The 72,089-nt window shown below is 41.2% G+C and overlaps 2 long non-coding RNA genes across 2 annotated transcripts; one reads left to right on the top strand and one right to left on the bottom strand.

The window, feature by feature from the left end:
- Positions 1-32,012: 32,012 nt before the first annotated feature.
- On the bottom strand, positions 32,013-47,083 carry LOC137864415 (uncharacterized). The gene is made up of 2 exons (XR_011101495.1): positions 46,837-47,083; positions 32,013-36,218 (listed from the first exon to the last, which is right to left on the bottom strand). It is a non-coding gene; the product is annotated as an uncharacterized lncRNA (long non-coding RNA).
- A 9,294-nt stretch (positions 47,084-56,377) lies between these two features.
- On the top strand, positions 56,378-57,145 carry LOC137864126 (uncharacterized). The gene is made up of 2 exons (XR_011101329.1): positions 56,378-56,476; positions 56,911-57,145. It is a non-coding gene; the product is annotated as an uncharacterized lncRNA (long non-coding RNA).
- Positions 57,146-72,089: the final 14,944 nt, after the last annotated feature.

Genomic DNA, 72,089 nt, shown 5'->3' with positions numbered 1-72,089 from the left:
TTTTCTGGTATCCAAATTCCCTTCCCCTCTGTCAGGGATGCAATTTAAATTAATTCCTCCAACCAAGACCTCAAAGCAAGTACATCATTGCTAGAAGCTGGCTGTTCAGAAAAAAGTTAATGGGCCAAATTCATCTCCAGGTATAATACCTGAGTTCTGCAGAGTTGCATGATGATGAATACAGTCCAGATTTGGGAGATGCATGGTTCTTCATTTTCTGTGCTCCATATTTCATTAATGTTCATTGATATCACACATATTCTGAAACATCACAAGTAGACTGAAAAGAGGCAGGAGCCAGCCCACTGAGGTGAAGAAAATCCCCACTGACAGATTTACTTCAGCTGGCTTCTTTATGACCTCTGTGAGGGGACTCAGTGGTGGAAAAGTCAAGAATACAGGAGTGGTGCAATGCCAGGACAAGCAAAGAGCTTAAGTGATGCACAATTCATTGCCTTGGCGTTCAGAAGACACCTCTTGACCCTACAGATCTGATTCCTCTGCTTCAGGGATTTTATCAAAAATTAGGTTAATTCCAGATTTGCATGTACAATACACTGAACAGGTGGACACCCTCCAGTAACAAGGTGCAACAGTAGGATCTTAAAAACACACACAGAGATGGGTCTCACAGCAATTCCACCTCTTCATGTTATTAAAAGGAAAAAAACCTGCCTGAGCAGCCCAACACTCCAAAACCCTTAAATGAAGGGAAAGGAGCAACATGAAGGAGGGAGAGCTTAAAGGAAATAAAGAGGCTCTGCATGAAATTAGTATGAAACTATCCATACCATGCTGAGCATGTAATAGAAATTAATTTTCCTCCTGAAAAAGCCCCTGTAATTAGACCTTTATGTCACCTTGTTCTGTTTGCCATATAATCATGCTTGAAGTTGCTGCTCTGGAAGTGAACTCTTACCAAGGCCTCTTTTTTCTCAAATGAAAAGAGAAACATCTATAAATTATCATCAGAAAGAAGATAATGGATGCTGACTGCTCCCTAAAAGCCATTTTTTGAGTTTTCCTTTCCAAGCAGAAGCTAAACAGTGTCTACTGATATTCATTAAGCAGTCAGCATCCTCCTCTGAAGAGCTGACGTCAGTCTGCAGCCTAGGACCTGCAATTATCATCCCTTACCATTGAAGTGGATGGCTGCTTAGTTACAGCACGATGTGAAGTCTGAAAGGAGCTGGCTGACACCAGCTGCCCTCCCTCAAAGAGTTTCAAGTGGGAGGTAAAGAATGAGAACTAGTCAAATTTAATAATTTTTGACCTTAGGAAAACTTTTACCAGGCCACATGATTTTCCCACCCTTTCCCCCCCCTCACCGTTTGTATCTCTTCATTGCTTGCAGGAAGGAAAGTGAATAATAGCCAATTTAAAGTCAGTTCAGATAAACAACCGAAGTTCTGTATCTGTATCTAAACTGTAACCCTTAGGAGCATCTCAAAGTTGTGCTCATCAGTACACAAAGAAAAAGCAAAGATTTTCCTCTAGCTTTGTAAGCCACCAGGAAAATGCCCAACAAAGCTTCTTCATGTCCACGGGCAGCATCAGGTTTAAAATAGAGTTCCCAGGACTGGTCTGGCGTTGAAAAGGCAAACAGGACAAGCTGTGTTGGTAGGAAAGCTAAGGCACCTTGTTCTGGGAAAGGGAAAACACCCTTCAAAAACGTCATGGAGAGCAGCAGCCATTCTCTGCTGTTAGCTCTGCTGCATCCCAGCTGGACCTGTAAACCTGGCTAGACCCACATATTTTCCAGATATCTGAGCTACTGTTCAGCAGAAAGCAACTGCAGGCGACTGTTAACACCCTAAAGCCTCCACTCCATTGAGTACTGATGGTTTTTAGTTTTCTCCCCTAGTCCTCTAAGGATCTCTACAGGTCCCTAAAATAGGAACTGCCAAGATACTCACCCCTACAGAGGGGTGGGTGTGTGAGCCCAAGTCATTTAGCGGGACAAGAAATCACAAAAGCTCCTCACTGCAAATAAAAAGCAGGTGGGTGAGCATGGCAGCATGAAGAGAGGGACAGTCAATTCTGGAGAACGGACACAGCAAGGACTATGAAGGGGACTCCCTAAATACCATTTTCCTGAGGTTTCTGCCATTCTGGCACAGGATAAAAACATCACCTTATATTTGTATGGGGATGGTATTCAGCCTGGCCTGTTAAACGTGCAAGTTGCACCCAAAACAGGCTGTAGGATGTAGCTAGCTTTGAAAGATGACAAAATATATTGTTTTACAACTGCCAGGGGAGGGGGGCGTGCTTTGCATGTGTACTAAATCAGAGGCTGATGATGACTTCTACCTTACACCTTGCATTATACCACCCATTCTTCTTCTATGACACTTTCCCCTAACGACTCACATTTGTTTGATGAATATCTAAACTTTATCAGACATTCCTACTCTTGTTCCTTTTGAGCCTTCTTACTAACATTTGGTTGCTATTAACTTCAATACATAATAGCCTGGTATTTGCATTCATTGCACTGAGCCATCCATCATGCGTGCTTATTTTTTTTGCTTTGTTTTTGAGATGAGTACAATTATCCAACTGCTGCAAGCACTTCATTACCTACCTTTCCTACATTTTTCACTACTAGGTGAGCATGTATTTAAACCTCAGTATTGCTTAGTGCATAGGGCTGGGCTCTCTTTTCTCAGGATGCTCCTTCAGCAAACCCCACAACAACAATAAGTATCAGAAAATGCTAGAAACGAACAAAACTAGTGATTTGTATCCTCAGAAAAACAGACATCCAATTTCTAAGTTGTTTATGTGCTTAATGCTGCAAGACTGCTTGCTAGGATGATCAGAGATACCTGAGGAATAGAAGTGCCAAAGGATGTCTAATGTTTAAGAAATCCCTCTGGACATCTTACTGATGGTCCACAGTTTGATTATATTGTGTCAGACAGATCCCCAGTGTTTTATACTCAGTAGAGATGACATGAATCACTTCATTCTCCATTGAAATTCAGTATCTGCTGGATGGAAGGCAGGATATAGATTTTCTTTCAGGGCATTTTGTGAATAGAAATAAAGACGAATTCCATAAACCATTGAAATTATAGGTAGAATGTAACAATGTGGAATGCAGGCTGACTGGCATGTCTTCATCACTGTGAGCCATGCAATGGGAGATTTAATGACCCTGCTATGACAGGACCTTAGCTTCATGAGCAAACCCAGGGAGAAAGGTGAAAGGATGTGAGGTGACACTGATTTTCCAGTGCTGTGGGAACTGGGGCAGTTATTATCTGGATCAGGCTGAACTGAAATTAGTGAGACTAGAGATGAGTCATCCTTTCACATCCTGTGGAGCTTCAGAAGGTCATTTAATTAACAACACAGTGACAGAAAGGTCCTGCAGATGGGATTACTGCACAGTAAGCAGTGGTTGCTCCAAGTGCAGTCATGCAGGAGGCTCAATTTGGGAACAAGCAGGCCTCAGAGCTTCTCTCCTGCATGCCTGACCCCATCAAGAAGTTGCTTCTTAGGGGACCACATTGCTGAAAATCATCCAAGGAAGTGCAATTTCTTCTTTTTCTTGGCAGGTTGTTTTTCCTAGATCAGTTCAGTGACCCACCTCACAGCTTAGCCCAACATAGGGCTGTGCTGCCAAAAGCAAGGTGGTGGTGAGCTGCAGCACAGAAGGGGGAACAGGCAAGCTTTTTGCTGAACATCATCCTCCTTTTCTGCTCAGAGGTACATACCCTTCTCTTAGATACGGGTCACCTCCAATTCTGCTTAGAGACACCTGGCACAGTGAAAAAGCAGTTGGAAGATGACAATGAGGTTGTGTTCATTTAGGTGTTCAGGCTGCTCTCCTGAATCAGAGATGGGCACATGACTAAGCTTCCTGGGATGATTTATGCTGTCTCAAAGGGTATTCTGTGGAGACATGATGTATAATAGACTAGGAGGAGGTTGAGTTCAATGTTTTGCAAAGAGATCTCCTGTGTCACAATTTGTATTGTGCTTAAACACTGCTAAGGCATCTGAAAATAATTCAGGGAGCTGGGGAACTGCTGTGCCTGTCAGTTCCTGAAGAGTTGAGTCATGTACCAGATCCGATCTCTAACTCATATCAACAGCCTAAACAGACGAATTAAGCCAAGCTGATACCGAGCAGTTCCTGACGGGTCATCCAACCTGAAGATAACGTGCTCACAAAAGCAGAGACATCCATGCAGTTGCTTACTCTGTATATCTTGCACAGATCCCAGTGCGGCACAGCCTCTTTTCAGGCTGCATTACACACAACTAGTCTACAGGGGGACCAGAGAGGCTGAACATCTCACAGTGATGTGCGGTGCCATCTGACCACAGAGGCAGCAGTCAGGCAGAAGACTATCCCTGAAGGACCGGGCTGTCTTCCTCAATTTACCCCAACCACTCACTGGGCCATGGGTGTATATGATCTTTATGGCTTGCTATAGCCTAGCAAGCGAGCTGAGGGAACCTGATCTGTTTGGCAAGCAAGAGTCAGCTCCTTAGTCATTGTTCCAGTAGCTTAGCAGGCCAGTGGCTAAGCTTAACAGGTAACAAGGGGAAGAAAGGACAAACAGGACACTCCAGAGCTTCTTGGAAGAGCCCTGTGAGACTTACCCCACAGGGATCACATAGGTGCTGTTAAATGAGGAGAAACAAAGGTCTTACAGCCCATCTGTGCCTCCTCAAGACAAAACATCTCCCAGGTATTGCCCCATTCCTCCAGGTTTTCAGATTTTAGAACTTCCTGTTGGTCATTGTTCATAAGTGATAAAATTGCTTTAATCTTTCATTTGCTATTCCCCCCTCAGTTATCCTTTAATTTAGTTTTCTCCACTTACATTCTTATTCCAATCACTTTTTTATCCTTCCAGCTTCAGAATGTTTTGCAGATTTTAAATGTTTCCTTTTTATTTGATCAACATCTTCCTGTTCTATATTTGTACTTGCAAACAGATACCTGCATATACACCCACATTCTGACTCAATCTTTGTTTTGTTTTCAAGGTTCATTTCCCACTTTCATTTGTCACTCACCCTTCTTCAATCCAACTTTATTTATCCTCTTTATTGCTGGAGCATTAATTTTGTTGCTCATTTAGTATCTGACTCCAACCTATCTGGACTCACCTATCTCTCAGGCTCATCTCTACACATTTCTTTATTCTTTCTCCCTCTGATGCAAGCACAGCATCTACTCCAATTCATTTTCTCCCTCTTTGTGTACTGTTTCATGTTCCTGAGGCCATACCACGTTGATGTCCCTTCTTGCTAGAATAAGCACAGAACATCCTGTCCTAACAGCACATTAGAAATTTCAATCATTTTGTTGGTATTTACACTGATTTATCTGTGCATTTATATGATGCTCAGCACTAGGATGTAGAAAGATGGGACACCAAGCTGTGATACTTACACTAATATTGCATTCATTTTCAGTAGTTCTTGCAGGACATAAGAGCAGCTGATATTAAAGTGTCCCATTCACTTATACTTGCCATTCAGCTGCATAGCAACTGCAGACTACCTTTTGCAGACTTATTGAACTATTTTTAGTTCAATTACTTGTTCCCCTGACTCAGACTGCAGGGAAAGTCTGAGCTCCCTTTTATTCAGTATGCGCAAATGAACCTCATTGCTTGCACTCATTCTGACCTAAACAGCATGCAGCTTTTAGCAGGAAATTTTAGTTACTGAGATATAAACTTATATGTTTGTGCCTTGTGCCTGACAGATTTTCAGGCTAATTTAGTTCCCATCTTGTTTTCATAGCCTGAAGTTTTATCGTGTGCATATCTTTCTCACCTACCTTTGGTGACAGAAGCTACCTGCAGGTTGATTTACTGGCTTGAAGAATGGCTTGTTGCCGGGGAAGCACAGGCCTCTAATGATGATTGCCCAATATTCTATCAAAGTAAATCTCTAAAAAGGAAGCGGGAGGGACAGCAGGAGCCTTGTTTATCATCTTTAGAAGCTGAAGTGAGCAAACTTTTTGCCTTTTTTCAAACCCTGCAGGAGTGAATCCAAGTGAGGCTAAGGGAAGGTTTGAGAGCAAATCTGTGATAGCTCCTGACCACCACCAGGAACAGGATCTGCTCCTTGTTGCTGGATGGCCATACTGAAGGGACAAGATGCACCTGTGCATGTGTCATTTAAGTTGAAATTGTTCACTGTGTTATCATTTCATAATAAAGGCAGTTAAGCTGAGAACTCAGAATACTTAGTATCCAAACTTAACATCAAAGTAGCCTTCTCTGCAGATTTTTGGAATAAGTATTGCTCTCTAACCTCAAAAATTGCCCTCCTAGTTTATTTCAAGCTTCAACAAGTCTAGAGTACATTATTCATAAAAGTTAATGTAACATTAATTCTTAGCCCCCACAAACAGCTTCCATGAAAGACTATTTCCCATACTCAGCTACTACTAGAAAAAACCTTATATGCTCTGCTTTTCCTGAGATCCCCAGTATCTGGCCCAAGCAATAACTGTTTTGTTCCTGATTGGCGTCTAGAAACCTGAAGCATCCCTCCCCATGAATGCTAACAGAAAAGTGAACATCTCACCTGTGCAGGCAAATCATTAAAGTTACGCACAGTGGATTTAAGTGACGCTGAGAATGTCGTCCCCTACTTCTGTTTTGCACTGCCACTTTGAAGGCAGCATAATTAGAGTATATGTAAAGCAGTAAGTAACCACTTTATTGGAAAGTGTTGAGGATAAACAGGGACTTTACCTCACTGTAATCCACCAGGAGGTATCACAGGCTGGTGAAACACTATCTGTGCAGCATGATGTACTGTGGAACTACATTTCTTACTTCAGATCCCACTGAGGTGTTGTAAGGAGCACATGTTATGCACACTGCCTTTACTTGGCATTTCTACCTTTGTACCAAACACCGAAACACATTATTTACCAGTTAGATTTTTAGTGACAGTTTGGTAGTATCTATCAACTTTTTTCCTGTTATCTGTTAAGTTCCTTATCTCAAGATTCCTTTTTTTTTTTTTTTCCTCTGGTTAGATGCTCTTTTCCTGTTATCATCTTACTGCTAATCTGCTAATACCCTTGTGTTCTCTGCCCTTGCTTAATGAATTGAATGGTGGCCTTGCCACTTCAGTGCTGTCCTTTCCTATTTTTACTTTTATATTTAGCCCTTCATCCAATTTCTCATTTCTTTCCCAACTTTGTCAATGGCAAACTAAGATCCAGTTAATGTAGGTCACATTCTATCCTCCTCCTTTGAGGGGACATCAGACTACAGAATTTCTTTGAACCAGGCTATGCTCCACAGCTGCCATTACCAGCTGCTGGTTTAAGCCACTGAGCTGTAATAATCTCACTGATGCTAGAACTTCACATCTCCTTGTGTTTCTCTTAAGGAGCTCACTGAACCACAAAGATATTTACCTCCACAGAGATAAAATCATTTTTTATTTTTTTTTTCAGAGTGGAAACAGAGGTTATCTGATGGGAGATAAAAGCCTTGCTAGAAGTGAGGGAGAGGTGGAAAGAAGGGAAGAGAAACAGGGTTGCATCAGGTATGTATGGAAGGAGCAGGACCTGTGAGGCAGAGGCTGTCCTGCCACTGACCTGCTGGAAGCAGATTCTTGGTTCCCCCCTTTTATACTTTGAAGGAGGAGCCACCATTTCCTGTGTCTGTGTGGTGACCGTTAAAACACCACCAGAATGCCTATAATTAAAAGGCAGATCTCCCTGTCACAGGTTATAGATCCTCTCCCCACTTTCAGAAATGTTAAGCTGAGCATGACTTATTAAGGTAGGCGTCCAAACCAAGTGCCTCCAGGATGTCATTCCCCATTTGCTTTTACTAACCAGAGAGAAAATGGAGGACTGGATTACACAAGTCATTAGATGGCAGTCAGTGCGATGGTTGCACAGTAAGAAGGAATAGCTAATCTGGAAGAAAGATGATCAAGAATCAAAGCAGTGCAGGATACAGGTCTGTGCAGATATTGTTACATGTAGTCATTGTCTCTGTCTGGAATTACTCACAGGTGAAGACTTATATGCATAGAGTATACTAAGATTTAAATTTTAAGCAGATGCTCTTTACAAAAATATTGGTGTGAGAAGTCATTTTTGATCAAGGTTATGCTTTTGCAATGTGGCCTCTTATGATTACTTTATCATCCAATTTCTATTTAACAGACCCTTACAAGAGCATTGTATATGGAAATGGCACTGCACAGATTTCGATAGTAAATCCTACTTTGTGTCCTCCTTTAGTCTCCCCACACTTTTCAAAATTGTTTTCAAGATCAGTCCTCATGCTGAAGAGAAGCCTCTTTTTGTGTTTACAACACTAAATGTTGAGTAACAAAATTATTAATGCTAATGACCCATAGTGCTGCTCCTAATTGCAGTAACAAAAATAGTTTAGAAACATTTAGATTTGAACTGCTCTTAACATTACATTGTATCTAAAAAAAATTAAAACATGTTCCAAAAGAGAAGACTTTCTTTCCTAATCACACAGATTCAAAGCATTTTGCAGATCCCCAGCATTTTACCAGGCTATGAACCAAACCAGCCCATCAGATGCTGTGACTGACCTGTCCCTCTCCTGGGAATCAGTCAACTCAGCCATTCTGAGCACAACAGAACCTCCTCAGGTAGAGGATGCTGAAGCTGCCCTTGCTGCCAGCTAATATTCTGCCCAATGTGACTAACCAGTATGCCACATGTTCATCAGGAAAATAACACGGGAGCAACATCCACAATCTGTCTGAGCTAAAAATCTATGTAAAGCCATATCTTCTTAAACTTTCCAAGTTTCAATTACTTTAGTACTCATTGTTTTCCACTTCTTTTGCAATCCACTCTTTCCAACCTCAGCACCTGTGACTATTTACACACATTTCTGAGCAACCCAGGCACCAACACACTGCTCTAGAAATCACCCAGACCAAAGGTACTCCACAACTGCATCAACAGTGATAAAAAGGTTACCTGTTGAATAACTTGTCTGAATACCCTGTGGCCTCAACCCAATCCTATGGGACACCCACCCACCTTGTCAGACCCACATTTCATGATACGACACTGCCAAGAAATGAAATGCCAGAGTGGTCTACACAAATACCCCAAATCATTTTCTCCCTCCATTTGGATAAGAAACAGCTGTCCCCACCCCCATCTCTTACTATATTTCTTTGACCTGCCCAATCCACACTGCAGGAACAGCAAATGTGCCTGATCTAAGCACCAAAAAGCAGCCTCTTACTCAGCCTCTCCCTACGGAGAAGCATCCTGGGTATTATCAGCTGGAATGAGCGCAGCTTGGGGAACAATGTTTGTTCATTTATTGCTTATTACAAAGCAGCAGGGGGAAGTCAGATTTTAAGCCCAATAAACAGGTTGGCAGATTTCCTGTAAATCTGCTGTGTTTTATTGCTGGCATAAAATGCAAATAACCCCAAGTACATTTGGAACAGGCCTGTTTTTTTGCAGTAAGCACAGTATTTCCTGTCTTAACAGGAACCTACTTCAAATGTGATTCTGGCCATAAAATTGTCTCTGAGAACAGCTCCTTGGTATACACTCTGCTCATGTTCCTTCAGCAGCTCCATTTCCTCACTTTAAAGGGAAAGTTAGTTATTTAGGGCATCTAATACAGCTGCAAAGCAATATTCCAGCCTGCCTCATGTGAAATCAGTGAGCCCTGCTGGGTAGGGTCTGTTTCCAGGATCATTTCTGTTGAAAATTATGTACGAGAAGCAAAGAGCACAGCATGACTTCCCAGCTCCAAGGTGGGGAATGCAGCACCAGCCACATGAGCACCTTTACTTGCTCTCATCATCTGGGTAAGTCTAGTGGGAAAGTTGCTGGAGGAAGGCAGAGATCCCAATTCAAGATCATTCTTCAGGAGAACAAGGGAAAACATTTTACAAAGCCAAGGGCATCTTGGACCTTATCTTCAGTTGTCTTTGCCTTTTAGCTGCTACCTCACATTACAGAGGATGGGAGCTCTCTGTGACCAGAACAGGAAAACAAGGCTCATCAAGGTTTTGTAGACCCCACACTGCTTGTTCTACTCATATTTGACCTTCACAAAATTGAGCAAGTTTCATAGAAAAGCAGATTTTTTTTACAGAATCTACTTGGGATAGCAACAAAGAACATTATTTGTGACTCCCCATCAAGTTTTTAAGAATTTTAAATTCAGGGCTAAGCCATTGTAAAGCTACCAATTATTCCATTTAGGAGTCTGGGACACGCTGTCTGGATTTTCTTGCAGTTTGAAGGGATTCACATTTGATAATCTTTTTTAAGCCCCCATCCACTTCAAACCTGGAAGCTGTACTTTCCAAGAGGACTTCAGCAGAGCTGACATACAAGTAAATTTAGGGTACTCACATAGGTAAAAATGAGTACTGCTATCTGAAACGTAGTATTTCTTCATATCTAGTGGGATAAATCCTACACAATATTTATGAAGAGAGGTAGGCATTTCCAGAAGGTTGGTCACCTATGGACACCTACTTTAGCCTATAAAGGACCGTTTTCTCCATGTTCTTCTGGTGATCCAAGAAAGCAGCATGCAGACATGTTGCCTTGAGTTTGGTTCCTGCCAATAACATATTTGACTGTAGTTAAATAAATGAACCCCACTATAAGGTTGCTTTATAAAAACTGCAGTCATCTAAAAATGCAGTCACATTATGAGGTGTTTTTTTCTCCCTTCAAGTGATGAATCTCCCCATCCCCACCCAGAGAAAAAGCAGCTTAGGATTTCTACAGTCCCCAGTTGTGTCTGAGCATCTTTACACTCATGGCTGGCCTCTTAAATCTAGTCCTTAAGCTTTCCAAGTGCTCTTATTTTTATCCCAGAAATAAGAGAAAGAGGGAGATTTACTGGGTTAAACCTTTAATACCAAGATAAAGGGCCCCCTTTCCCCTTTTCTTTTTTCTTAACCCTCAGTACTTCCTTCCTGCTACTCACTCATTCCACTTATCTGTCCAGGTGGCAGGTATTTAACTCTGTTTACTTTACAGCATGAGCTGTTTTTACCCTTTTACCTTTGCAAGCATCTTTGTGTTATTGGAGCTGCAGTATTAACAGTCTTTTGCAAATATCCCACTGTTAACTTCTGTCCCATCCAATTACTGTTGCCTTCATTTCAGATGGTGAAAGATCCGTGCCATCAGCCCACCCAGCACTGCTCAGAAACTCCCTGCAGCTGGAGTGGGCACCTGGGATGCCTGGCAGTTCTGCCTATTTCTATAGATGCATTGTGAGTCAGTGGCACAGCCATCATTTACCCAGATTTCAGAGAAGACAGGAGAAAGAACAGGATAAATTGCCAACATTTAAGTGAAAAATGTTTGAGGCAGCTAATAGGTCAAAGTCCACTTATGTGTTTGCAACCCCTACAATGCGCACCTGGTTACACGGTCACTTATTCATAACAACAGTTTGCCCATTACTTTTTGAAGGCAATCTTAACCAAATCAGCCTCAAGACTGTATATTTCATGTCTGTGTTGCAGGGTGGAGAGGGCTGAAAAGAGTGATGCTGCCACTTGATATTCAGGGCATTGCTGCAGAAGGGAAGGACTGAAGGACAAGACAAAACAGAACATGCCCACTTTGTGAATCTCTGAGGATTTAGGCCAGACAAGGCCCTTAAATAAAAAGCAAGGGATATATATATATTTTTTTTGTGTATCATGGTTCTACAGTTACACAAGCATGTCTATATAGCAGTCAGACCTTAAATTAAAGATTTCTTTACCTTGATGGAAATCCCTTGGCCAGCTTTGCTGTAAACATGGAAAAAGTTGAAAGGGAAACAGGATGATGCTGCAGCTGGCAGTGCTAAGCATTAGCCAAATAGTGAGGCCACGACACGGGATGGTAGCTACATCTGATCCTTCACCAGTCCCAGAGCCTGGTGGGTGCTGGAGAGACAGCCACAGCTGGACATAGCCTCCAGCAAGCTCTAGTGTCCAGCCCAGCTGTATGTTAACATGTAAAAGCTGGGAAAAGAAGCTAAGATTAAGAGTGGGTTTAGATTTATCCTTAACTCACAGTTTTGGGTCAGGATCTGCTATCATAAATTTGCACAGAAAGGAGAACAGCAGTATCACCAGGGCAAAGGAACGACATGCAAGTCAACAGTAAACCTGCCCTAGATCTGCAGCAGCCAAACAAGCTCTGGTTTCCCCAAACCAGCAGTGTGATCACAAAGGAGAGGTGGGTTGTCCGGGGCTCTGCTGCTTACTTTTACAACTGAACTGCTTTTTTCCCTCTCCTCATTCTGTTTTTAAATAGCTGCTGCCTCTGCTTGGTGCTGTCAAAACTTAATGGTTATTTAAAGAGCTCCATGAAAATAATCACCAAAAAAGTGTGCTAATGTGCTAAACTATTCCTCCGAACACCTGTGAACTGTTACATTTTACAGGGCTAACAAGTCAGACTCAAAATAGGATTAGGCATTTATATGACTTGGATTAGCACCTGCAGCAAGTCACTGAGAAGGATAAAAAAAAGCAGCAGCTCTTGACCTTCATGCTTTGGGCCAGAGACAGGCGAGCACCTGCAGGGGAGAAGGAAGAATAGCGCTGTACAAGACCAAAATGTTATTTCTTTTGTCTAGCAGACACCAAATAATGCACTGTGTGGGGCTTTGTCCCCAGAAGCTCCTGCCATGAGGCAGACACTGACATGGGAGGGACTGTACAGACCTCTGATCCTTTGTACCCTGCAAACAGCATGTGTGGCTACATGCTCCTGTGTATTAATTCCAGACACTTCAGGAATTTTATAGTGAGCTGGGTAATTTGAAAATGATTCAATGTGGAGACTAATCATTAAGCAAGACTTCTACATCAGCCGTAATGGGGAACGTTGCTTATCCCCTTAGCCAGCTCAGTTTGTCTAAGCTGTCTGGCCTAAAATTAGTCAGGATGGATAGGCCTCCACCTTTCCTAAAATTAGTCAGGATGGATAGGCCTCCACTGAAGGACTTTTCTCCCTGCTGGCTAAAGAGGAAGCTGGGGTGTTCTGCACCCAGCCTCCAGTTCCCAATGACCGCAGCTGAGTGAGATGAATACTCATCCCATCATGAATACTCATCCCATCCCACTGCAGCACATACTCATGGGGATGGCTTTAATTGCATCCGTCTGGGATAACAGCTTCCATCACAAAACTCAGCTAATCAGTGGAAGGCCTATTTCTAAGCTTTAAAGTTACATATTTCTTGCAAAACTGATTTAAATTAGCCACTAGAGATATTATAGGTGATGCTGTAAAAGTCTGAGAGAAGGGGACTAAGCTGATTCCATGCTTATGACTAGCACCATGTTAACAGCACAAGAAGATTGATGGCCTGTTCCCCAAACACCATTACTGATATACTGAAGACCTATATTTAGGTGTTAGATGCCCTGGGATAATCCTGCTGGAATACTCCATAGAAGATATTGTCACAATCAAAATGTTTTTGTAAAGGCAAAAATGATTTCTGTCCCCAGAAATGATCAGTTTTTCCAGCTGCTCTTCCGCAGCAGATTTGTGCCCAGCTCAAGGCACAGAGACTGCTCTGGGACACACAGCATGGAGAAGGACAGGAAATCAGGAGAGAAGAGGGAAAGGTCTGCCTCATCCTAATGAGGGATTGCTTGTGGCAGGGGAAAGGCTGACGAGGCATTTGAAATTGGAGGGGCTTTATCTTATGGAACCCTTATACACCTTCCCTGTACGCAGGCCTGCAGGAGAACACTGTCTGCCACAGGCAACACATCCAGAGTTTGCCACTTGCTCAGATGACCTATGTTAAACTGTGTCATTCTTACACAGGATGCTTCCTAGGAGGGCTAAGTTTTTATCATCTCTATACTTTACAGGAAAAAACGTATCTGCAGACCCAGATGAGATGCTTCAACTTTACCACAGGGTGACAGTTTTTTTTTCTTCCTATAGCATTTTGTGTTTGATATGCACAGTAGATCGGAGAACTTGTCTGCTGAGAGAAAAAAGGGGGAGCAACAGCAGACCACGAGAAAACAATAACATTGCACCATGGCAAGAAAGACAAGCATCAAGCAAGTCAAACCACAAGACTGAGAGAACCTTGAACTATTACTGTCCAGTCCTGGAAAACTTATGGCTGGAGTCTTCTGTGCTTGGAAGTTACACTTAAGATAAAATAAATGGATCAAGTGCAGAGACGGAATTGCAGCCTAAAGCATAGAAAAATCTCATCTCTAACAAAAACTAATATGCATAAAAAAAAAAGTCTGAGAGAACGTTGCACAATGAATATTGAAGAGAGCTGCAGTGGCAGGAAGTCTACTTGCATTTGTGCAAGCTAAGACAAGAACTGGCTCAGATTACTTTATAGGATGTTATAGGTTAGGCATCAGGAAAAGCTTTCAATAAGTAGTAAAGTCATGGAGAAGACTTCCTGCAGGCTGTGAAGGATTCATTGCTGAACAGCCTTCAACAACAGGCTAACAGAAATCTGCCAGAAGCAACAGAGTAATTGATCCTCCTCTGAGACAGGAGGATGGATTATGTGATCACTTCAGAGTCTTTATATCCTAAATGTATGATTGTCAGATTTAAAAAAATGCAAATTTTAGGTAAATACATATTTCCGGTATCTGAATTTTTCTTTCCCTGGGGCTTTTGCATCCTTACAGAGCTCTTCATCTTTCTCTGACCTTTTTTCCTTTTTAAAATTCTCTGCCCAAACTGGTTGATCACTGTCCTCCTCTTAGAATAATTTAGCTTCTTTAATACTGCTCAAGTCTATATTGCAGTCCAGGGCCATGCAGTTGGTCACAGTAATTCTTCCACTCCCTACAAGGAAAGCAAATTCTTACTCAACCTTCTGATGGCCCTCTGCCTGGCAGTCTAGCCAAGCAAAAGCTCCATCTCTTCATGCTTGCCTCCCACACCACGACACCCACACAGAGCTGCTTTTAACACTGCAAGATAGGAGAAGCAATAATCAGCAGAAACCCTGGCAAACATGCTCATTTCTGAACCACGTATATCAGAATAACCCTACCCTTCCTCCTCCATTTTGTTGCGATTAACTGACCTTGTCCTGGTACCTGTCAATTGCAAGGTAGTGTTTAGATAATTTTATATATCTGAATATCAGAAATTGAGCTTGAAACCTAAATAGGATTACTTTTATTGATGTGACTGTGCAAATCCCTCCACACCACCTAGGAAATCTCAGCCTGTTTCATGGTGCAAACATGCACATTTATTCTTGTAGTTCGTTACACCTTGACTAGAACTGGTGCTGTTGCTATCAACAGGTGCTCTTAAAGTATTTAACGTATTTTTTCCCCTTTAAGAATGTTCATCCTCCTTTATTATTTTTGTTCATCTCTTGCAGAGTCCATGTAGAAACTCATCACATCCCTGCCCAGGTGGAAATACCTCTCTTCCCATGACTGCACAACTTCCTTTTATGGAGTACCTTTTTTCCTGCTTGCTTTAGGCAGTGAGGTTGCTGAGGCTGCCTCACATATTCATCCTTAAATTGCTCCTGCTTTTACAGTCCATACTCTGAGTGTAATTCTTTGCCATTCCCCTTTCTGGAGTAGTTCAGATCACATTTGCCGTGTAGTTTGTTAACCAGTTTATCTGAGCAGTGGCCAATCCTCATTTGATGCTGTCTAGGATCAGTCACAGACTGTTCACATTGTCTTTGCTGAAACTTAATAGCATGTAAAAATTCTTTTCCTCAGCTATCTGCAAATGAACATGACAAAACCTACCAGCTAAGAATTAAAAGGAAGAGTGAATATCCTTCCAAACCGTGTGAGATCTTTTCATATTCAGTGAGCACTTCTGCAAATAATCCACCCATTGTTTATGCAGACAATTATGATTCAAGCTCCATCAGCATCAATAGAGGCTCATCTTGAATCAAGCCCTCAATGTGAAGGTTCACTGACTGCCAGATTTTATATGTTTAGATACCTACAAATATTTATAGGGTATGATTCCCCAGCTCTTCATAGTAACATGTCTCAGATACTGTGTACTCAGTGTATATTTTAGAGGGGCTCAGACATATTGGGCTGCATCTGCTGGTTTATTTTTAGGAAGATGAGCTCTGATAGATTTGCTTAGAAACAGCACGAAAAATGTGAACTTTTCAAACAGCAGAATATTTCCAGTTCTTGGTCTATGAACCCTGACAGCATTTTTTCAGATAAATTACTTGTAAAACTCGTGTTGACCTCTCCTCTCCAAAGGCAGAAATCCAGAAGTCATCCCATTGGTGTGAAAGGTCTATCTTAAACCAATTTAAGCCTCCAGGAAATACAGAATTATGCCTGACACCAACTTTTCTTTCCATCTTTGCCTGTGACAGTACAGTGATGATATTTGCATCTAACTGAATAAGAACACAGTGCCTGTATTAAGGATGACTTGACTGCTTTGAATGCAACAAGTGTATACGTCATGAAAGAAGTTCAGTGCAAATATCTCATGATCAGTTTTGTCCCAGCAGGTTAATAGAGAATAGTGAAGATAGGATTTTGAAAGCAGCTTACGCAGTAGGCACACAATTCCCATCACAACTCAAGCTTGGAGGCCTAATTCTTAAACTCTGATCTTGCAAGGGCTTATGCAGCCCTTAAAGGCAAGCAGATACATACAGAGCAACAACTTACCAAGGTATTAGAGTATTTTGAACTATCATATCCAGACAGCCTTGAAAATCCAAGCAACAGTAGTAGTTTGTTATTATGCAGCCTCCCTGTACAACATCTGAGTACAAGCCTGTCAACTAAGAGGAGCTACAATTGTTTGGAACTTAACTTCACTTATTCAGAGATTAAGCCCTGTTGTCAATTTGTAAAATCTATATTGCAAAAGCAATGATAAAGAAAGCTTCCCTCTTCCACACAGCGGTTTTGTCAATCCATCTCTACTCTGGGCAGATAAATCATACTGTGCAGAGAAAAGGAAAATCTAGCCACTTTCAGAAAAAAAATCCAGGTAAGTTTTCAAGATTGCCAAGGTGCTTTGAAGATGGAGGAGCTGGATTGTGACAAGCAACACATTTTCCTCTCAAAAAATCAATGGTATGCAAGAGTTCTTGTGAATGCAGGAAGACAAGAAGCCTCTAGTCTGTTCTCACATCTCTGAACACAACATAGAAGAGCTGCAAAGGACCTCTGAGAAAACACCTGCATTTGGGCATTTGTAGGACTAATAAAAACTAACATTTTTTGGCACCATATAAGTGTAATTGTATAGGGTGATTCCATAGTAACATGTTTTTGTCTATCATAATGAACAACTTTTCACTTTAACAGCTGAGCTGCTAGCAAATTACAGCTCCTATTTGAGCTGAACTGACCTAATTAGTTTTTGTTTTGTGCTGCTACTGAAGAAGCATGCAGAAATGATGCTTTCCACTCTTGCAAGAAAGAATCACAATTTAACATATATGTCCAGGAGGCCCAACATATCTTGTCCTGTCTCACCTGTCTCAAAAGGCTTAGATCCCTAAAATTCAAATATGATGGCTCTAGAATTGACTGTGCTTGCCTGTTAACAGAATTGTTCCTTGAAGCCTAGCAGCTTGAAATTATAACACTTTATAGTGCTACACATGGGTAAACAGGACTCTGGAACTGCTCTGGGGCCAGGGCACCCATGGTGACAGCTGGACAGCTTGTCCAGGGGAAGGAGGTCTCTAGCCCCATCTTTTGGTAAACCTGAATTTCACAGCATCTTCCAATTCATCCAGGGACATCTGGGACCTGCCCTGCAAAACTACACAGAGGAGCTGAAGTGGGAGGCTGGAGAGGATCCTCACACTGCACCAAGTGGTATTTTCCAGAGGAAGGACTGTGCTTAAGCAGTTTTCTCTACAGATGACTGCTGTTGAGAGTCTTCATTACTGAAACACCCTGAAGACAGCTCTTTGCTGTTGCCCTCTGGAAATTCAGTGACATCTTTCCTAGCCAGCTACTCTGTACTGCTTAAAATGTCTGTGCTTTGTGTAGCTTATTTACCAACATAACAGTACAAAACCTGGTGTGAGAGCAGTTAGCCGCAAAGTGGGATGTTCTTTGTACCAGCCTAACAAGTTCCAGCAATACAACAATTTTGTTTCATGACATTTGTGCGTGTACCACTTCCTTATACCAGCACTGTCAGTGGTACAAATTGTGTGAAAAGATGTAGTTTAGTGTCCAGATGGTGTCATTATTAAGTTCTCATTAGCTGTGCTTCAAAGCGCTCCAGACTGAAGGGAAGCTGCAATGTGGAGCGCAGCAGGTATGATGCTGGATCCCTTGTGCAGAGGACTGAAAACTGAGCACGGTGATTTGTAGCAGAAAGTGCTGAGAGTTTGCAAGTGCAGAAAGGCTGGGGTTTGGCTGGCACCAGGGGAAGAAGGGAGCTGAGAATATATTCAGAGCAGGTACAGCTCTGGCACAGGGAGAGGAGTGATGGAGACAGTTCTGTTTCTGGGAGGATGAAGGTATATACTAATAGCCCTGTCTGTAGCAGGGAGATAATGTGGTCAGACCAAGCCAGCCACAAGAGCAGGAGGGAAGATTATTGCTCACCCACATCTCCTGTCTCTGCATGAGTTTGCTGAGGGCAAGCTTGTTAAGGATTAAGGTAATACACTGAAAAGAGAAAAGGTGTGGGATGACCATCTCCCACAGGGCCTGAAGCTGCTCCATCACCAAGCTCTGGCCCTGCCAGGCAAACAAGGATTAGCTTATCTGGGCTGAGACAGGGGTGATCACATCTTGGATGTGGCTGCCAAGCAGTTGACTGGGGAAGGGAAAAAAAAAATGTTGATGCTCAGAGCCAGTGCCCAGGACAATTTTCCCAGCCAGGCTTGAAACAAAGCCAGAGTGGCAGATAAAGTGACCAGCTGAGAAGAAAAACAGGGAAAAATAAGGAAACTATCTATATCAGGAGAGAGAACAGTAGGCAGCTCTTGTTTCTGCTGCTTTTAATAATGCATGGAGATCACTAACAAATCTGCCATTTTCACACTGCTAATTGCAGAAGTGTTTGCCACCTCCCCAGGGCATTTCTTACACTATCCTGACATATTTTTCCTTTTCCCTTGACCTTTTCTCTTCCCCTCTCCTTTACATTATTTATTTATTTATTTTTAAAGATAACAGACACTCATGGAATCAAAGACTGAAGAATTTAACCACCATTAAAAAGGTTTAAAATACAGTAATTTTGTATGCTCTTATCCCATCGAGGGTACAGCCTAATACTAGGAAGTCTTTTGCAGTTAATCAGTGAGGACTTGCACAGCTCCTTTTCTGCATAAAAGTACCTAGTGTTTCAAATATTCAGCAAAACCTCTTGGTTCTGCTATAGGACATTGAATCTGAAATATTGCTTGACAGAAATCACCGCAGCGTTTTCCGAATTTCACCATCTCTCTCTCTCAAAAAAAAAAAATACTACCTTATCAGAACTCCTAAGCATCATTGAATACAAGAGCTTTGCAGCTACTGCCTGCTTATCTGAAATAAGACTTTGCTGCAAAGGCTTATTGATTTAGGGAGAAGAGAGTAAACAGGTAAGAGTTATAGAAAACTGGTGCTGATTTAATGTTTTTAGGAACAGAAGTGAAAGGAGACACTGATATACAATGAAAATATTGCAGAGTTTTGTTTTTGTGATAAATACATGAAATTATAAAGAAATCACAGGAATCTTCATGAAGCCAACTATGCTGTCTGGACAGACAAACATTAGAGCCAGTGCATGTTTTATCCTCTCATTTTGAGAACCTACATGTTTCATGATTGATAATAACTAAAATTGCTGTATTCAGCAGAAAAAAAGCAGGCCAAAACTGGCAAAACCACACAGTCAATATTCTATTATTGTGGACGAGGAAGAGTCATCTTCAAGGCTGGTGGAGACTGCAGTAAGTGAAACCTTGTATTTCCTGTATGGTGTCCCTCAGATCTTGAACAATCTAGATGTGGTGATCTAAGGGTGTGATGAAATAGCAGTTGTATTTGATAACCTGTGTTTAGCTGCTTTAGAAAAAGAGATGGTAAATAAATGTTGAGATAAAGCCCCACTAGAATCAACATGAGAATTGCCACTGACTTCCTACCAGATATTTGAAAAGCTACAAAGAAAGGATGACCAGCAACAGGACCATCTCTAAAACATAGCAGGGTTTCTGAGTGAAATCCTGCAGATCTTGAAAACAGCTATTCTTTCCATTCAAGCCATTTTCTCATTGGGCTCCTAGAGCATTAGCCCCACCTGATACACTTAAGCTGTTTTATCTCTGCTGGGCAAAAAAGAGGTACAAGGCTGTCCCACTCAAGACAGAACTTCACTAATGCCACAGCAGCTAAACACCTCCCAAAGCAATGTCCCTCCAACAATGCTGGGGTACAATGCTGTTTTGAAAGATTTTCTGTGCTATTTAAGCTTCTGATGAATCCAAGCTGCTTTGAACTCTCCCCCAAGAGGCACTCGGGGACTGTCCATGTCCAACAGCTGAAGTCTTTCCTGCAGACTCACAACTCCCAGCTCTCCTCTAACAGATACAGCTGGAGCAACCTCAAGCTGGTTTGGACACCCGGGGTGAGTAGACACAGCAAGGAGTTTTAATCAACATCCATATCCCACAGTCCAGCTCTAGGCATATGAACATGCAAGTCTAACAGTCCCTGGGATGTCACTGATCCTGGAAGGACAGTGGGTTTTCACTGAAGGATGTTTACTTGTTTTCCTTCTTGTTCTGCTCTCCTGATGCTGTTGCCATCCTTCCCTGCAAGAGAGAGCCGAAAAGGACTCCTCAGGGAAGTACCAGACTGACTTATACTTTATTTAAAGCACTTGCTGTATCTGATGTACCCCTACTTAAATGAACAGCTTTACATTAATATGACACTGATATAATCAAAGAATAATCAAACCTCATGCTGTGGAACATGTTTATTGGCCTTCAGTTGTAAAAAATGCTTTAACATGAGGCTATCTTTATTTCTTGAACTGTCCTTATTTCTTGTAGCAAATTCATGAAGCAAAGCAGCAGCGATTTGAAGTCTGCTCACTACAGAAGTCTATCCAATGAATTTCAAACACTGAGCTGGATATCCAGACTGAGGAGCAGTTAGCAGATGGGAAGCCAGAGATAGTGGATTTATCAGTACTACACATTGATCCTGTGGAAGTTCAGTCTTTCTAAGGTAGCTTGGAGAAAATAGTTCTTGTGCAGCCTGAGAGCAGAAAACCACTAATTCTTACCAACTGGAAGATAAAAAGTTCAGTTTTCAACAACATGGGTCCAGGAGGCAAATACAAAGAGCAATGCTTAGCAAGATAAAAGGCATTTGTATGAGTAGCTCTGCCTAATCTGCTTGTTGCTGGAAACAGCAGTAAGGGAAACTGAGGCTGATTAAGTTTTGCTGATAAAACCTTTACAGTGTGCTTCTGAGGTGTGCTGTTTCTACAAATTAAGTGGTTGTGCAAGGGCTGTATTTGTTAACATAATGGATATTTCTCAGATTTGATGAAAAAAGTTATTTTGCTTTCCTTGGTCTCTATGAAATAGAAAAATTAGCCAAAGTTCAGGAATATGGCTAGGCAATACCTGTAGGTGGACATAATCCAGTCCTCTTGGCCATTTCCTTCATATTGTTTGACATATTTGCGGGCAAGTGAGCAACTACCATCATCCCATCTAAGACTGCACTGTACATGCTGATCTCAGATGTTCCATATTCCCTTCTAATGTGCACTGTAGACATCTCAACAACCCCATGCTGAAGTTTACAGGTAGAACTACATTATGCCAAAATTTGTATTAAAACCTATTTATGGCTATATTCCTTCTTTTCACCCTGGGAAACACTTGGTTACTGAAACTGCTTTATGTGCTCTGTTTCCCCTTGGTTTTCTGTCCCAAAGACATTCCCTCTTCTCTGCTGGCAACCCTGCAGCCAGAATCTCAGAGGTAATTGGACAGAGAATAGAGGCCCAAATTAAAATAGTTTGGGCTGAGGTCAGTGCAGTATAATTCTCCCATAATTACTCAGGTCAAACTTGCTGAAAAGTACACACTCATGTAGGTATTTTTTTTTCTTTTGCATCACACGTGTGATCATACCACATCAAAAAGTGGTTATATCAGCTCCATGCTTTGAGCCCAAATGATTATATACTGTATTTGCCAGGCTGCCTGAATCTTAGTCCTTTTGGTTCCCTGTGCAGTTTCTGCCTTTGGGGAACAGCCTGTTAAGCTGTAGCCTTCAGCTTTTTTGTACTGGCTGTTCTTTCTGGGTGATGCTGGCGCTGTTCCCTGCCGTGTTAAAAGCAGCACATATGTTTTGGGGATCCCAAAGCAATTCTGTTTACTGCAGTGCACTGGGAACTTCACCTCCTGGGTAGCAACAAAGAAAGAATCAATTGTTCCCCGGCCAGATGCAAAAGGGGTGCAAAGTAAAAAAGTCACGAAGTACAGGCCCAATGTCTCGCTGTGCCTGCTATTATGGTTATTTACTATTGCCTTCTTTCAGTCACCATAAATCTCCTCAGAAAGGGCTTAGTTAAGATATGATTAGGTTGGGATTATTGCATATGAGATTCTTGCTTGGGCTTATAAATGTGACAAACCCTGAAATATGGTTTCCACAGAAGAGGAGAGGGAAGGGAGGGAAATGGTGCTTTTACTGAAATATACCACAATTCCCTAATTACTCCTCTACACTAGTGACTCGGAGTGGTGGATAATAACAATTAAAGAAACATTCTCTGTTCTGCCCTCTTATGCCTCCAAACTTATATTCTCTTCAGGGATTCAATTTAACAGCAGCTGCAGAGTAAGACTTGAATGAAATTAGGCTGATTTAAGAGCCCGCATGGAGCTCTGTAACAAAGGGAGACGGCATAGTACAATTTTAGAGATTAATTCCCCTTCCTTGTGCTTTACTACCAGGAATTAAATGGCTAGAACTGACCAACCATTTCTTGGCAAAATATCTTTGGGCACAGAAAACACCCAAGTGCCTTTCAGATGCAGAGAAAGCATTCTCTCTTCAAAGCCTTCACTAGGACCAGGCCCATCTCTTCCACACTCCTCCAAGGCATTGAGGAACATTTTAAAAGAAGGTCTGAAGACAAGACTATTCTTCTAAGCATTGTTATTTCACCTTGGGAAGTAACAATTGTTACTCTACTTCATCTGGACAACACTCAAATGTCTTAATATGGTAAGAATATTTAATCCAGTTGTAGAGGGCTAAACTGACTCATCCTGTACAGTTTAGCACCACTCTTTAACTCCTGACCTGGACTAAGCAGCCATGCAAAAGACTGATGACTACTATAATGGCATTCTGTAAGAACATATGCTCATATAAAGAGAATAGCAAAGCAATAAATTATGCATTGATATGTTGAAGTGGTTTTCTTTTCTCCTAGATTTAAGATGAAGCATAAGTCAACCGATAACGGTTCTTCCTATACTTTCTCCATAGGTTTTCTTTTGTAACAGTTATCCATGTTGCATTTAATACACCACCCCCAGAACCTCTGTTTTGAAATATTAGCCACTAGGGGTCCAGAATCAAAACGTGGAAATTTTTCTGCTTTGACTTCTTGCCAAAACCATTAAAATATTCTTTGCACTGTCACAGCTTGTGCCACCTCCCAGGGGAGTTGATTTAGAAGTAAATTACACGTAAGTGTCAGATGAAAAGAGCTTCATTATCTAATTCTTCCTGCACCAACATTTCTTTAAATTGCTTACTAGGGACAGAAGACAATTAGTCCTGTGTTTGAAATGAGAAGTAATAAGTATCTGTCACTCCTATTAACCATGATTATTTTTTGATATGCAAATACAAGTGCTTTCTAAACCAGATAGATGGGGCAACCATGTCTACACAGGACCAGGTGCCAAGTGTGTTTTGGCCAGCTCTGAGCACGCAGCCACCATGGGCTTCAGGAGCTGTTGTCTGGACTAAATATCTTACAGCACAGTCTGCAGATTGAATCAGCATTGCAATAATAAAAGAAAAATTGTGTGTCCTTCATCCCTTTGCAGTAGCTACAAGTACACAAGTGTTTCCATGGCACCAACAGGCTTCTAAACAGATTTTAGAAACACCTTTGAGGTCCCTGAAATTAGTAGGAGTCTTCCTCACAGATTTGATTTGGCATAGCTCTTCCAGGCAGCCATCAGGATGCAGAAGCTGATGCCAATGATGCATCATTAGCAGAGATTGACCAGAAGCCCACTTTCCTTAGTCATTGCTGAGAAACCACCATTCTGTCCATCATTCAAGACCCCAACATGGTCATCTCAACAGGGATCACTTGACTCTTCCCACAAAATTTAATTTAAATCTGTATGGCATCTATGATATTCTCTCTTATCCATGCTCACAGGTGAAAATCTCATCAGGTCAGGTCAGGATAAAAGATTGTTGCACTAATACAAGCAGTCCTGCTCAGTTCATATCCATCTCAAACCCTACTGCAAGTGCTCATAAACTGCCCTTTGAATCACATCACCTGTATTCTTTATATCACTTCATTTGCTTCTTCCTCCTCTTAGATCTGCCTGCCTTTAACATAAAGTGACTTTGAACTACTGTCAAAATTAAAAAAAAAAAAAAAAAAAAGACTTCCCTGGTACCAGGCAAGTAGGCAAGTTCAGAGCAGAAGTTAACAGACATACTCCTTTTTGCAGAAGAGCCAAGATGTTCCTCAGGTTCCAGAGCTCAGGTACATTGTCTTCTCTACAGGGCTTACATTAGTTACTCAGCTGGTAGGTACAAGGTATTTTTCTCAAGTTTAATCCCTGTCATGATTACATATGACCTCTGCACATTCAGTATTTAAAATGCAATATAAGAAAATCCTTATAAATCTTTATACCATTCATATGACATCTCTGGGACATACCTTTAAACCAAGGCCAAATTCTGACACAAACAATGCCTGTTCTTAAGCTTGTGCGCATCTGGGCAAAGGGCATATACTTGTAGGGATGCTTTGTTACATATATTTTGTTGCCTCTGTTTCTTTTGGTTTCTTCAACATTCAGGGTTACAAGAGGGTTACTACTGCCATACAAAGTGTTCTGCATAAAATACTTTAAACAGGCGGCTGATATATTATGAGATGCAGAACAATTTGCTGAACCAATCTACTTCTATGGTCTGTTATTAACCAAACATATTAAAACTAGCAGAGCCAGTATTGAGAAATACAATGCTCTCAAAGCAACAGATTCAATGCAAACTAAAGAAAAGGCAGTATCTGTTGGGGGACAGTTAAGAGTCAAGACAGATTTATTTTTGGCTCACCCAAATATACACAGAAAGCTTTTGCAAAGTGATTAGTGCTCATTAAACAAAACACTTGAGAATGAACTTAAGTGATTTATTCTAATGGGAATAAACGTGTTTGTGCTTACAGTTACCTTGCCAGAAGTGCCAAATTTCTCTCCCTTCATCCTTAAGTAAAAAAAAACATTAATATTAAAGTGTTGCAAGACCAAATTGAGTGTCAGTGCTACCCTCTGAGACATGGCAAAGGTCAGTGATGTGGAAGGAACCTTTGAACAGAGCAAGACAAAGAAAGCAGTTCATATTTGACAGCCTCGCCACTGCATGGTATTCTTCAGTATTTTCTTTGTTCTCATGAATAAGATGAACCTCCCCTCCAAGTCAAAGCTGGCCTAAGCCCAGAATGTAAATCCTCAGCTGACAGAAATTTCAGCTGCGTACTCACCATCAGTGAGTGTTTTGGAGCTTAAATGGAAGTAGGGAGAGACAATGAATGTAGTTATTTTATATGAAAGCTACTTGCAAATGCTGAAGCTTCCAAGTACAATGAGTAAAAGCCTCAGTCATGACAATTATGCTGAATATGGGCACTGATGTTAGTTATTGAATTTCCAATATAGAATGTTTGATGCCAAGTGGAAAAGTAATATTCAGAAGTAGTCAATTTGCATTCCCTTTAATGCACCTAGTTAACCCCGAAAAATGCATTTCCATCCCCTGCTGTCTCTCTGACACTCCAAATTTTTGGATGTCTTCATATTTAACTGGTAAGTTTATTTCCTTTTTTCTTACCTGATTTCTCTGAAAATAAGACTTATGCCACTATACTCTGATAAAGTCCCCCCAAAACAAAGGGAAAGAGGTCTTAAAGATATCAGGGTCTTTCAGATTGCATGAAAAGAAAAAAGGCTAAAGGAAGAGCTTCAGTGTTAGTCTACAAAAGCAAGCAATAGAAAGCTATTTATTCATGTCAAGGGTCTATCAGCAAGTAAATAGCACTAGCTCTGCCAGCATACTAGCAAATCTTATCATATCTGCCCTAATTCTGCCCTACCTCATTGCAGGCACAAGGGTGGCTTGAACAGACTGCAAGTCGTCTGCTGTTTTTATGAAGCACACATGGGTACTAGGATAACACGAACAGGATTTTTTTTTAATTTGCGATTTGAAGCTAGGATTTGAACAGATGTCTCTGGAGATGAGCATCCATTGTGCTATTCGTTTGCATATTACATTGGTCTCCCTGGAAGGTTCATTTTGAGTGGAAGTCAATCTTTTTTTTAATAGATAGGACAGTCATCTTCTGTATCACTTCTGCCAAGAACCTTGAGCCCCCTCCCCCTTTCATTGCCTGGATAAAGTCAACTGGAAATGTTACTTGTCACACCACAGAATCAGACCTGAACCTGACTTCTGCATTTCACTATCGGCAAAGCTGGGCCAATTCTTCACACAGTTGTGTGCATTTTGCAGTTCACACCATTCGTCTATGTGGCAATGCATAAAACCTGGGTGTCAAACTACTCTTTCATGCATGTGAGCATACAGTATTGGAGAAACCTCACAGGAGTGAACATTCAATTAAAAAAATGCAAGTTTTCATCACAAAACCTAGAAAAAATGTGGAAAATTAGGAAGCTTTACTCACATATTAATTGACATTGTCTCTAAAATAGTTAATGGCTATTTTTAAATAGCCAATAGCTATTTTTAAAGGACTGCTACAGCTTGATGGAGATGCATAAACGAGGTCTTTGAAGAAATTTGGTTTGGGAAACATCTATGGGGAAAGAACACAAACAGAGGCTGCAGAACAGCCCTGTCTGTTATGGACACACTCACCGAGGGAGCACCTCTCCTGACATCCCACCACAGAGAACCAGCACACTCCATCCCTGCATGCTACAAATTTCCTACAAAGAGTTTGCTCAGCTGTTATCTCTCATTTCCACAAAAGCTTGAAAGAGACTGTTGAAAGCTTGTTTTGTTATCTGTGCTTTACACAGTCTGGTTGCTCAGCCTGCTTACCTTTTCCTCTCCTCTTTCAATAGCTCAAATTGATATGAAAATAGCATTTATTTATTTATTTATTTTTTTCAAAAGGGGGTGCAGGGCTGGTAATGCATAGGGAAGAAATAAAGAAAGCTGACATTACAGTGAACCGGCTGTATGTGTTTGAAAGGCTTCAAGGGGAGACTAATTAATCCCTTTGTTGATGCTAATATAGTTCTTTTTCAAGATTTGCAAGTTATTGCTCCAAGAAAATTTACCTTTGATCTTTAGCTCAGAGAAGATGACTGAAGTTTGTCAAATGCATTTGACTGCCCTCAGCTCACGTGTGGACTGGGGCAGGGTTAGTGGATTGTCACCGTTGCACTGGGAAAAGCAAACTAGAGGGTCAGGCCATCAGTGGAGGGAACTGAGCCCATTGTGGCTTTTGTGGCTCTTGCTCTGCTCCAAAATAGCTGCACAGAGACCAGGAAGGCAGAGAGTCCACTAAGCAATGTGCAGCTTTGCAATTTTGTCGGCCCCTGAAGGCTTCTCCCACTGCCATGCTCACTTAGCTCTGCAACTTCCGATTAAAAAATTCTTCCTCTCATTTATCCCCTCTAAATAGGATCAACCCCATGTGCAAGATACAAAAATTCTCAATTAACAGGTCAGCTTGATCCACCAGCTGCCATAAAAATAGATGACAGATCATCAGCTTGAATCTCTGCAGGTTTCTGTTCACCTTTAGCCAATGCAAATCTTGAGCAGCCCTTGCTCATCTGTTCTACAGAAAGGACAGACACTTAACCCAGAAATCAGCCTTGGCCTGGTGACATCCTCAAATTCACTATGGTCTTTGGTCACAAGTTGGCAAGTGTCACTTTCCCCTGGAAATCAAGGGAACAGCTTTGTCACACTGGGCAGCCTGGATGAGGAGCATCATCAAGAAGAGGGGAGCAGACAGTAAAAAGATGCAGGTTGGGAAGGACTGTGACTATTAGCAAATGCACAGGAAAAGCCAAGAACACAAACATTTTCCCATCTTTGTGTCCAACACTAGTCTAACAGAAACACTAATAAAAACAGGTTAAACTTTAGGTCACATAAACTATACAGAACAACAAATCCTTTTGAAAAGGTGCCAGCTTCCCTAACTACTTTCAGCTTCTTTTCTTCACAGTGACTCACAATAGCTATTCATAACTATACGAGAGTTTTGTACAATGCCTACAATCTTCAAATGAAGACGTGCAAGTCTGTGCTGCCCTGAGCTTGGTGCACTGCCTGATCAGTGCACAACCCAGAGCCAGGTACTTTGAGGGTAGCTGAGGACATGTCCCAGCCTACCTGGCAGCCCACCAATGTACTGCTTAACAAGCTAGTACCACTAAGCTGCCAGGTATGTGGTGTCCCCAGATGTGCTGTAGAGAACTAGTGTCTGCATCCAGTGGCACTAGGATAAACACCATATGCATGACCAGTCCCAGGGTGCTCCCAAAGGATGTCACAACATCCTATAAATCTCTGCAGCCACTGTTGTGTTTAGGCTTGAAAATGTGCTTGAACCCCTTTCTTTTACACCAGATACTCCTTTTCAGAAGCTCTCATTTCAAGACTCAGCTCATTTTTTCAGTGTCAGCTATAAGACCAGTGTGAAAGGACAGTGTCTTTCCTTAACTTTTGCACAGCACAAGATTGAAAAACTAGTGCCTGTTTTGAAGGAAGTAACAGTCAGATATAGTTGTCAGAAGAAGCCTTAACATATCAATAGTGTTCAACTGTGATTAGGCTTTCTGAACACTAGTACTATCCGTGTTTAGGTTTAATGACTGCCAGAGTAAGGAATACAGTATAGAGCTTTGTAGAAAGATGTCCATTTATTCCATCCAGCTTCTTGCAGTCTTAATCACACTAATCAGCACTCATCTATGTATGCAAAAAAATATCATACTGGTATATGAATTACTAGCTAGCACATAAATTATGCACAGTTTAGGATTGTAGAACAAAATAATGGGTCTGTTGTACTGTATCTGGCAACCAGATACTGTACAGACACCAGATACGGTAGTGAGCCTGCATTGCTGGAATTTTGGACGTTTTGGTGAACCCTGAGGCCAATGAGACTATAGATAATGTGATATGCATAAACTTAAAGGCAGGGTATAAAACCAGTGTTAACTGCATTTGTGAGATAAATCATTATACAAAGACAAGTCTACACTGTCAGAAAGCAGAACCTTCTGTGACATATCTGGGTTTTGAGATAGTGAATTTTACAGTCTAAGGTCTCAAAATACCAATGAATTTCTAAATTATCACCTGCAAGGCAAGCTCTAATCCCGTGTAGAAAATCAGCATTTTAAGAGCTACAAAAAGTCATAAGCTTGCTAGCATTTTAGACAGGTCCAAGAACTGGCTCAACATACAATATAACCCCTTTTTCTTGTCACCTTCAGCAGTTGTAAGTCTGCTTCTATGGCATTTACGGCCAGCTTCTTATACTTTAACAGTGCCAAGAAGCTGTAATACATCAGCTGACTTAGCTTAAAGTTTATCTTGGCAAGATCTTGACCATAAAGCCAACTTCTGAAATGTAGTAAATTCTTTGTGACTTGCTATATGGTACAGCCACAAACATATCACATGAGGGTGAGCGATATCACATGAAAGGAGCATTGTTTTCATAGGTCACATCCCTCCTGCTATGCTTCAGAAAAGTTCTTTATCTCTTTTAGCAAGCCTGGAGCAACTGATTCTAGTTTACTCCAACACTAGACTCTAACAAAGTATTTATTGAGCCCAAAAGACAAAGTTATTGGTCTCTGCCAGACTGACTGCATCTGATGGCATAGCTAGTTTTGCCTGTAAACTTCTGAGTGCTGTCTATATCTCTATTGGTCCTCTTACTGTGGCAGATGTTCAGCTCAACACAGGCTCCTGTTACTGGTAAGACTCAGTTTTGCTGCCTGGCTTTATTCAACCCATCACCGAGTGATTGGACCCACAGCTCATGCCATATGACTTGCTCAATTTAGTTCAATTCCACTTAGTCCCTCAAAACTGTCTTGTGTTTCAAGGCTAACACTCTTAATTATTCCCTAACTCTACTTTGCCAGGCCCTGGCCTCCACCTATCTTTCTCCTTATATCCCCAAAAAAAGCATAGAGCCATAACAGTGCAGGATGACCAATGCTAGGTGTGTTTTTTTTGTTTTTCCTTCCAGTCAGAGCTACTTTTTAGTTTAGCATAATTCCTCCAGCACAAAGACATACTGTATTATGGGGGCTTCTACAACAGGTGAGGGAAGACTTTCCACAGCTGGGGTCAAGTTTCAGCTGGGGCTTAAGAGTGCCAACAGTACCTGGAAGAAAAACATTTTATGCGATCTTATAGCCACATTCACTGCTCCTAAGTGGTTTTGTTGTTTTGTTCTTTTTCTTTTCTTTTTTTTTTTTTTTTAGAAATATATGTTTTTAACAGTCAGTGAACATTTGAAGTTTGGTATAAAAGTCATCAATATAGGGGAAAAAATCCATCACAGCAGATCACACAATGCATGACCCAAGATAATAACACTGACTAGGCAGGTATATAGCTGCCTATTTAGGCCTGGGTTGGCTCAGGAAAGAACTCTAATTTAACAGCATTGGTATTAACTTCATATATCCAGAACTGCAGTTTGGATTTGCAGGAGTGCTGGAAGAAGCAGAGGAAGGAATTGTACTAATGATAACTATGCAGAGGGGAAAGGTTTTGTCTTCTCAGCTCTTCCAGCTCTAGATCTTCCCTGCTGTCTTGTGGAGGAAAAAGGTCTGCTTATTTTCTGGCAAGAAGGCTGGACAAGAAAGATGAATTGTAAAGCTTCTTTGCAGAAATCAGCCCACTGGGGTCAAGCTAGAGGAGCTACAGATATGATTATGGATTATTTTCCTGAAGTGCAAAGGGCTGGCGACTAAAAACCACCCAGAATATCAAACAACTGCCACATTCACAGAACTTGTATTATAGATTGGGTAGCTGATGATTAATGAAGGAGTAATCTGCTGCCAGGCTTTCAAATTTTCTGCTCCTTTATAGGTTCAATCACTTACAGCCTCTGCCAGACCTTGGCTCCATATACGCACTTCCAGATGCATTGGAAGGCATTATAGTACTGTAGATTTGCCCAGCAGTTAGACGTTAAGCTGCAATCCCAGCCCTTTAGCAACTGCATTTCAAGTCAAGCTGAATAAACACAGCACCATATAGCAGTTTGTAAAGGGACTTACTGGTGGCAGGGAAACAGGACTGCTTTAAAAGATTGGATTGGAAAAAGGATAGATATATAGGACAGTGCTCAGTAGATGGGATCTTTCACTAGCCTGGTTCTCAGCTGTGCCACTACTGCAGGTCATGCTTTTATACTCCCTGGAAGCTTATGCCTAAAGCTGCAAAGGCTTTAAAATCCAGATGAAAATTCAGTCAAACTCATGAAAAAGCAGAAGGCAATATAATAGGCTGGTAGCTTTTAGTTCATCTATGATTCCATTTCTGCTGAATATCTGTGCGCCCTACAAAAGCACTGTCCTATGGCTAGGATGCAACAAGTCCTGTTGTTAGCTAGACAGGCTTCAGCAGGGAGGAATTTTGATGAATTCACTATCATCCCAACCTAGAAACAAGACACATTCAGAGAGATGAAATGAAGAGCAGGCTTCAACTAGAAAGGCTTTATTTATTTATTTTCACAAGAGATATATACAGTAAGCCCTAAAGCATACCAGCATATCCCTGTAACCACCTGCATTCCTTGGTGAAAATGGTGAGGTATGGTAGCATCTCTGAAGATCATTAATTTTGCAGAGCTGAAGACAGAACTTCATCCTGAGCCTGTTTAATGGGGTTGAGAGTTGTCATCACTTTCACCAGAGCATAGTCCAAATCTTCAGCCCCTGAAGTCTTTGATTTTTACTGCCTGCCTTGAGCATACTTTAGGAGCACAATGATTAAGTGATACTCTTATCTCTGGTCCAGACAAAGGGAATGCATCTAAGGCTTTAAGTCCTCCTGATGTGAACACCTAAATCCTTCAGACAGATTTAAAAAGAATCCAAAGCCTAAATACCTAGTTATTCAGTACTAGAGCACAAGCTGAAATCACAAGGGGATTTGTTCCCATACTTGTGGTCTTTCTGCCAGACCACACTGCCTCCCACTTAATTAATTCTATTGATTTGTTTGTTTTTATCGGCCTTTCCACACTCAGCAGTTATTTAGGACTTACATGGGTAATGCATTTTCCAGTTAAATTGATCCCACTTTTTATATCCTTTCATGCACTTATTTGAAATTTCCCTGCCAAGTCTTTAATGTTTTCAAGTAGAATGCTGATTCATATTATTTAAAATATCCTGCAAAGAGAAAATCTGTGCAGAGCAACTAATAAAATGGGCTCTTTAAAACTGATTAATGACCAGTGAGGCTAAAGCACTTCCCTCCAGCAAAACAAACAAAACAAACCAGACCATTGCATCCAGTGGTACCTGCTGAGATGGAATTCAATTTGCTTCTGTAGGGCCATAATAAAACTCTTATCTGCCTTCCTGCTCCTGTTTTGAAGTACTCAATTTGAGTATCTGACTAATTTAGGTCAATGAATTTATATTTTGTGGTATGTCATGGTGGCTGTTCCAGAAACCACAGTACCTTACCAACATGGAGCCAAGTCACTCAGCCAAGTCACTCTTTATGGCCAGACTGAAAGCCGATAGCATTGCGCATGGCTGTGGCATTGGTCTGCAGTCAAATCATTATGGGCTTGAACTAATGAATTCCATCTCGGCTATAACTTACTCCTGATGGCAGCTCTTGCAAGAAGCCTCCACACATATCGAGCAGGGGAATATTAAAAGGCTTTGAAATATCACAGGATCAGGATAGTTTAGTGTGGGTGATTTGGTTTGGAGCTTCTGCTAGTGGCTTCTGTTAGCTTATCTACAGCCATTGTTAATAGATAACTTGTGGGAAAAGGAAATCAAGAGAAAGATGTGAGATTAGTCTCGTATTCACACTAATAGTAAAATGAAGACACTAAGCTGTCGTTACACTATATGGAGATACCTTCCTACAATACGTACTTATTCTTGTATATTAGGGTGGATACAAAGTGTTACAGACTTAGGTGGCATTGAGCAAACATCAAACTCAATGTGGAAGTCACTTGACTAAGTTAACCAGAAAATTCCTTTTGCTTTAGACCCAAAGCATCCCTTCTCAAAGAATGACTTTTCTTTAGTCAGTCTCTGTCCCACAGCCTGCAGACAGCCATCTGTTTATCAGCTAACCAGCACCAGCCAATCCTGTGCTATAAAGAGAGAGACACTGCTTAAGTTCTGGATAGGACTAAACTATTTTGGAAGTAACCATGGACAGCTGCCATTCAAAAGGATTTTTAGAGGCAGACCAAGCTGTCATTCAGTTGCTCCTCAGTAGGCAGTAAGACAGGAAATAACTGATTAGAGATAGTTTGAAATTCAATCATTTCAAATGTATTACTGTGTTCAGTGGGAGTGAGTTTTCCAGGGCTGCACTTGTTTGATATATGTTCCCTCTAGTTTTCTAGTCCTCTATTTTTTGTATCCAGCGATTCCAGTGATCCTGAAGCAAGTTGTCAGGATGATGATAATGTTGACTCCTTCTAGCCTTTGACTCCTGGGTTCTGATGGCCAGCTTGAAATGACATCAGGTTTTAAAACATTATTAGGTTAGTGGCTTCCACACCAGCTCCCACTTGGAAGTGGTCTCCTGTTCACTTTGACAGACCACAGTGCAGTCCATGTACAGACATACTATTGTGTAGCTCCCGGTCTGTGCCTTGTACAGAGCTAATTCAGGAGAGGAATATTCAAGATGACAAGATGGACAGCATGTCAGAACATTGCAGTCCACAACAGCACCTTTCTATGAACAGCATTGACATCTATCTTCAGGAAAGCAGCGTTAGAAGAAGCCTGTCCCCAGACTGTACATATCAGCATGCATAAGTAAATCCCATGAATATAAGCTTTGTCAATCTTCCTGACAAAGATCACAGCCTTTAGATAAGGAGCCCAGCCAAAAGCACATTTCTGTTCCTTTCTTCATCATTAAACTTGATAGCTCAGTGATAGGCAGCTATTCAATAAGATTAAGGCTTGCAGCAGAAAGAAAACCCACAATGACCACAGTACCTTCCTCCTCCCTTTCTTTATATAAACATATTTTGGCTAAGTTTACAGTAAGTGAACAGCAGCAATGCATAGAAATGTGATCTCCAATGGCAAAAAAAAATAATCTCTAGCCCATTTACAATATTTAACTGTAAATTATTATCTCAAGTTGTTGTTCAGGTTCAGGGACGATTCCTGTCATGAGGACCTGTAAACAATAAGTAGGCATTCATAGTAGTTTATTTTACCAAGTGGGATAACTTTTAAACCTAAATGAATTTCCAGAGATTTTCATGACAGCATCTTCCTTGGTCTTATGCAGAATATGGGACTGGACATAGCCGCTCTTGTTCTGGCTGCGACTCAAAGTAAGCCTGACATTTTGATGAGCTTCCTAAGCAGTACTGAGTTGACAAGTCTTAGAAAAACATTCACTGGTCAGGGATAAGAAAATCAATTCAAACTTCAGCTAACTGCCTCAATTAGTGGGTTTGAGTCATTGATGCACCAAATATTTATAAGTGCAGAATAACTAGGATCAAGGGCACCTTGCTGCCAAGTTATTAATGTAGCAACTGTGAGGCAGCATAGATGTACATAGTGTAGGGACTAATTTGTCTAATTTTATTAATCTACCAAGTTGTCTGGGGAGTGCATACACATCTGGTCTACTTTAGAGATCTGTATTTGATTAAGGTGAACTATTCCATGGAAGTCTTCTCCAATGATAGCTATAAGGAGGCTCAGTATTAGGTCTAGAGAACTTTAATACCAGGGATGAATATACCTCTTTAAATGAAAAGCTCTGTCTAAAAAAGATCTTCCAATACAGAGCCTAAAGATGTGCACCAGCAGGTACACTCCTGTTAGGCTTTCTTTGTTAAAATACAATTTCCTAAAGGGAAGACAAACCCCTTGCAGTACAGTCACAGTTCACCTCCCCACCCACTCCAGGGAAGTTTCATTGAGTACTTCATCTCACTTTTTATTAAGTCTTTCTGCTTCAGTCAGAGCAGCTGAAGCAATCAACTGCAGTGGCACCACAGAGATATATAAAAGAAAGTGCCTGAACAACTTCATTGCAAATTCCTTAGGGCATAAAGGTGCACATGATATGGACAATCCTGTTGTTGCAAATATCCTAGAAGAAAGGACAAACTCATCAGGGGTCTCAGCTAGAGTCCCAACTGCATTGAATTCAGATGTTTAGCACAGGACCAATTCATCCCATTGTCACCTTCTCCAAAGACATTGCCTCCAAATTGTGTTGGAGCATCAGTCAGCACAAGTGGACTTCTCTGGAATCACACTACCTCTTCTAAAGAGCTTTGTTATCTGAAATCTCAGTCAACATAATTAGTAAAGAGATTTGCTTGCTCTGTAGATCTAGAATTTGTCTGTCCTCAAATTTTAACATGACTTTCACTGCAATATTAAGTTCTCAATATTATATTCTAGTGGAATTTTCCTTTGCTGGGTATACTGCTGCCACTGAAAATATAGCAGAAGATAGAACACTCCACCCCAAAGGAATTCATTAGCTGAAGACAGATGATAGACAGACAAAGCAGCAGGGCACAGTTCTCAGCAACTGATTAACTCTGAGTCAGAAGTCAGAACTGTCCATTTTGTCAAGTTCATCTTTAAACAGAGGAGAACCCAGTCTTCTTCCTGCACCTTGGTCATCTAATGTGCAAGTGCAGACGACAAGACCTGTGAGAAACAGAGCATATAAGTACCCAAAAGGAGGAAGATTCATCTTCAACAGTTTTTGCATTAGGACTCCCATCTGCTGTGATAGATTGCATTTGATCTATTCCAAATGATATGGTTTTGCATGTGCTTGAGACAATCAAAAACAGGGAGGTATAGCCAGTGGTGAATATGGCATAAATCTGGCTTATTCAAGCCTTGAAACATGCCTTATTTGCATTTATTTTTTTTTTGTGGCAGATACAATACTTCAAAGACCGACCCATTTGAGTATATTCTGTCCTTTAAAACCAACAGCAGTGTGCTAGCTGCAGTTACTGTTACTTATGTTGTGACATTTAGTCAAAAACATCACGTTCTTAGCTCACCAATAACAATGAGTATAACCAGAAAATTTAATGCTTGAGACTCTTGAGACAAGTGGTCTGCCCACTGTTGGTTATGGGTACAATTAAAATTGACTAGCCCCCGGAATGCAGATTAAGTCATATAGAGCCCACTTCTGCGTAGGCCTTTTGTACAGGCCCTAGAACAACTCATGCAAGACAGAAAAGCCAGTTGTAATAACCCAGTCAATAACTAAGAGGTCCATAAATTTCAGTGCTGACTTATCGGCCATGCTTTGACACATCCAACTCCTCACATCTCTGGAGTTGCATGACACCCACACATCTATGCAGATGCACAAATGATATCTCCCAGGGATAAAATCTGGGCTAGACCCAGGCCCACAAGAAGACAAACAAAAGGAGTTAGTATTTCAAAAAAAGATGAACTCCTGTTCACACTACACTTCCCAAGTGAGTCACTTGGGTAAAGTCATCAGGATAGCTGGGCTGCCTGCAGCACCATTTCAATAAACAGTATTTTACCATAAAACCTTAGTTTGAAAAACCATTTTTTTTAATAATAGGAATGTGCCTCAGATAAAATGCAAGAGATGAGCATAGCTATCAGTCTAGAATATAATGCCTAATGTGAACTGGATTATATTAGATTTCCTTTACACAAAGAGGCAGTGGTAAGAGAAGAGTACATGCACAACAGTAAAGAACAAAGTACTGATCTTAATGTAAGTGGCAAAAGCTACCAGTGCTGCACATGGCTTTCCATGTATAAGTCCATTGATTGCACAGGTCCCACATCTTACTACTGATTCTTTGATATCTGTTACACCCGGTATGAAGTGTGGTCTCATGTCCTTTTAGTGTACCTGGGACACCAATCTTATTAAACAGTCTGCCCATGCATCAGTCCCAGAATGTGTTATGCAACTGAACTTCCATAAACATTCAGTGCTGGGAAACCCATTCCTTATCAGGAAACCAGGTGCAAAGTCTCTTCTGCATGTATTTGATTAGATATTCTGAAAATGATCTTAGTACCTCTCATGAGGCTGCAAATTGGGTAAGAATCTTTTCTGTGCTGTCTTTGGACAGCTTTTCAACTTTCTTCATTGTCAGCTTTTGCAAGAGCCTTGCACTTTAAGCTTCTCTGCACATCTCCATGTTCCTGTAATGTTGTTCAAGTTGATGCTTATTAATACTCCTTATTAAAGTCTTCCAGAATAAAATCTTCCCTAATTAGTAATGTTGGAGTGCCTTTTCCATTATTCATTAGAAAGAAAAAAATGGGTTAGTCCTTCGCTGCATCTTCCAGAGAGCAGAATTATTGAGGTTACTCCGATATAGTTCAAGTGTCTCCAGCTGCAGCTGTAAATTTCCACTCAGGTTTTCTGCCATTCCTCTTTCTCAAAATCACATGCTCTGGCTGCTAATCTTCCCTGCACATTCCCCCTTATGTACTGCCCACAGTACACAGGCACAACACCTTCTTCCAGAGGCACATGTAAAAAAGCACAAGCCCTTTTGCATTTACAACATACTGCAACATACCAGTGCACATGCAAATAGTTTCACACCACCACAAAGCCTGTTGCACTTGCATATTCCCTTTGGGAGCAAAGAGAAGGGAGACACAGTAATCACAAATTTGTGCATGTAAGAATTAACACCCCTACACTCAACATTAGACATTACTGAAGACAATACTCTCCTGCTCTGGAAATTTTTTCCGTTAACAGGTGTTTTGTCATGGGACAACACATTAGAAAAGAATTAAGGATGGCAACGAAAAACACCAGACTTCCAACAGAAAAATAGAGTCTTTAGGCTAATTCCCTAAATTCCCATGCCTTAATTCCTAATTAAGCAATTAACTAATTCCCATTCCATCCATAGCTAAAGAGGACAGAACTATTATTTGCCTTTGTGCTGAAAATACTAATTGATCTGAGAAGTGTTCAATGTTCTCCACATGCAGTGAATGTGGTGGTAGTGGGGAGACGTTTGTCAGCTCACAAATGTATCCAGGCAAGGCAGGTGGAGAGAGGTGGAGAGAAAATGGGGGTGGAAATTAGCAATTTAGGAAAATGCCTCTCCTGGCAGAGGTGAATAAATTGTTTCTGATATATTCAGTCTTATGAATCTGACCTGTTGGTGGAAGTGATCCACAGGAATAAGAAATACAGGCAGTGGCCATGAGCACCACGATGATGTCTGCCTATTAAGTCAAATGTGATTTAAGGTAAGCTTGTAGCTCACAGGAAAAAAAAAAAAAAACTCTGAGGGGAAAAGATATGTAAAAGACATTGCAGTTTTTTTGCCTCATACATGGAGTCTTCTGCTATTTTTCATTTCATCCCTTTCATCACAGTACAATCCTGCCTAGAGCTAGGACCTGGCAACACTCGAGTAATATTTACTTGAAGGATTTCAGGAGTCTTCCATTGCAAAACTTTTTTTTTTTTTAAAAAAAACACCAGACAGACAGCCTTTTGGAAGGCATTGAACAATATCAAATCCAAAGGATATGCGATGAATTGAGAGAGTTCCCTTCTGAACTGCTAACCACAGCAGGCAAAGTGCATGCAAATGATTTTCCCACCTCCAACAGCAGCCTCCCAGTGCTTTCTTTTCACCGGGGAGAGGAAGAGAGGGATGCAGGGTTCCAGTTTAGTTGTCAGCCCTTGGGCTTCTAGGGTCTTGTCTAACATGCAGCTGGGTCAACTGAACTGATAATGAATTCAAGTGTCTGTCTTCTCATCTCCCCCCCACCTTGGAAAATGATCATAGAATATCTCAAGTTGGAAGGGACCCATAAGGATCATTAAGTCCAACTCCTGACACCGCACTGGTCTACCCAAATAGCTTCTCTTGTGATAGTTTGTTAAAGTGGAAATAGATGTCCAGAACACACTTATTTCTGGCAGCTCCTTTCTCTAGGATTGTGGGGTAATTTATGGCTTGGTGCTAAGCAACTAACTGCAGACTCTTCACCTATAAGGAACTTGGGCACTTAACATAGGCTGCTTTTGTACTCAGTATGGATGCTGAAAATACCCTGAAGTAAACTCCTTGAACTCCTTCTGCATTTCCCTGGGGCAAATGGCCCAGTCAGTCACTGGTATCCTCAGCTTGTTTTGTAATTATCAAAGCACTTCTCCCCTTAGGCTTCCTCATTTTCCACAAACATGTAGTTCTCCATATAATCATGGAAGTAGGGCAGTTTCTTGACCTTGTCTCAATACTTGAAGGGATTCACTGAGCTACAGTCAAAGAACTTATGCAGTCCTCAGTTACTCCATGGTAGAACAAAACCCATTGAAATCCATATATGTTTTGACTGAACAAGAACAAAGAAGCAGAGAACAGATTTATAAGAAATTAAAATTATTTCTCTGCCACAGGCTAAAAAAAATCCCCCTTCCCGTGGGCTTTGAGTTTGATTTGTATTTCAATAAAAATAAATCAAAGTGGACAGATTAGCTTGTTTTGAAGTGCAAATGCTTTGAAAACATTAAAGGACAATTAACAACGTGGCATGTTCTTATAGTTATTTTTGGTTATTATTTTTTTATTTACCCTTTGTTCTTAGATGATCATGTGTATCCTATGTGTCTGATGGAAAGTTTTGCTCTATGCAATAAAATAGCTGTAAGAAATGAAGTGAGAATTTCTTCTCCAATATTCTCTTACTACTGAACAATGCAAAGCAGCTATTTGAAATACCTGTGTAATTTAAATATTGATCCCTGGGCACATCCTACAGCCTCTAAAAGCTGAGTTGTTTTGGCTGAACTTGAATATAAGTAAAAAGCAAACTGTTTTTCAAGTGATAGTCAGATGCTAGGTTTTGAGGCTTTGTTTCTGATCTCACTTGACCGAATGAGAGCCAAGAGAAGCACCTGAGTCAGTCAGGTTACCTCAATGCTGGAAGGAAAAGCAGGACTTGAACCAGACCCAGTTTGGGGAGGTAGGGTGCCTATTCATAATTAATAAGGCAGTACCGTGGTTCCAGATTAATTGGCAATGAATAGACAGTAAACAAAATACTTGCAGAGACTGCTTAGGGTAAACACACCTAAGCTCAGCAGCAGTGTAGAAGAACAGTTGACCTTCATGAGTTCTCACAAAGCAGTTTTGCACAAAAGCATTTCATATTTTATTTACATTTGTCTGAGAAAGCTCCAGCCCTGAATACCCCTCTTATACTGCTTCCAGAAGCCTAACACTAGAATGGATGTGTCCCCACATACAGCATCCAATATATGGTTGTCAGCTTTACCCTGACACCAGCCTCTGACCCACAGCAGATCTCCATCCTCTACTACAAAGGTCTCAAACCACACGAGGCAAATCCCTGACATCTTCCACTTGACAACTGAGCCAAACATGATTGATATTTTTTTTCCTAACATGGAAAACTGAGTAAACAGAACTTTTAAGCTCTTTGCTTTTATTTCTTCAAAAGTTTTTTAAGGACTGAAGAAGTGCTTTTTCTTTGAAATGGATCATAAGATCTTATGAAAGCCAAGCAAAGAGAAGGAAGAGAGCCAGAAAGGCTTTCAATGTGTCTGAGTGCTAAGGAACAAAGACCTTTCTAAATTCCTTAGACCACTCTGTGTTCCTCCCAAGATAATTTCATGTCAGTATTAGAGGGAGAGCTTAGCCTGAGTATGGCTCCAGCTTCAAGTTTGTCCAGACCTCAGAAATATTTAGAGCCTGGTTTTGAGATCCAGTCTCATTTGAAAGATGGACATTTCACAAATTGCAGGCCTAGATTAAATGTTAAATTCAGCCAGAGGCTAACAGTAGACATTTGTCTGGTATCATCTGCAGATACTCTGAGGAAGCTGACAAACTTCAGTGAACTAAGATTTATTTCACAAAATATTTGAAGTCCTTCAGAGAACAGCGATCTTTTGTGTACAGATTAAAGCTCTGAAATCAGGTCTAAAGAGGGAAAGGCAGAGGAGTAACCTCATGGTCTCCAATTTCCCAAACTTGGGATATTTTATCCTGGAAAGTGGCATAAATTCCACACAAACATACTGTGGTGTAAATGCCTGAAGTAACTAGGAAAATAAAACTAACATTCACATTTTTAAGGAAAAGGTACAGCATTGAAGAGGCTTTCAGGGTAGGGCATAACTGCATTATCTGAGCGTTCCCTAGGCTCCCAACCTTAGATGCTATCGCGCTGGGGAAACTTGGTGTGCTAGCTCTAAGGAACACCACGGAGCGTGGAGTGGAGTGGAGACACCACGGTTAGGCTCTGTAATCAGGTGGGGCCTCAATTGTTCTTGTGCACAAAGCTGCACTTTTTGCCACCCTAAGCCAAAGACCTGTCATGTTTTGACAAATGCTGTACCCTAGTGTACTTTTTGCTCATTATAATATCATTATAATACCAAAACACACCTCCATCCCAAAAGCTACCCGCCTCCAAGGTGCGACCACCCCTCACTGAGCATGCGCTCTGAATTTCTCGGAGCCTATTACTTTAAACGGAAACGGGAAAACTTTACACCAATCATAAATAAGATATGCTTGACTAGAGCCACTCAAGCTCCACCTAAAAGATAGAAAATAATATAAATTGGCCCAAGAGAGAGGGGATGTTAGGGAAGATACCATCGTCAGGGGAGATACCATCCCGAGGACATACAACATTCTTAGGACCTCCTGACTCCTGGGATCAGTCGACGGGCTGAGCCTCGCTTCCCCCCCCCCATTGGGACGCCTTTGGGTGAGATCTGAATATTTGCTTATAAATCTCTATAGAGTCTTTGATCCTTTTAACGCGTTTATTTCTAGGCTGCGCACCTGTAACACGGTGCGCTAGGTGCGCTAGGTGCGCTAGGTGCGCTAGGTGCGCTAGGTGCGCTAGGTGCGCTAGGTGCGCTAGGTGCGCTAGGTGCGCTAGGTGCGCTAGGTGCGCTAGGTGCGCTAGGTGCGCTAGGTGCGCTAGGTGCGCTAGGTGCGCTAGGTGCGCTAGGTGCGCTAGGTGCGCTAGGTGCGCTAGGTGCGCTAGGTGAACCCGCACCTAGAACCCGCACCTAGAACCCGCACCTAGAACCCGCACCTAGAACCCGCACCTAGAACCCGCACCTAGAACCCGCACCTAGAACCCGCACCTAGAACCCGCACCTAGAACCCGCACCTAGAACCCGCACCTAGAACCCGCACCTAGAACCCGCACCTAGAACCCGCACCTAGAACCCGCACCTAGAACCCGCACCTAGAACCCGCACCTAGAACCCGCACCTAGAACCCGCACCTAGAACCCGCACCTAGAACCCGCACCTAGAACCCGCACCTAGAACCCGCACCTAGAACCCGCACCTAGAACCCGCACCTAGAACCCGCACCTAGAACCCGCACCTAGAACCCGCACCTAGAACCCGCACCTAGAACCCGCACCTAGAACCCGCACCTAGAACCCGCACCTAGAACCCGCACCTAGAACCCGCACCTAGAACCCGCACCTAGAACCCGCACCTAGAACCCGCACCTAGAACCCGCACCTAGAACCCGCACCTAGAACCCGCACCTAGAACCCGCACCTAGAACCCGCACCTAGAACACCTGTAACACCTGTGTATTTCATGCATACTAGCTTGCTTTTGCAGATAGTCACTATCACCGGCAATCCAAAAGAACCTGATTATCTGTTGCTGTAATAAACCATACTTGATTGCATTGTGATAGCTCTCATTAATGCGACTAGGGTGAGGGTGGTTATCTGTGATAGTTCAGTGTTCTGAATCTAACCAGACCCCCAGACGGTTAATGCATTGTTGGTGAATGTCTGAACGGACCCCCAGGTGGTTATTACGTTTTTGGTGAATGTCTGAGCGGACCCCCAGGTGGTTATTACGTTTTTGGTGAATGTCCGAACGGACCCCCAGTTTTGGTGAATGTCCGACTGGTTCAGTACTCTGAATCCAAACGGGCCCGTGACGGTTAATCAGCTACACCCCTTTAACGCGACACATACCATGTAAATAATAGTACACTCATTACTGTGTTGATCTAATAAGGTATATTAAATCTCCCCATGAAGCATGCCTGGGATAGATTGTTTCTCTTACTGCTATTTCTTGTTGCTAGGGAAGCACAAGAAAGAACGTGCTTCATTGGGGTATATCAAGAAAGAATTTGGTCCATATTTGTAGAGGAATATGCCCTCTACACACCCACTGACTTAATTCATCCCTAAAGATAAAGGACAGTCACAAGCTTTGCACTGTATAGCCACCACCATTATATCCCCCTTTCACAAAGCAGAAAAAAAGTGGTAGGTATTTTTAGTAGTCCCATCTGCCTTCCAGGAATTACCTTCTGTGAGATCAAGCAACATAGCCCTGTATTATGAGGACTAAGTGCCCTCCACAACTAATTTCAGTACATTAATACCACCCTTCACACCTATGAACGACTTCACTCTGATGGGGGAGAACCTTTTAATCAGGTCTAAAATTATTGTTTAAGACTATTTACATACTCAGGACATACAATATCTGCACATCTTAAGCTAGCCATGCAGTAACACTTTTTCCTTAAAAAATGATATTTACATAGAAGTTGAGAATATTAATCTTGTCTTTTGCAACTATATAGTATTTTGCAGCCATCTTAAGTGACATAGGAGGGCCAAAACATCACCCTTTCCAAATTACAACCCCAGGCAATGTTAAAGGAGCCTGAACAAAAGTCATATGCCTAAAGAAAACCTGTGGTGTAAAGACCGCAGGGACACCAGGGCTCTTTTAAGATCAGTAACTGCTACTACTTTGATGACAATAGCTTCAACTCTTATTGAGGACAGGCTCCCTTCTAATACCACTTGCTCTCCAGCAGTACTTTTTCAGTGACTATTCATTGGTCAACAACTTTGCCTGGCAACAGCAAACACCCAACAACTTCCATGACTTAATGCTGGAGAACAAGCAGTCCAAGACAACAAGGATCCCAAATCACCCTTCTTTGTTCCTTCTAAACTCTTTACGTTCCTGATGGCCTCATCATTAAGAGTCTAATTTTATCGGCAACCATGGGGCTTGTCAACCCCCACAGCCACACTCCCACAAAAACCTGACATTCACATTTTATTTTTCACCCCACCCCAGTCACAGAGGTCTTTTCCAAAGACAGCTTTTACACACCTGCTTGTAGCATGTAGCTGATTTAAAAACACACACTTCAGCCTTAACAGGACAAGAAAAAAGCTGAAGGCTTCTCCTGTCATTTTTCATAGGTTCAAGAACCTCAAACCAAAATGGCTGCTAAGCTCAACAGGTAGTTGATAGAGGAAGCCCATCTGTTGGCCACCACGTGCTGCCTTGCACCATGCTCACCATCTGGATGCTCAGACATGCCCACACTCAGCCCTACTCAAACACATGGCCATGAAATACTCAAATACCTATGATGGTTCAGGTGCTTACTTATCAGCTGGAGTCACACTGGCATTTGTATGTGCCAAGACCCTTGCTACAAATAACCACAGTCATTACAGTGATGAGAAAATACAAAAGTCACTGTTTGAAAGCTGAAAAACAAATTCCACAGCTATAAATTCACGCCTACTAAGGACATGCCACATCCCAGAAGCAGTTACAGAAAATAGTATTACTTAACATTCAGAACTATGCTGTTTACTACACTTTCTGGGAGGCACTGTCACCTTCTATTCAGACATTCAGGATTTAGAAATGCAGCTACAAAGATAAAATGCAACCTAAAGGCCAGATAAGGGCCTCGCTCTGTACACAGCCTGTGGAGAAGTCAGAAGCCAGCCTTTGCCAGCACTCCCAGCTCTTCCAGTACTTGGCTCTGCTCCAGTGCAAGACCCTTCAGCTTCACCTGGAGGATGCAGCCAAGAATCATCTTTAACAAGAAAAGCACATTTTAAAAGCTGTTCTGGTACACTATGGACCTGATTCTCTACCTTTTCTATTACTTATATCTAAAGTGTTTAGCACAGCTATACCAGGCTGAGTTCAATTCATCTATCAAGAGCAACACACTGACATTGAACTGCAGCCCTCAAGAATTAAATGTGTGCATCATGACAGCTTGCACTGTAGAATGAGAATGAGCTGGATTTAGAGGAGCCTCTCTCCTCTGCAACTGGAGCATAACATGGGCTGCACAACACTGAAATACAATTGCACTTTGTAATCTCTTTTCACAGATGTAAATACCAGACTGTCATGAAAATTGACCATGGTTTAATATACCGATGAGGCTGATATGATGAATATGCTTTAGACCATTAATCATGTTTAATCCACTAGCTTTTAGGATAACACAGTATCATAAGCAGAAGTAGTTACTATGGTATGTAAAATACTTTCCAAACACTAAAACTTTTGTGAGGCAACCCCAGTAGCTTTGCTTTCCAAATGTATTTTCTCTTATGAATTCAGCAGAGAGTATCACTTGCCCGGTTTCAGCAAAACTGCAGCCAGATGTCAGCTTTGATCTCATCACCACGTAATGAGGACAGATAAAGGACAAATAGGTTACACTGCACTTCAGCAATGGGAAGAATTAACTTCCCTGTTCCTTGCAGCACCATCTGGGTTTGGCAAAGTTAATTCTCATCCATGTCAAGAGTTCATTCAAGGAAATAATTTTGTTTTCCAAATGCTATTCCTTCCTGTTTTTTCTGGATATGTAATGCCTGATCCCTTGACCTACTCCTTCTGTCCTGATTATTCATACTTTAAGCATCTTAAAACAAAAAGTACTGCAGAAAAATGCTAGAATTAGTGCAAGGCATTTAAAGCACATTTTTAATAAGCGAAGTAATATTCTACAATATATTTCTTCTACAGTTCTACAGACCAAAAAGAGATGACTACAATTCTCTAGTCAGAGCTATAAAAAAATAAAAATCCTGCATTTCAGATCTGCTTTCTGACTGATGCCAGGTACCTGGTAGACCTCAGCCTCACACCTGCATAGGAGAAGCAGCTACATGCTACCTCATAACACCCTAAAGACAGAAAATACCAGGCAACACTTCCAGAGAACTTTAATATCAAACACTATAGGAACACAAAGCATGATTATTTCAGCAGACAAAGCTTAAGCTCTAAAAGCAAACAGGTCACAACCACTCCAGCCACCCACTTCTCACCTTCCTTCATCAATACAGTAGTGGGTCACCAACTCCTTTCTTAAATATATACTACATTTCAAAGCATCCAAAAGCCAAAATGTTTCAACCACCCATCATCTCCTCACCCAGATGCCCCCAGCAGTACCTTTGCCTTGATAGTTGCCTCCAAACAGCTGAGCAGTCTTTGTAGTGCAGCAACTCATTATTCCAAAGTGCCTCCTGCAGTAGCTCAGACTTTGATCAATTGCCCTGGGTCACCTTCCTTACTTATATACTGGCTGCAGGGTGGAGCTGGAGGGCAGGCAATTCCCTTCAAGGGCCTGTTGCACTTCGGAAGACCTTTGTATCAGCAGGCACATGGGTCCTTACAATGAGAACCTACCAAAAATGTTTTGCTACTGGCAAAAAAAAAAAAAAAAAAGAAAAAGAAAAAAAAAAAGATTGATTTAAAACCAAAACAAAACATTTAAATAAAATTATGTAGAATTTGATTACTTTCTCCATTTCTTTTATTTTTAAATGGAAGTTGTGCTTTGAAAACAATCATTCATGATCATAGCAATATCTCATTTCTGTGTTTTTTTTTGTTTGTTTGTTTTTTGTTTGTTTGTTTTAAACCAGTTGTTTTAGACTGTATTTGTTGTGTTTTCACTTTCATGTTTCTAATTTTTTTGTTTCAGTATGTCCAATACAATGATTCATGTATAATATGTCATATCATATCATCTTCATGTATGATCTTCTCATTTTAAGCATACAGTAAGCATGACAGATTATAACATTTTTTTCATCAAATTTATTGTAAAAATATTTAAGGATAGCTGCTAATTAGCACAGATCTAAAACACCCTTTTTTTTTTTTTTTTTTTTTTTTTCTTTAGATCAAAGTGTCCCCTATTTGAGTTTGTAATGAAATAGGCTAACACTTTGAAGAAGAAAAGAAGTATATTAATTAGAGAAAAGAAGAAGTTGTCAGTGTCTGTGGATTAGCCCGCGTTCTTTTTTTAAGTACAATTTTATGGACTTTCAATTGCACTGGAAATGCTGACATACCAAAACTTCCAGGAAAACAGATATTCAAAGTTTCAAGTTGCTCTCGGAACTTACTGTAACTTACTCCACTTGTGGTTGCTCCATCCTTATTGGTTCCAGGCAACAAAAGACTTCATCTGCAAATGCGAGTGACAACCATGTTTTCTGTGCTGTTATTTCTGCCAGCTTCCCAACAGGTTTATCGAACTGTCTTCATGTCTTTGCATAAAGACTCAAAACATGGTAGCGTCAGGGACATTCTCTGCTGCATTTTATCTCACCACAGCAGATAAAATTAATGGAGAGAAGACAGAATTAGGGCCTTCATGGCTGGCAATTCTAGAGTTACATTCCCCCAGATGGATCACATATCTGGGGAGCTTGGCAAGACACAAAGATCATGTTTGCGGTTCCTGGAAATCTGTGGGAGTCCCACTGCTGCGAATTTGACCCAGTGTGTTTTATGTTGTTGGAGACATATGTTTCACTTCTCCTGGTGTGAGCTCGATGGCGTGGTGTGGCTTTGCATCATTTCCCTCTTTTGCTTGCTGTCACAAGGAATATCTACAATAGCTTAGAAAGTGCACTTTGTTACAATGTAAGCATGTATGCGAGAACACCAAAACCCAATGGGAAATCACAGATCTTAGCAGGGTGAGGAAAAAATGTCCTATGCAGATATTTTAAATGCATCACTGGGGGTGTCAGTCTGCACACAGAAGTGCCAGATCTTAAACTGTTTCTGACAGAGCTGTGAGGTTTCCTCTTAAGGTGCAGGAATTTTGCAAGAGAAGATAATGTAAAGCAGGTCAGAATTTTAGGTTAACAAACAGCAATGTGTGTGATATTTGACCAAGCAGTAGTTCTGTAGTATTTGACATGGCTGTGCTGTACAGGGCAGGCAAATTATGATGAGAAAGAGTGTTTGCCTCTGTAGTCATAGGAAGGTTTTTTATCACTGAAGCTGTCTTAGATCTCACTGCTACTGATTCTAACTGCTTTTATAGGTCATTTCATTATTGCCTCATTGTAAAAGACGGGACTCATTAATATGCAGGAGCTAAAATCCTTCGCATTTTAAAATGCTAATTTTTAGGTGTCCATATGGCAATAAAATCAGGCTTTGAGCCATCCATCCATATCTTTATATGTCTGTCTATATAAAAAAACAATTTTGTGGTCTAGTGAATAGGACACTGAACTGGGAGTTGAAACTGGGACTGTTTCTGTATCTGCCATTGACTTTGGGAGTAGGAACATGAACGCATTATTATGGGGTACACTTTGCTGTGGACTACCCATATGTCATCTACTCTTGAGTAATTGCCCCAAAATAAACTTCTATTCTACAGAAAAGCAGAATAATTCAGCCCTTTAATGAAAAACAAGAACTGCTGCTCATTGTGAGGTACCACAGTTGCCCACCAGCTGAGTTACAGTCCTGGCTGGTCATTGCTGGGAGGTTTGCATCCCCAGATGTAGCTTGTTTCTGTGGCTATTGCATTTATCTGCTCTTTGGACAAGACATTTGCATCTCTGTGCATCTCTTTTCTTTCTATCTCTAGTATTTGTACTGCTGACCCTTTTGCCAGGTTAAAATTTCTCACTATGTATAAAGATTTGGTGCAAAGGCAATGAATTAGGACAGGGAGGGCACACGCTCTACCAGCGGTCCTGAGTACAGCCATTTATCAATTCCAAGAACAGTGAATGACAGCTCTGACTTTTAACAGAGAGACACTTGATTCTGGTGATCAAGTTAAAATAACTAAAAAAAAAAAAAAAAAAAAAAAAAAAGAATTTACAGCATCTTAATGTACCATAAAGCATTAATATAGGACCAATATAGACAGATGCAGATGTAGCATTGTTATTGCTTTTCCTCAGCTCTTATTCTTGAATTTTTACTCCTCTGTGTTCACTTTCCTGTGGCATTTTCCCTGTTGGATTTAAATTTGTTTTCAAACAGACAAATGAGGATGTGCTTTCTTTAGCTGAAGACTTTGGATGACACTGGAGCTGCTCTACCTGGTGTGATAGGAACAGCATGTTCCGGCTGAGATGCTGAAGATGGTTCCTGTTGGGATAGCTTAATTGTGTTTCTGCTAATTATCTTTCTATCTAAGTCTTACTTTGCTTTAGCAAAGTGGCTCGAAGTCAAAAGCTGCTAAATTAGTATTTCTAAATTCTGCCTTTCATCTCTGTCCGTATTCTTTATTCAGCCCCTGGTTGGAAGAGACAGATCTAAGCCTTTAGCACTTCTCAGACAGAATTAGTGAAACATGGGCCATTTATACCGGTTTGTGTTCAAAGAGCATCACCAAAGTTGGCCTCTGCTCCCAAGACGAAATGGACCTATCTGCTCTGCTCCATGCAGAAACGTTTCTTAGAAAATGATAAACTTGTAATATTCCACCCCAAATCAGCAACCTCTAAACTCCTTTTCTTGGTATAGGAAACATTTCGCCATGGGCAGAGAACATGGGCTATGTAGCCAGCAAAAAGCTATTTTTGCCTTGCTGATATCTCTGAATGTACACTGGGGTTGGTCAGTGATTAAAGATTGGTCAATATGTACTGGCTAAATGAGTGGCTGTTTTTTTTTCTCATCTGAAGTACTCTTCTATTATGAAGCCCTGATCAACAGAAAAGGCTTCTATTCCTAGGAAAACAAATTAATAAGAATTCTCTTCTTCTCGTTATTTAAGTCTTTTTTTTCCCCAAAACAAAAACACTATCTGCAAATGCTGAAGCCAAGAAATGACATGAATAATTCATTCTAATTTCACACCATTTAAGCTACTTTACTAGCTTCTAATTAACATGTGTAGATTATTTAAGGACAAGAAAATTGCTTTTAAATGCAGGTAAGAGTAAGCTGACTATCCTCATATATAATGTGATTTGATGCCTTCTCAGAATCCAGCTGTGCTGGTGAATTTTCCAGGGTCATAGTAGCTGAAAAAGAAAGCTTGTTTTTTCAAGAGTGGGCTAATGACATCACTGCAGATACCATTAAATATGTAGGATATGATGCAGACTGGATTTTTTTTTTTTTAATACAGTATTTTAACTGTCATTTCACCAGCCTGCTGTGGCAGCAGAGACATTCACAGTTACACAGGCCAACACTTTCTCTGTCATTCCCACTTTGCTTTAGAGTTGGGTTTTAATTCTGTGCTCTCCCCCTCTGTCACCACAAGTGAGATATGAGGAAAACACGTAACAAAAGCTTGGAGGAACACAGTGCCTATAAGTGGGTAGTGCAACAATTCAACCCAGTTGGGTGCGCTCACGAGTTTTGCTTTTTTTTTTCTCTTTGAGCATCCAGTAGAGTCAATTTGAGTGTCAAGTTCACTAGAAAAAAAAAAAAAAAAAAGAAAAAAAAAGAAAAAAAAAAGCTGTCTTCACTAGAAAATGATGGCATTCGTGTCTGTTGTGATGATGTGGGGAAGACAGACCTGAATGCCAGAAAGTCTTAAATCCCCTTTTTTTCCAGAGTTTGTAGAGTAGATGATCTGGGGTTCTTTTTGGCTGAGATGCTCCTTGGAAACCATTCATCAGGAATTATTTTAAGTGGGATCGTGTGCATCTTGACTTGTTTTTCTCTTCCCAGTTTTGAGGTTTGGAAATACTCCTACTTTCCAGTTCCTGTTGACCCAAAAAAGCAGCTGTCTGGGCTTTCAGCCGGAGACCCTTCATTCCCAGAGACCGGGCAGCTGTGGTAAATGGTGTTACCAAAGCAGAGCTCAGTGCTGCACCCTGCTCACAGGTGGGTATATTTCCACTCAGCTTACAAAAGAAGCACAAGCACCTAAATGTCCTTGTGAGAATTTAAAAGAGTATTCTCAGATAATGACATACTTGGAGATAATAAGATATGTCAGATAATGAAAAGTAAACACTTCTGAATGTTCTGCCAGCAAAATACCTTCTGACACTTTTACACCCTTCCTCCATATAATGTCCACTGGGGTGTGTGGGTCACTGTCTTCCCATGGCTTTTCTTGCCCTATACATGTGAATACCATACTTGCACTGTGGCTGGGCCACAGGTATATTAAAAGTCATAATACTACATTATTTTCAAAAGGATCAGCCTTCTGCTGGGAAGCCTGGGCTTCTTAGGCTGTTCTCAGCCTTTACACACAGAATGGGATGTATCCACCCTCACGTGGAGGAAGAGTAATAGAAACCCTTTGTCAAGGCTCCTTTTGTAGACTGCAAAAGGAGCTAGACCACTTAGAGTACTTGTTGTCTCATCCTACAGCAGTCATTGAACATTGATAAATTGCAATGTGGGAGTACTTGTTTCTTCCCCCTGGAGAAAAGGAGCTTGAATAGGTTGCACAGAAGTGGATGTCTGCTCTCGAGGTGAGAAGAATCAGACATAGGATCCCTCTAGTTGACATCTATCTGCTATGAGCACGAGTCTGTATGTGTGTGTGTGGGTCATTATAATTCTAAAGGATTCTGGGGTTTCCTTGAAAGAAATAATAAAATAAAAGCCCAAAGCAAAACAGTCACCATACTATCTAAATTGGATTTGAGAGAGCTTCCCTGAATGTTGACCAGCATGAATAGTGAACTCACCTTAAGCTCAGTAAATAGGATAATTATACTTAAATTGTATTTTGTAATTAAAAAGGTACATGAAATGAATCAGATCTTATCTTCAAATAAAGTTAATCTGAAGGCCAGGGTTTGATCATTGCTAAAGGAAACAGTGGTTATCAGATTAATGACAAGTGCATTTTCAGGCTGATTAGTTAAAAAAGATAGAAAAAGAAATAAAATTATATTTATATAGAACAATCTGAGCATTTCCATGCCATTAAATAAGAAGTAGGATAATAGAATTCTCATTAAGCTGCAGAGATCTACTTATTTTTGTTTTCTCTTTAGGAAATATTTCAACTTTGCAAACAGGCAGAGGCAAAACTTAGGTTCATACGAGGTTTTAATTGCCTGTTAATGCTTTGCCAAGTTCAATGTAATGCTTCTGAGAAGCTCCTACTTGTCACATACCCTTTATCTGGCTGATTCTCATGGGTAGATCAGAGAGGCATGCTCGTGTGTGTTTTGGCAAGTATTACTCTGATTAAAAAAAAAAAAAAAGATTTTATTTCAATTTTGGATCACTGAGGAAAGACCGCACTGAATTCATTTTTCTTTGTGGAGGCAAATGGCTGAGAGGCTGATGGGAAGCTTCATAAATACCAGCTATTTCTTCCTATCTCTAGCAGAAAGATATTTGATTGTCAGCTGAGGACGATGGTGATGACAATGATTTAATACTTCAGGACCTAGCAGTCCCACCTGGAATCACATGGTGCTTACTGCACAAAAACACACTGAGAACCAGACCTTCATCTGAAGACTTTACTGTCCCAGGCCCCAGCCCTGTAGTAACTCTGTGCCTTGCTTATTTTCACTAATCTGCCTAAAATTAAACATGGATAAATATTTGCCAGATTGAAACACAAATGGACAGAACAGGCAAAAGAATGAGAAAGGGGAAGAATTATCCTCATTTCACAGCTGCCCTGATCTTCTGGCTCTGAGTTTATCTGTGCATAAAGCCAGCATAAATCACTCCTGATCTGGATCAGATGTGTCCTGCTGGGCAAGCAGCAGAGCACAGATCGAAGATTAATGATAACCAAAGCAGAGACCTGGGCCACTCTGCCAGGAGAAGATGAAGCACCCTCTGGGGGGACTCTGTCTCTCCTTGCCAACAGCGGGATTCTATGCAGAAAGCTTGGACTAGACACCAAATTTTAGATAGCTGAAGTTAGGTCAGATGAATTTCCCTCCTGAGGAGTTAAGTGACTTGACCAAAATCAAACATGAAGTCTTGGGCATAAATTAAGCCCTGTGCTTGTGAAAATAAAAGAATAGAGTTTTTCAGACTGTAGAAATGTGTTAATAAAATACTCAAAATTTCACAAGTTCAGGGCTAACACTGCTAATTGTTCATGCTAGCTTTTGTACAAATTCACTGAGAACATATAAACAGCAGTATTAATTTTGCATGCCCATTTTTAGTCACAGATGGCTAATAGGATGATCTATACAACAAAAAAATGTAGATGAATAAAGGATGTGTGTTTGCAGAAAGCTTGCTTAGATAGTTGGAGGCATTTTTCAAACTAATTGAGTTTTTAAAAATAAAGTAATCACATCTGTCATTGAAATAGATTAGTTGATTTCAGTAGACTTGTATTGATGGGAAATATTTGGGGATTTGGGTGGAGAGTGATTATTACTTTAATTGAAAGGTTAGTTTTATCAGAAATACACAAATGGAAACAGAAAACTGAGGGGTATGCTTTGCAGGGCATATGGCACCAGCACTCTAGGTTTCCCAGCTGCAATGGCAAAGTGTACAGTGAGAGAACACAGACACATGGGACAGAATTCACCAACTATTAACTCTTAGCTTATCTGCCACTATTGCTTTCCTCATTTACCATGCTCCTGGACAACCTTACTGTAAATGCGAAAACATCTTGCAGCATCATATTCTACTTCAGCCTTCTTGAAGATTGATGCAGAGAAGCCCAGTTGGTTTTGGTACCATATCCACCAGTTCTGCGGGCACTTCAGAAGCATGTGAGGCTTTGCTCAGTTCTCTGTGCCCTTTAGCTGAGCCTGAAGACAGCAGAAGACCTCAGACACATCATTCCTTGGCCTCTGTATTTGGGAAAAAATAAATGGAGAATAAAACTGATCTGAGACACTTCTGGTGTCCCCATGATGCTGCTGTATGGGGACATTTATCACACATCTCCTCCCCTTCATAGACTGGCCAGAGGAAAAACCCCTTGTATTTCCATTAAATCCTCCAGTTCTCAAATGAAACAACGTTTGGATCTACAGGACTCTAGATATGTCCTAATTTGCTATAAATTATACCCACACTGCACTGGCATAAACCCAGGCACTTTATCAGATGAATGATGAGGTGCATTGCTCACCTTTAGTTCCCCCAAGCCAGTTGTTTCCCACAATGCTGCCATCTTGCAGTTACAGGTAATGTGATGTTTTACACTCAGCGCTGCTATTACCTCCTTGCCGTACCTTTATAGTCTGAGCATTCAGATAGAGATGAAACCCATTATACTTCACAGCAGTTTGAACACAGGTCCTTGAGTTGATTTATCTCCTTTATGCCTGTGCGCTTGGGTTCTCTCCGCTACTTCACTCACTTCTCCCTGATTTTTTAACTATGGGATGTAAGTAGCGTCTGAATTGTAATTTTCCATGCTTTCAGACATGGTTAAGGTATAATAAAATCCTCGTGCTCGCTGGCTGTGTTTGGATCAAGGTGAGTGGAGCTAAAAATAGTAGTTTTGAAAAATAAGCATTTTTTTTTCTCCGAATTTGCAGTGCTGAGCATGTTTATATTTTGCTGAGGCTTTGAAAATGGTTTTAATTGGGCACAGTGCTTTATGGCTTTTACACCCTTTCTTCTCCAGCATTGAAGCTGTCTTTAAATATAAATACAGATGCCACATTCACCCCTGAAGTACACTGCAGCTTGGTTAATGCCAAAAGACAGCTGTTCACAGCAGCATAAGTGTTTCCTCACTGTGTGCAATGGAGGTCGGGCTGTTTGCTTCATAGCACTGAGCCTTATGCTTTTTCTGCACTTGGCTGAAGAAACAAACCTGTAAATAAAGTAGAATGGGATGCCTTCACCAAATATTTTCTCTATCATCTCCTTGCTCACCACCACTCAGAGCACACAGGCATGCAGAGGAAGAGCTACTCCATCCTGATGTACTGGGGTTGTTCTTGTCCCTGTGGTGCCTGAGAGCCTTGCTTTTCATTTGTGGTGTCACCTGCAGAGCAGGCAGCCACTTGCCAGCATGGCCAGGTCAGCTTTTTGTTGTTTTGGTTTTCCTGGTGTCCCTATGACAGCTGTGACTCACCCTGGATGAGCCGCAATGTGTGGCTACTGGGGACGCTGGGTTTTGTCTTCTGAAGGTCACTGCCTGGATCTGCTCTAGATATCCCTTGCAAAATGTAATGTCAACAGCTGCAGGGGGCGGGGGAAACAGGAAAAAAAGGCCCTCTGAGTTTACACTTACACACGGTGCAGTGGAGCCCAGTGTTATTATTAGCCAGCAGTGTTTCGGGCCATTATCTGGCTTGACAGCTCCAGGCCTCCAGGCAGCCCTTCTAAATGCTGATGATGATTTGTTGTAAATGTTAAACAGACACATTGCAATTATTTGTTAGCAATATAACTCTCCCCTGTTGTCCTCTGGTCCTGAGATGCATATGGTGATGTGTGGGTTTCATGAGGAATAATCCCCTCTTGCATAAGGAAGCAGAGAGCTCCCAACACCCATCTTCACAACAGAGACATTAGGTGACAAGAGTACATCAGAAAGAAGCAATCACCCATCACAGAGCCCATTCAACCTGGCAGCAGATGTGATTGCAATCTTCCTTTAAAATGGGTGCAAGGTGGTTTCTCTGATCAAGAATATTTGTGCTCTTCTTGCTGTGGTTGCATGCAGCAAGCTGCCAGGCACAGGGAGTTTTGACTGACGGGTCTTACTAAAGTCAGTGAATAACAACTGAAGTTGATGAACTACTCAGTTGCTTAAAGATAAGCATGTGCTTAAATGCTTCACTGAATTGATTTTCATTTTCTTACTGCACTTAAAACTTTAATTTTGGTGGAAGAAAGGGTATCAGAGGGAAGATCCATTTATTACTGAGATTTACATGCTGTTTGGGTAACACCCCAAAGCCTTTTATTTTCCTCAGTTTATTTTTTGCATCAATAAGGAATATGCAAAACTTGAACAGCTTTTTGATTTATAATAATATGCTAGTCATAAGTAAATACTGTTATCCATAACAAAGAGCTTTCCTAGCTCAAATTTTAATTAGATGCAAGGAGAGCCATTCAGGATTGCTAATATGATAGGCTCAGTGGTTTTTATGTCTGGGAAAATGAAAAAAATTAGGATAATGGTACTCAAATAGGACATTAGAAAGAGTAAAAATTAAAAAATATATATATACTAAAGACAATCCAGGTTGGGTTTCATAAAATTTTGCTAAACCACTACTAAACTAAAATCAGCCTAAAAACAAGTCTTTTGGATAGCTCTTAAGCACACATGGAAATGATTTTATTATTATTATTATTTTTTTCAAATCCCAGGCTGAGTTTCAGAGCTATGCAAAAGTCTTATGCTGTCTGTGCTGAGTCATGTGTCCATCCCTGCCTTCCTGACACTGAGAAGCTCGTGAGATGTTTCTGGAGATGAGTGCAGGAGCCAGTATGTGCCCTACAGTGACCTGCCATGCAGGACGAAGCAGCAACATCCACCTTCCCAGAGCAGCTATGGAGAGTAACAGCACATTGATCCCATCAGTAAGGCATGGGCTGCTTTGAATTGTTAAACTAAATCAGTCATGAAATAGGGAGCAGAGTCTTTCTGCCTCACTGAAAGATCAATACCATTGGAGATGCTGGAAGGAACCTATGCCTTTCCCATGTTGCTAAAATTTCATTTAAATAACAAATAAATTAAGGTTTCTGCTTAGCCCTCAGGGTTGGCATGATTTTGTTGCTTTCATGTGTTTGGTGTATCTCCTACTGATTTTACTGGCAGCAAAGTTACATCCACAATGAATATTTTTGCAAATCCCACCCAGGAAGGCCACAGTTTTCAATTATTAGGGGATCTTATCCTGATGGCAATTTCTGGTGGAAAAACATTCTTTTTACTTGCAGAGGAATGTAGACCAACAAACTCAGCCATGGCTTTCAATGCCTCTGTAGCTACCAACCAATGTCTGAGTAATGACTTGCCATTATTATTCCAGAAACGTGTCTACAAACAAATGGAAAGGCAAGGAGTGGTTCTTTGGTAACATTTCCCAGTATTGATTTTTGGATTAAATTAGCCTTATTGGTTTATAAATTTCATCTGTGTACAATGGGCTCTGGATTTCCTTTTTCTTCCTTTTTAAGATGCCCCATATGCTGAAATTTTGCTAAAACATTTCCCATTTACACATACATTTCTTTTTTTTTTTTTAATCAGCCTTTCCTTACAAAAAATGTTCCCACAAGCCTCATGGAGAGAAAATGAAAGTTTCTGTAAGGACTTGAAATTAATGAGTGTCAACACTGTCTTTCATTTCATTTCATCTGCCCCAGCCCATCAGAGGTTACATGAAGAAACAGTGCATGAAATCAGACCAATAGTAGGTTTTAGATGAATTCGAAAGAGATCTGGGTCAGGTATTATCTGGTGCTGAGCCATCTCTGAATAAAGTCAAATTATCCACTTCAGAGCTGCTCATTATCCGATCACAGTTTTGAGTGGATGATGATGGTTTTTCACTTGGAACACAGTAACCTCCACTTAGATCCTGGCACCACTGATGTATATATCGTGGTCATGCACCCACAACACAACATTTATTTGAATAAAATTAGCTTCAGAAAACCAGTCACTAAAATTAAGCAGATACCTTTTCTATTCCTCTGCCATGGCACAATTTGGCTATCTTCTGCTCAGTAAATAATATCTACATTCAGATGAAAGAGGAGATAACAGGCCAGACTAATATCATACCTTATGTCAACAAACACCAGGTTCAGAAATAGTTCCTCTGAGATGAGCATGGAAAAAAAAGTTATGGCCAATAGATTTTGAAAGTTTCTGTCTCCTTTTCTGAAGCTGAGGTTCATTAAAAATACATTAAGCATTGGGAAGCATTCGCATACAAAAAGTACAGCAGGTCATAGAAGTACACTCATACATTATCTCTCTACTGAGTTTCAGTTGCTTTGCTTGCACAGAAGTAGTCTTGCTGGTAGTTGGAAGATTGTGGATCAGTCCATGTGTGTTGTTCAGATGCATGTACATACTGAAATGCACACAGATGCTAAAAAAAGTGATTTTTTGATAGACCTAATTCAACTAAACTTAGGCATTTAGGATTTTACCAAAATCATGGCAACACCTAGAGCTAGGGCTGTATCTGGACCATAAAAAGCCCTTTTCCACATTTGCCTGACACAGGAACATGTGGAAGAACTCGTCCTGCATACGCCAAGGTCAATGGTTCTGATGTTCATATCTGGGAGATGGACATGCTCCCTCTGTTTCCTTCACTGAAGCAAAGCTGCTTTGAACCTGTTCAAAGCCAGCAGGAGCTCTGAAGGCAGGATGGACCCTTGATCAAAGATGTGTATTCCCAAAGGAGGTCTGAGACTGGAGCAAGGCATTTAAAAGGAGAATGGCAGAATGGGCTTAAAAGACTCCAATATGTAAGGACAGATTTTCCTGCCGCCTGGGAGTATCTCATTATTCATGAAATGCCAACTCTTTAATTCTTATAAACAACAGTGTGTCATCCTTCTTTCATTAATTTAAGAAAACAGTTAGAAATAACAGGTATTGTTCCAATGTTAAAGTGACATACTGTTTTCTCCTTGCTTTCCATGCCTGTTTCAGACTGCCCTTCTTCTGTACATTTTTGGGCATATTCTGAAAAGTTAGACCTTGAAAAGGATTGAACCCTATCTATTTTTAAGCTCTCCCCACCCCCACCTGCAAATAAAAAGGGTACCTTGAAATATGAAGGAATATTTTATATAACCTCAAGGTAAAGGAGACTTTAGTTTCTTGGATTAGCCATGACTGCCTTTTTAATTCAAGGACAGAAGATGAACTCTAACTGTACTAGTTCCCTAATAGCAGGGTTTTTTATGAATATAATTAGAATTTTCTCTCTCTCTCTCTCTCTTTTTTTTTTTTCTCTATCTATCTTGCTCTTTCTGTACTTTAAAAGATTTCTTTGTTTAGAATTGTAATGATTTCTGTTATAAACGATATTCATTTCAGCTCCTGTCTTTTATAGTATTGATGGATACTGTTAAAGGACAGCTCTCTTCAGAGCTGGCTGCATTTTAATAGTACATTAAAGGATTTCTGCATAATGGTATACTATGGACTTGCCTTGAACAGGGGCAATAGAGGCAGTAATTCTTTTAATCACCCCAGGGATATGCAGAAAGTCACCTTTACTGTTTCATCTGTTCTCTGCTCTTCTGTAGTTTCTTTCAGCCCCTTGCTCTGTCCACTACAGTCTCTATCAGCTTATCCAGAAATGAATATTCCATGTTCAGTGCATTAGTTGCTACCATTGTGCTGCTCTTGTTGCAGAGCAGACTGAATGGATGGTGTGTTCCCACCTCATGTAGCCACCAAACTACTGGCCTGTCGTGCAACAAGCAAGAGGCATGGGTGCACTGGAGACACAGATACCCAGCCTGATCACAGCAGTAGCATTTTCAGCAGCCACAGCTCTTTGTTAAAACAATGTGAGCCAAGCTCTAAGTGTGTTACAGGGCCAGCTGAAACACTCATGGTATGAAGTGGATGGTATTCATTTTGCATATTTGCATTACCTAAGTGGAGGTTACAAACTGGAAGCTGTGTTCCAGAGAGAAAAAGAGAAAAGAAAAGGAAAAAAAAAAAAAAAAAAAAAGACTACTTTTTGGCAAGCAAAATGTGAAAGCACAATGTAGTAAACCTCAGATAGATTTTTGTGGATCAGCTTGCTGAAAGCATAAAAATAATACCAACTTCCCCAAGCGCACCAGGAGCCAGAAGCCTCCCAGAGAGTCTAGAGAGCAGGTGAGTGCAATGGAGCCCACAGAGAAGATGAATTAGGTGTATCATCACAGTTTGGGAGTTCAGGCAAGGTATCTCAACAGAGCATTTCTCTGCGGGGGACAAGGCAGTAAAACTACCTCAAACTAAACTGCTAGTAGAAGGGGTCTAGGAATAAATGAAAAAAAAAAAAAAAAGGATAATAACAAATTGCCAGAAGCAGATGGGCTTCACTCATGAGTTCTAGAGGAACTCAGATATGAAATTGCTCAGCTGTTAATGGGGGGTGTAAATCTGTGGTTTACATCATCTTCAGCACAGAGGAAGTAAAGGTTGCAACTGGTGTGCTGGTGTTATTTTTTAAGGCTCCAGGGTAGGAGAGCCTGGAAAGCTAGCAGTCATTCTGGGTGCAAAGGACAAAAATTACACTAAATAATGGAATTAGAAGGCAGGGATGAAGATGACTAAATAGCAAAGAACAAGCATGGCTTTGCAGAGAGAAGCCATGCCTCAATAGCATTTTTTATTTATTTTTGAGGAATCAGTAATTATGTATGTAGGTAAGGGTGATCTGGTCACTACAATACACTGGGGTTTTCAAGATGTTTTGGCAAGCTCCCTCCCCCAAATTTTTCTAAGCAAATTAGGCTGTCATGAGATAAGAGGGAAGGTCCTTTAGTGAGGTAGTAAGTGGATGAAAGCTAGGAATACCAGCCTGACATTGGAAAGTTACTCTAAGCCTTTCCATAGGGACCTGTGCTTTTGGCTGTGTTATCCAGGGTGTGCACAAACAATATACAAAGAGCTGAATAGCATGGTAATACCATTTCCTGCTGATATGAGTTTGTTCAGGGCAGAGAAAGATAAAATGAGTGTAAGGACCTGCAGAATCTTTTCATGGTATTGAGGGACTGAGTGATAAAACAGAAGATGAAGTTTGCATATTAAGAAATGCAGAATAATGACCACTGGGAAAAACAACAGTAATTATAACCTACACAGTGATGAACTGTAGATTAGCTATTAGCATTCAGGAAAGAGATTTTGGACTCACTTTGAACAGTGCTATGAAAACATTAGCTTAAGGCTCAGTGGGAATGAGTCAGAAGGTGTAGAGAATTTTAGAAATTATTAGGGAAGGAGTAGAGAACATACCAGGAAATGTAATTAACCACTGTTCAGATGTCTTGAAATCTATGTACAGATTTGGTTCCCTTGAGATGTAGAAGAACAAGAAAAGACACACAGAAAGGCAGGGATGGTGACTGAAATTGCAAAAGAGCTTCCTCACGGAGAAAAAAAAAAAAAAACAAGGTATAATTCTTCATTCCTTCTCATTATATGAAAATCTGCATGCCTCAAAAAAAAAAAAAAAAAAAATCAAAGGATTTTCTCCCTGTAAAAAGCGTCATTAAACTGTGGGACTCATTGCTGCAGGGTGTTGTAGATTTCATATTCATTCATATTAAAATCTAGTAGACATTAATATAGGGAAAGTCTATTTGTTATTCAGTGATAAATTGCTGATAAATCCATGGATGAATACAGGCTCAGTAAGATTCAGAATGATGTAAGTTAGGAATATGGACTAGGGAAGGATCAGTCTTCATTTCACCTGTCTTCATTTCATCAGTCTTCATTTTTATTTGACTGCCTGCTGCCTGCAGTACCATGTGATTGCTCTCCTTAATTATGCATGGACAACATGAAGTGCCCCACCAACTGATACTATTTAATTTATTTCTAATTATACCACTTTTTAAAGTGAACCTGGCACACTGAGACTAATTCTGCTGTTGTTGTTGACTTTGGTGTAACTCTGTGGGATGCCCATGGCAACAGCTAAGGAAAGACAACTTTTCTTGAACAGAAATCTGAAGGGAGTCATAGGCTTATGTTGGAATTTCACCATTCCAACTCACAAGTTTGAAGGCCATCTTGTGCCACTTCTGCTGTTTCTTTCCATTTCTCTTACTGCTGGCTGACTAGTGCAGACAATGTAATGTACTGAGAGGATGCTATGGAGTTGTTTCTCATTTCATTTGATCATAGCTCACTTGTTCCACAAGCCCCTGGGAACCCAAAAGCACTTCTCTCCCTAAAACTGAACACTCTCTGAAGGACCTTAGAAAAATATTTTTATGTTGTTTTCATGGGTTAGACTCTTCTGGCCTTTACAAATTAGAACCTCTGACACTTCACTGTCACCCATACCAGGAAGTATTATATTTAGGGCTAGATTTTAGTTGGCAGGTGTTCTTTCCATATGGTATTTTCTACACCAGAATCACATAAAATTGTAGAAATTAAATCGCACAACTCTATTACAGGGATTTCATTGTAGTTCCACTTTATGGAAGGAAAATAGCATCAGTTGGAGGCAATGTGGGGAAGTTTCAAAAGAGCCAGCTCCTTTGGGCAGGTAGCCTGCTCAAAGATATCCTCAAACCTCCCCCTCATTTGTTGGCTTTGGCTGGGACAGCTGAGAGGTGATGCACTGGGAGGTTACTGGTATTTGGTGCTCAGGGAGCAGAGCTTGTCTGAGACCATTAGTAGGCAGTCTGGGAGTCAGGCTGACTTGTTTCCAGCATAACTCTTGCACAGTTACAAGGTAGAGCCTAGAAATCGTCTTTTCTTCCTTAGTATTTCTAGACCATGCTTCCTCTCCTTGGGGACGTGCGTGCTGCATGATGCACTGTTTTAGCTGTAGGAATTGCACTAGCAGACTGTGTCATTCCATTAATCAGGTAGGTCATATACAGAGACCTAGCACAATAACACCCCTGTTTTACACACAAGCACATACACACATGTGTGTGCACTAAAAAGATGAATTGTTGAGTGATTCCATTTTAATCTGAATTAATGTTTTCATTCAAGCTGTGGTTCTGCTCATGTGAGGAACACTAGTGCATTTCTAATTTCCTTTTCACACTAAATTGTCAGCATAATCTGCTGGCAGAAGCCAGAACTGCTGAAAAGAGGACAAAGGAAAGGGCTTGTGGAGGAGGTGGGAAAAAAACATATATTCTGTCAAATGCAGTTAGACTGTCGCTTGGGGGGTGGGTGAAAACAGACGGCTGATCTGTGTGATGTGAAAGTAAGCCCTAATGGGAGTAGGAGAAAGTACCAGGCAGATGGCATGCAGAGCCTGCTGCTGCTTATTGCATAGATCTTGTGTCCCTGTTACCTTGTGCCCCCCATCCCATCCATTCTGTTTTAAACACATGAACTTAGGTGTTTGTATTTACAGCCGCTTGCCCAGCAGAATCTCTATCTCTGACAAGTCTTCTAGGTGATGCTGAAAGAAATATATTGAATGCTTATAGCTTGTTTAAAATACTGTACTGTCCTTTGGTATTTTCATTGCTTTCATTACTCAGTTCACAAGCTATTACCTATTCCATTGTTATTGGATCTTGTATTAGAAGACAACTTTTGAGTGGTCAGCTACTGCATGGGAAATGAGATCACTGGCCAAACTGATGTTCACATTCAGTTTACATCACTAGAGTGACTTTTTAGTCTTTCTCTTATCTTAAGAAATATTAATCATAATTAATTAATTAAAGATCTGTCCGAGCTATGAATAAATATAGAGAATGACAATTTCATTTATTAAAGACATTGTCCAAACAACAGAACCAGGGAGAAAGGTTCCTGTTCATTTCCTTGTCTCAATCACTAACTGAATCATTCTTGTAGGAAGAGGAAGATCTGATTTCATCTCTGTCCTGTGAAGGATGTGAATACACATCTCACACATTCTATCTCCATGGCTCAAGCAATTTCTATGTGCATGCGTCACCTAGGTCTGATAGGAAATTCCAAACTACATGCAAGCAATGCTAAAAAGGATTAAAAAAAAAAAAAAAGGTAGATCTCCAAGAACAATTTTAGTTTAGTGATTCGGCACTTTCTGAGAAGCTCAATTCATCAGAGATGTTGCTGATTGGCTCTCCATGAACTTTCTTTCATAAAGAAATCTCCTGACTTGTACACTAAGCAGGTTTAATCTTGATATGTGTAGGAGAAAATCAATACTGTACCTCCAGCCATGATGCCTGGCTGTCTTCAGAGCAACTGCATTATAAACAATTCCAATGAATATTTATGGAGAATGCTTTGCAGTTTTTACTCACTTCTAATCTCTGAGTGATGATCTAACAGGACTGGTGTAACTGCTCTTCCATATGTCCCAGTGATAGACATTAATAAGTGTAATAATGCATGAACAAAATCTGTGATGGCAATGTAAAGTCTTTTAAGTCTAAAATTTCTACTACCTTGACTCCATATCACAACACTGCTATTCTGCAAGTGAAGACAATCCCATCCTTCAGAAAAAAATAATTAATAAGGAAGGAAATAATAGATAGCTTTCACTACTATCAGAACTCACCAGGTCTTCATTTAATGATACTGACAGGGAATGTCAAAGACCATTCACAAACACAGGGAACAGCAATTCTCCCTGTTTCATTCATCCGAGGCAGATAGGATGCTGAACAGCAAGACAGTTTCAAAAAAAATGTACTGGGAATGCTCTGAAAAATGAGTGCTCATAAAATATATCTGAGACATGTTCTTACTTCATTATTATGGCTAACTCAGAGAGAATAATGTTTTACTTGTTCTGTGGTTCTGAACAACAAAACTTGCCTTCAAGAGCGCAGATGACGTTAACTACTGGGCTGTTTGTCTTCTGGCACCAAAAATAGGCTGTGCAATAACATGATGTCTCTCTGTGCCTGCTCTAGGGAATGGTTTCCTGAAGGAGCTGAGTAAGAAAGCCCAATGTTTTGTTTGATACTGATGCTGCTCTTTCATCTTGCATCATTAGTCTGTCCCAGTTTCTTCCACTGGAAAATGGTCATTTCTCATCCAACCAAGCAGTATTTTCTCAGCATGTAGCTAGGGGAAATGGAGAAAAAGACAGGGGCATTTATCAGGACCAAATCAGAGATGGTGGGGGGAAAAAAAAAAAAAAAAAGAGAGAGAGAGAAAGTGAAAACACTTTCCTGAATCCCTGAATCCCCTGAAATGCCCCTGAGATGGTGAATCTGGAGCTCACTGCAGCAGGCCTACTTTAGTGTTTGAGATTTGAAATAGTGTATTTTAGGCCTTGTCCTTCCTTGAGCAAGAGGTGGCCATGGCTCAAACCCAGTCCATTGTAATCTCCACCCTAAAGTTAACACCTCTCCATTGCAGAAATCATCTGGAACAAAAAATGTCTTCACTTCATAATTTTGTGCATGAATAATGGCACATGACAGCACAAAAATCCCCATTATACAACCAAGCTGGTTGCCCTCGCCCAGCCTTTCCTGTGCCAGCAGAAGGAAACACCAACAACCCACCCTTCAGGACATCTTCTGTAGATGCAGACTATTATATGCTGAGACAGGACCATGCACAAGGAGAACATGGTCATGCCGTGCAGCCTTGATCAGCAAGATTGCATCTGACTTAAACTGATTCCCCACTCTTGCAAAGCAGCATCAAATGCTTCTTGAACAAAAATCATCATCAAACTGTAAGGAGGTCTAGCAGCACAAATGTGTTCTCATGAAATGACATTTCCAAGTGTGAATTGTACAATTGTACCAACATTTCATCCTCAGTGGAAATTTCCATGCTGAAAATGACCCCATATTTCTCCAGTGAATATTTCAGGAAAAAAAAAAAAAGTATTTCTGGCTTGCTTTGCCTCAACAAAAGAGCAAAAGGTAGCAATGATTTTCATTTTGCGTGTGTGTGTGTGTTGTAAACCTATTTTCATGGGATTTTATATTCAGCAGAAAGAATTCTTTTGCCCAAGTATTCTCTTTCTTTTTTTCTTGAAGGCACTGCAGCAGGATCCAGAAGTCCATCAAAGAAAGGAGACAAGAAGCACTTTCTCAAGGGGTGTAGCTTATGACAAAACCACAAGAAAAACTTTGACTTCACCCTGTGAGGGTGACAGGAACAGAACTGCAACCAGGCCCAGGGGAGCTCCACTGTCTGTTTGTCCTCGTGATCTCAGCCACCAGTGAGGAACACACTTTGTTTTTAATGAGATTGGGGTCTCTAGGGTCAGAAACCCAGAGGCTATGTTTGAGGTGACTATGTGCTCTTGACATCTATCTATTTGTAGTCATTGCCTGCTTCTGGAATTGCAGGGCAGGACTTGGCAAAGTTAGATTTTGCTAATAAAGAAAAATGAGAGATGCTTGGACATATCCTACATGCAGGAACGAGCACAGCCTATTCCCAAGTTGAATGTAAATGCTGGGGTGTGATAGAGCAACTCTAGCTTTTTTCCTGTCAGGTGATTTGTTCTTTCCATCCCAGTGACTGCTTTTCTTTATGAAAAGGCAAAATACTGGGCTGCGAAATACCACCAGGCTAAGTGAGATGCCAACAGTACTGCGTGCCTCTCAGCCTGGCTGCAGCAGCTCAGAGGTTGGACTATAGGACAAATCTCTTGCTGTTTTGTGCTCATTTATGCTTCCCACTCAAGGGAGGGAGAAGCAACATGGTTCAGTGCACAGGTGAAATAAGTGCACAAGTGATGATGGAGGAGGCTCAGCCCTGCCTCCACTGCAGGGTACTGTGCAGAGCCAGCCCTGAACAAGGTGGGATGTTTATAGGGCATAGCACAACACCAGGAACAGATGATGTGTTTGGATCCTTGACAGAGTTTAAAAACATCTGCATAGTACTGCTCCTGAGCTAATCAGCCCAGCTCTTCACTGGCTTTGAATTCTGGTGTGTGCCAAGGAAAATGCTGTTGGGGGAACACTTTTGGCTGATTACAGCTCAGGTGATTTTGCATTGTCACTGAGCTGACTGGCACAGACACTGCCTCTGGCATCTCCTGGGCAGATGTAGAAGTTGGTTAAAGGAACTTCTCCTAAAAGCAAGGCAGCTGTGTCTGCTGTTCCCTGTGGATACTGTTTCTCCCTTTTATAACTGGTGACCTTTAGTTGTAGTAGTGCTGGCTGCTTGGAGGAGGGAGCCCTAAGAGCTTGCTAACAAGAAGCCGTAGTTACAGAGGCCTGTATACACATAGCAGGAGGCTTGCTGCTCTCCCACTGTTTGTAGGCTTGGGTATTGGCATTGCTGTTTCTCAAAGAAATATTTAACATGTGTCCTGAGCTTTTTTGACATTTGTCTGGGATGCAATCTCAGACAAAGCAATCATAGAATATTTGTCATGCAGCGTGTGTCTGCTTTAGGTAGTCTTGGAAATAAGTTGCAGCATGATATTCCTGAATTCTCAAAGCTTAGAGGGGAAAGTTGTATGGGAGCAACTCTTTAAGTTGTGTAGGAATTATCAGGTCCCTTAAGAGACTCCAGTCATTAGCTCACAGGAGCAAAATGTTGCCTGCACACCCCAGAGTATGATAATCTGGTCCCATTTGACTTCAGACTCCCAGGCATCCAGGAACCCAGTAGTATGTGTGGGTTTAGACAGAAAGATTCAAATTTACTTTGGATTGGGAAAGCTAAGAGTTAATGTTTCAGTCCTTATGAAGGTCTAGTGCTTTCAGACTGGGTCTCTGCACAGTATCTAGCATAGTATAGACATTGTAGGTCAGAGAGGTGGGAGGGAAGAAGCAACACACAGCTGAAATGTGGCTCTCTTCACCGCTTTGTGTTTCATCTATAATTATATGTTGTGCCACCACACTCCAGCTAAGATAGTATCGTCTCTTGTACTTTATGGTGGCAACATAAACATCTCCAAAAAACTACATCTTTCTGTCAAGCTAGGCATATGTAATGCTCTTCATTATTTATGAGCTTGCCCATGACACACAGTAAAGTGAGCTCTCTTTGAGGGCTCATAGTTCAAAGGGGATGGTAGTTTTCTTTGTTTTTCCATATTCTTTGTCTGAAGCAGCAGAAAGAACTGTAAATTGCAGGTTGTTTAAGCAGTCTGAGCTAAAAGGTTGCTGCTGATGGTGGAGAAACAGTTTATAGCAGATAGGAAGCAAGGTTCAGCAGGGCAAAATATTCCACTCAATTTCCAGAAATGCACACAGTGACTAAAACCAACCTTATGGCTCACATGACACCTCCCAGTACCAAAGCCACTGACAGCACAAGCTGCAGGAAGGGGCACAGTTGGTGTGGGGGCTTTTATCGTGCTCCCTGCCCAGGGTGGGAGGCCAGCTGCCCCCCAGCAAGAGGTGGCTGGACACAACAGTCCTTCCAAACAGTACTTGTGACCCATGGTGTGCAGGTGTGTCTTGTGTCCACACCACTTGCAAGACATTTTTAAAGTGGATTGAGCTAGTGGTGCAGGCAGGGCTGTCAAAAAGGAGGAATTGCTGACTGTACAGAAATGTTATTCCATGTGGATGTGAAGGGACACCAAAGATTTCTGCAAAGTATGTCTGTCTGTCTGTCCGGGAGAGGCTTTTTCCATCACTGATGAGCGGCCAAATGTGGGAAAAAACCTGTCGCCAATGCACAGCAATGCTCCCATAGCTGTTTCAGTGAAGAGTGATGAATACTGTGTCCAAATGAAACCACTGGGGGAAATTAAACTGCTAGTAATGACCTAGATTGGAATTTGGCTGCGACACTGGGACTAATGACTTGTTCTCCTGTGGAAAGTGGCAGGGGAGCTCATCAGAGATGATCAGCTTGAGGCTGCCCTGCGAAGGCAGCTCCATTCTGCAATGCTTCCCACCCTGTCCTGGGACATTGTTTACAGGAGGCTTAGATTTTGGCTTGATGGGGAGAGCAAGGGAGTTGGGAAGATTGATAAGGAAAGGTGTGTAGTCTGAAGCTGCAAAGGAATACTGGAGCTTTTGTTTGCTGTAGCACGTAAAGAGCTTTATGTTTCACATGAGGGCCTAATAGCTTTTAAATTAGGTGCTTTAGGATATGGTCAGATGATCACAGGTGAAGAATTTGGCGTGTTTTAAGAGGTACTGTTCATTACTACAGATTTCCATTGCTCAGCAGGGACATGGTAATTGACTGAAAGTGTGCTCCTATTCCAGTGCGATGGGAAATTTGAGTATTTTCAGAGTGCTGGTCACCAATTCCTTCACAAGGACTCTGAAAATAACCTTAATACTCAACCAGTGTGAGATACTTCCAACTTATAAACACATCATGTGTAGTTTGACCCATTTGTAGGAATGAAATTTAAGTGTTTAATCTTTTTAACCTGTTACACAAGGCAACCCGCAAACATAGAGGTGTGATCAGCTGTGCTAAGGAATATGAACCGCCGTTAATGCGATGCGTGCATACTTATGTCCTTAAGGATATCTTTCCACCTGGATTACAGCCAGTGGTAAGAAGTTCCTCTGACTGTCTGAAGCTTTCAATGTTGCTTTGTTCCCTGGAAGGCCTGAGCCATGGTGCTTCACTGCAGAACTGCAGATTTACTGTGGGCCAAAGAGGGAAAGAAAGCCTTGGCTGGAGGTGGTGCTACATGTGCAGATCTGATGCTCGGCATCATCCACTAAATTGCAGTATCATTAAAGCACTATGACCTTGGCTGATCAGCTGAAGTCATTTCTGGGAGCTCTGGGCAAGAGTCAGATGTATGGTCCATGTGAATAGGATAACTCAGCCAGAGACACTAACATGCATTAGATCCCAGGGTAGATGGAAAGATCTCAAGCTAGGCAGATGGTTACCAGACTGGCTTCCTGCTGAAGCAGGGTAAAACCTCTTTAAAAGCAGCTGAGAATGATTTTCTAACATTTTCTTTCTTGAATGACGTTGTAGCTATATGAGATATTCATTTGAGGCTGTGGTGATTAATTCTCACTGAGTAGCACAGATCTTTGTCGTGGCAATCTGCTTGTTTCTCACATTGCACCACTAACTTACATTAATATTCAGGAATATTCAAATGTGTTGTCCCCTCCCAAATGCTTGTCAGTGATGAATTCGACTGGAACACTTGCACAAAGCAAGCACTGCAGGAAATGAGAAGAGCCACTATTTTTATTCTGATCAGAACAGAACGGAGAAGGATTCTCTGTGATTATCAGTGAGAAACCCCTGACAGGCAGATGTAATGGTCACAAGAGATCAGGGCCGGATGTGTGTTGGGTAAAGAAGCCGTGAATTCACAACCACGGGGCTAGGCCCGAACACCCCCAACCAAATGATATGCAGAATTTCTTAATGCTGCACAGCACTTTCTGTGCTTAAAGCATGGGTAGGAGTGCAGACAGCTGGGTGGTTGGAGGAGGGGGAAATTACATTTATTTCATCCTGACAGATCGCTCCATTTTATGAGGGTTATCTGCTGTACTAAGCAAATATTTAAATAAGGTGGCCAAGAGAATAGCACAGGAGGATTTACTACAATGCAGATCTCATCTGAGATTCACAGATTTTAGGACCTGAAGACCACATAGCGATTGCTATCATCATTATTAATCCATGTTTATTATTACAGTGTCTGGGGGCCATCTGCACTGAGGAACCCCTCAGACAGGCTTGCTGAAGCCATGGTTTGGCTGATGGGATGCGGCGGGTGGGGGCACACTGTTGGCTGACACCCACCTAGCACACACCAAACCATCACACCGCAGCCGGTCCCAGCACCACCCTCCGAGATAAATCTGCCATTGGCATCTAGACATAGATTTCGACGTTGTCCACCTCCGCAAACTGTTTATAACCTAGAAAACCTCAGTTCTCTGATTTTCTACATGAGAAAGAGCATGAAGACCCCTGGTTTTCTCACATCTTTTCTGTGTAGCCAACAAGGAGATAAAGCAGTGGCACCATCCTGATTTCCCTCTGTCCAACTTGGGGTTGCTTCCTCTGAAAGCTCATTTTCCCCCTTGATCTCCCAGCCTACACTCTGGGTGATGCCTTCCTCACTGGGAGACTGCCTTGTCTCTTCTGCATGCAGAGATTGGGCTGAAACAGACATCACCACTCAGTTTTTCACCTTTCCCCAGAGCAAATGCTACTGAAAAGGGAATATTTGTCATGTGTATCTCGATTGCCCTCTAGTGCTAAGCAGCACCCCTGGACAGGATCTTCTGCACAAACAGGATTTGGAGCTGCTGAGAAGATTCAATTCACATTTAGGGTTTTATTTTCTTAATTAAAATGCTTATTGATGACTGGAGGGAAGCTGCAGGCTAGCCAAGAAGCAATATCCTGAGTCAAATAGCAGAAAAGCAGTTTAAGAGAGAGATTTCATCGTCAGCTGATGGGAAATTGAACTCTGTAATGCAGATTATTCCATCAGATTGTCTAAGGCAGTTTGTAAAGGAGCTGCCAGCTATTTGCAGCACTGAACATACTGCATCCTGGAGAATTCAAAGATCTTTAATATGTTGGACCAGTCAACAGTGATTTGTTATCTTATAGAAATACACAGGCTACAGTCTTTATCAGACTCTGTTAAACTAAATACCTTTCCCTCCCAAACTCATTCTCTCCACCTACACTGGCATTTATATTGCATTGTTTAATACCCCATAGCAAAGCCAACCTTCTGTTATGCATGCTGGGAGCAGAGGAGAAGGATCTTTAAATAAATCCTGCTGTCTAAATTGTCATTATTTGTCTTCAGAGTTAATACAAACAGGCAAAACAAAACTGTTTACAGGCTACCAACTATAGGAGCGATATTTCTTGTGATCCCAAAGATTTCCAGTAGAATAAGCTTCAACTGGAAGAAGACTGCTAGACACAGCACTGTCTCGTGTTAGGGAGAGAACCTCCT

This window comes from Anas acuta, chromosome 14 (assembly GCF_963932015.1).
Source record: "Anas acuta chromosome 14, bAnaAcu1.1, whole genome shotgun sequence".
Lineage (NCBI taxonomy): Eukaryota > Metazoa > Chordata > Aves > Anseriformes > Anatidae > Anas > Anas acuta.
Note: the sequence above shows the minus strand (reverse complement) of the source record. Positions and strands in the feature narration are given on the sequence as shown.